Source organism: Mytilus trossulus, chromosome 2, assembly GCF_036588685.1.
Source record: "Mytilus trossulus isolate FHL-02 chromosome 2, PNRI_Mtr1.1.1.hap1, whole genome shotgun sequence".
Lineage (NCBI taxonomy): Eukaryota > Metazoa > Mollusca > Bivalvia > Mytilida > Mytilidae > Mytilus > Mytilus trossulus.
In genome coordinates this window covers 84142990-84215078 of record NC_086374.1, presented here as the reverse complement: position 1 = coordinate 84215078, position 72089 = coordinate 84142990, and the positions used below count along the sequence as shown (strand labels likewise).

General features: G+C 31.4%; 2 protein-coding genes across 3 annotated transcripts in view; both read left to right on the top strand.

The window, feature by feature from the left end:
- The window catches only part of LOC134708191 (hemicentin-1-like), a 13315-nt gene extending 11863 nt beyond the window's left edge, over window positions 1–1452 (top strand). For both annotated transcript variants that reach the window (XM_063568528.1, XM_063568527.1), the window contains 2 exons: window positions 92–228; window positions 737–1452. In XM_063568528.1, the coding sequence (XP_063424598.1) occupies window positions 92–228; window positions 737–1121 (522 nt within the window). In that variant the 3' untranslated portion in view covers window positions 1122–1452. The remainder of the gene's footprint in view (window positions 1–91; window positions 229–736) is intronic.
- A 40254-nt stretch (window positions 1453–41706) lies between these two features.
- Window positions 41707–44360, top strand: LOC134705463 (barH-like 1 homeobox protein). Its single transcript, XM_063564187.1, has 3 exons — window positions 41707–42111; window positions 42885–43086; window positions 43841–44360. The coding sequence occupies exons 1-3, from the start codon at window positions 41805–41807 to the stop codon at window positions 44049–44051; spliced, it is 720 nt and encodes a 239-aa protein (XP_063420257.1). The 5' UTR covers window positions 41707–41804; the 3' UTR covers window positions 44052–44360.
- The last annotated feature ends 27729 nt before the right edge of the window (window positions 44361–72089 follow it).

Here is a 72089-nt window from a genome sequence, read left to right as displayed (position 1 = left end):
AGTCCTATTTGATATTAAACATGTCCCTATTAATGTTAGCAGAAAGTGTGGTAGTTAATTTTTACATGATTCTTTGGTATTATAATTGTAGGATCATGAGATGCTTGCTTTCGACGCCTTGCAATGTATCACCTGGAACGACCCAAGACTGTCATGGCCGAGAGGACAACCAAGAGTTAGCTTACCTTCATCTATTATCTGGTTACCAGATATTGTTATGTTAGGACAGTAAGTATTAGTTGTTTAAAAGTACCAGTCATTACGTTTTGACAATAAGTATCTATTTACTGATTATAAAATATGCTCCTATTGACATTGTGTCAGTTTTTTTGTTTTTTTTATTATAAAAATGTGATGAGGATTGATTGCTGACAAAACAAAACGATGTAGATATGATCAGCTACGCTGTAAACAAATATGATTTGCTTTAAAAAGCCCTGACAAACTATTAAAACGTTGAAAATCAACGAACCAAGGTTGTTAGAATAGAAATGTTATAAAATAGCAATTTCTAAATGAAGTACACAGATTTGACATCTTCAGCTGATTTAATTGGTCTTTTAGTGACCCCAAATCATACTTGGTTTTAGTAAAGAAATAAAAGTGTAAACATGTAGAAAACATAGGATTAATATTCATATTACGTCAGCATGCTTGAAGATGCTTTCTTTAATATATTTGCCACTAGAATTCTTTGATATGTCTTAGCTTTATCATGATCTTTTCATTACTATAGGAAATTCACGAAGGACTTCGAGGATAAAGCAATAATTAAAAAGAATGGAGATGTGACGTATTGTCCTGAGAGTATGATTATGTCTAAACACTGCGAGGGAATGGCCGGTAACGTTTGGGAATGCGAATTCAAACTTGTGTCCTGGTCCTACGACAAAGTGATGTTGGACATTTTCTTCCCAATAGGTATAAATGTGCCGGCGATCGATACGTCTATGTATTATGAACATGAAGAGTACGAGATCGTTAGTAAATGTGCCAACAGACGCGAGAAGACATATCCCTGTAGAGTTGGTACCTACCCAGAACTAACCTACACATTTGTGATCAGACGTCGCCAATCATATTGTAGAGATTTGACCAAAAACCCCACATGCAATTCCTAGGATCTCACTGCGACCTAGTTGCTCCATATAAAACATATACAGACTACTTTGAAGATTATTTTTTGGATCAAACCAACACAAACACGTTATTTAGAAATGTAACTTAACATTAATTTATAAAAAAAAGTGCAGTAGGTTTCAAATTTGTTTTGTTTTGCAAAGTAATCGAATTGTTAAAATATCGTAGAAATACGTGAATGTATATTCTATTGTTCTTTTTTGTTTCAGCAAATTAAGTGCTATATTTATGATAAAATATATATACAAACTACATTGTCATTATCTGATATTTGTAGAGAAGAGATCATACATATTAAAAAAATATGACTTATCTATTTTCATTTATCATTCTTGCATATGGTAATTTTACATCCACTGACCAAGAGCATCAGAAATGTGTAAACATCAATGTGGAAGCAACCCCCTCTACCCCCCAAACAAAATAGAAATGTATTCATATTGTTTAACAAAATAAAACCATCCTTGACTGGAACATTCATAGATAACGAATGTAAAGAAATTTTATAACAGGGTTGACCACATAGTTTTTCCAGATTTGGAATGTTTTGAGTGTGAATTTGTCAAATAGTCTTCCTCTGTTGAATAGTCGTAAATCGATTTATATAATAAATGAAACAAATCCGGTAACAAACCAAAGCTGAGGGAAACACATTTGGTTAGTTGAACATGGTTTTATGGCTAGCTAAACATCTCGCTTATATGTCAATGTTATAAAAACCGCTAAAAAATGACTTTGTGCGACAGGAAAAAAGTATAAGGCCACGAATTGGTCATTTACACAACTAGAAAATACCAAATCCAGAGGGTAATCCCTTAATATAAATGTGTTCTACATTGTAGTTCAGTGAAAATGGACGTCACACTAAACTCTGAAACGCAATTTACTAAATATTAAAAGAACCCATACAAGACCAAACACCAGAATCATTTTACCTGAATTCGACTGTCGGTCAGCATGGTCTATTGCGATATAAACAAAACTAAAAAAAATGTTTTTCAACTCTTCATACTGAGATACTGAATAATTCCTATTTTTTGCGAATTCTCCATAAATTATGACATGGATGAGGTTTTGAAACAGAAGTCAAGTATAAAAGTAAAAAAAATATTCTGAATATTCTGAATTTTTTATACCATGAGAATTGTAATATATTGGTCATGGACCGGTACAATGAAGGTGATTTTCAGTTCTGCTTGGCAGGCCCATCCTATTTGACGATACAGCTGACAGCAGCTCTTCCTGTATGCCGATAGTTTGAAATTTTGCAATACCCTTTTTGCAATTAAAATTTTCGTAAACTTTTATCTGCTTTTATATTTGGTATGCAGAAAACATCTCAACTTATTTTTCTATGGAATGGGATGAATCCATAAGTCTGTATCTTGATAATGCCGAGTTGTTGGTTGTAAGCAATTTCAACACATACCGTACGACCACTTCACAACTCTTGTACAAGGAAATATTTCGTCAAAGTTTGAAAGACCAACACAAGCTCGTATTCACTACATGTTGCCTCACTTAATTGCATTCAGTGACACAGGTTAAGATCCGGTAATTGGCCACGAGTTCATACCAACAGCATGTATTCCCAGTGTGTAACACGATTGGTGATTTACTTTCTTCAATCCTCAAATTTCTGTCACAACTGTTTTAATTGGTGCATTTTATACACGATGTTGATTTCTTGAATTTCCTCGACGTACTTTAATTTTGTTTTCACTTAACAATAAAAGGATAGTGATTTTACTATAACAATAATTGGTCTCAATAATATGGCTTCTTGCAACGCTACCAGTCCTCGCCTTTTTATTGTTCTACGATTTGAAGTTTGCTGGTCAAGTCCACTTCTTTAATATACGCAATAGGTCAACTACTTTGTTAATTTATGGAAAGATTATAAAGTGTATATTGTCGAACTGGAAGGTTGCATCTGACCTTGACCTTTATTTGATTGTTCATTGAATGACGTTTAGTCTTTTTAGCTCACCTGGCCCGAAGGGCCAAGTGAGCTTATGCCATCACTTGGCGTCCGTCGTCGTCTGTCATAAACTATTTCAGGAATTTTCTCCTGAAACTACCAAGCCAAATACTTCCAAACTTTAACTAAATGTTCCTTAGGGTATCTAGTTTATAAATTGTATCCGAAGTTTTGATCTATCAATAAACATGGTCGCCATTGCTAAAAATAGAACATTGGGGTCAAATGCAGTTTTTGGCTTATATCTCAAAAACGAAAGCATTTAAGGGGTTATTGTCCTTTAATATCAATTTTTCACAATTAGTTCATCATATTTGCTAACTTTAAAAAATCTTCTTCTCTAAAACTACTCAACCAAATTGAACCAAACTTCAACTCAATGATCAGTAAGGTGTATAAAATAAAGTTTGTGTTTTATTTTCTATTTCGTCAAAAAACATGGCCGTCATGGCTAAAAATAGAACACAGGGTAAACTGCAGTTTTGGCTTATATCTCAAAAACTCCAGCATTTAGAGCAAATAAGACAAGAAGTTAAAGTATTTATTAGGGCAAGGTCTACCTGTCCTGAAATTTTCAGCCGAATTGGGTAACTGGTTTTTCAGGTAGTATAAATTATAATGCCCATGAATTGATGATTTTAAAGAAATTTTGCAGTTTTTGGTTATTATCTTGAATATTATTATAGATACAGATAAACTGTTAATAGCAAAAATGTTAAGCAAAGTAATATCTACAAATAAGTCAAATTGACCAAAATTTTCAATTGACCCCTTAAGGAGTTATTGCCCTTTAAAGACTTTTTTCACAATTTGTTTATCATGTTGACTTACTTTAAAAAATCTTCTCCTTTGAAACTGCTGTATCAATTTCAGCCAAACTTAGGCTAAATGAGTTTCAGAGTATCTAGTATAAATTTTATATTTCATTTCCTTGTATGTCAAGAAACATAGCTCCTATGGCTAAAATAGAACATAGGAGAAAATGATTTGTTTTTTGCTTTTGAAGAAAATAGGACAATTCAAAGAACATTTAAATAAATTGAAAAGCCAAAATAATCATTGATGAGAGATTCAACCAAAAAAATTTAAGGTGAGCGATTCAGGCTCTTGAGAGCCTCTTTTTTGTTTAGCCTATTACTCAGGTACATCAAGCAATAGGGTCATCATCGTATTTGGTTTGGTATATAAAAAGTAAAATAACAAAAATATATACCGAACTTCGAGGAAAATTCAAAATAGAAACTCAAAGTAAGTCCCTAATCAATTTGGCAAAATCAAAACTTAAGCACCTCAAACGAATGGATAACAACTGTCATATTCCTGACGTAGCACTTACTTTGAGGAACCTCTGGACGATTAGTTATTATTTATGTTTTATCAAATAGCAATGGGTCAATACATGTCAATAAAATCGGTAAGAAGTTTGAACTATCGAAACCGTAAATTCCAGATCTATATATAGAAAGATATTTAAAGCATATTTACACAAGGAAACAAAATACTAATATATCATGGAAATGTATGTGATCCCACTTCCAGGTTATAGAAAACAAAAATTGTACATCTGATGCTGGAAAACATTTATCATAACGCAGGTATGATTCCCTGTTATTATTAAGGACATATTCTCTCAAGATTCTCCATGATCATATAGTACTGATTCATCTTTCTTAGCAACAGACTGATTGACTGTATAATTCACAAATATCTAATGATATAAGGTACATTTAACAGATTGAACAATTATACTAGATGTTTCGTTGATGAGTATTTTGACCATTCATGTACGGTTGTGACATATACCATATACTATGGAACGCCGTAACTGCCTTATGGTACTTTCTTCTTTATTATGATGAGTTTTGTCGTTGTTATGATGAGGTTTTTCTCCATAACGATGATTTTTTTTCATTATTATGATGAGCTTTTTTCTTTATTATGATGCGGTATTTATTTATTATGATGAGGGATTTCTCTATTATGATAAGGTTTTGCTCTAACACGATAATATTTTCTTAATTATGATGCGCTTAATACACAATCAGTTCCCATGTCGTTAATTTCCCCGATACTATATAGAAACTCCTTTTTTCCAGGATTTTCTGCTTTAAATTCATGTTGTTCTTGGGGTTAGAATTCGTTAAATAAAAATGCTGGAACTGGTTGGATTTCGTTAAATTAAAATGCTGGAACCGAGCCTGTTATTTCATCCTTTACATTTGTACTAAAACAAAACGCTGAATGCAAAAGTTTTATCCGGAACTTTCGTTCATATTTAAGTTTGTGATAAAGAAATGCCAGGCTTCTTTTATCCAGCAAGTAAACTTGATATTAAAAAAATAGAGCAAAACTAGAGGAGGGGTTATTAAAAGCGAAGATCCTTTATATTATAAAATTGTTTTGATTGAATTACGTAAATGATTTTATTTAGTCTCAATATATTTTTCTGTTTGAATTGTTTTAAGCTAGTCATTGTGGGACCCTTTCTAGCTTGCTTTTCGGTGTGAGCCAACTTGAAGGCTCCGTGTAACTGTTGACGGCAAAACTGTGTCTTATAACTAGTACTGTTTACATTTTGCACATTGTAACTTGGATAGAGAGTTGTAATATTGGCACTCATATCACATCTTCTTATTTCTATTGGTCATTTTTCTTTTATGTAAAATGTATAGGTTGAAATGACAGGCTCGGTTTAGCCTTTTTATTTAATGAATTCCAACTCAAAAACACCATTAATTAAAAACCGAAAATCATGACAAAAGGGGTTCCTATATAGTATCGGGGAGTGCAACGAACTGTTTGTGTATTAAGCGCATCATAATAAATTAAAAACCTCATCATATTAGAGACCAACCTCATCATAATAGAGTAAAACCTCATCATAATGACAACAAACTTCATTATAATAAAGCAAAAGCTTATCATATGGGAGAAAAAATCCTCATAATAGAGGATAACCTCATCACAATAAAAAAAAACTCATCATTATAAAGAAAACCCTCGTCATAATAAAGAACACCCTAATCACAATAGAGAAAAACCTCATCATAATAAAGAAGAAAGTACCATAAGGCAATTAATGCGTTCCTTAATATATGTTGTACTCTTTAACTACGTCACGTCCTGTTTAACAAACTTATCTATCATGGATGTTATTATCCATCTTTAATTAAATTTGGGTTTCGTTTTATTGGTAGACAGTGTTGTTTATCAGCTCATAGACATAATTGTCATGTGACCGTGACCTCATCAACGTTTTTTCAGTACGCGTTATTCAGTATGCACCACATTATTTATATTATTTCTTCAAAGACATAAAAAATAGTACGTAGGTCATTCCTTAATTATATGTAAAGAAACCAGTTTTTTTATCTTGGAAAAAACCATGAACACAACACAAATGAAAAGGGTCAAAATTGAAACCTTATTTTAGTTGCCTTTTTAACGATATTTCTTTATGCTGATAAATTAATACCAAACTGCTTTTACAATTAAATTGATATATTCTCAACACTCCCCAAAGGTACCAGCTAGGTTTTATTTGAGAAATGATTGATGCAAGCTATACTTTATTCTAATTTCAACATGGGTAGGCATTATATTCGTGATTATGTTTGCCCGAGCGATAGTGAGGGTTAAAATAATACGAATATAATGTCAACCCATGTTAAAACTACAATAAAGTATAGCTTGCATCAATTATTTAGCTTCTGATTAGGACAATTAAGGTAATTTCTATGTTCAATGTGTAATGAGAGTAGAGCGTTTGCGTAGGCTCTTCCATGAACCTCCCTTTGTTGTTTTAAAACAAGAAAACGACTGGCAATGTGATTTTTCAGAGGGTGGAGTGGATTAGTGACACGTTACCATGTGGGTTATAGTGGATGCGGGTGTATCGTTGTATATAGCGCAATAATAGAGTGTGCCGATCCAGAACGGTGAGTCATACCTGTAGAAAGAAAGAAAGAAAGAAAAGCCAGCATGAACGGTTATCGTATCTAGGTCAAATATGTGAATTTCGAACTGCAACACATTACAGTCATAATGATTTAGAGCATGGGCGAAAGAAGCACGTTATATAAGAATTAAAAGTTGGTACGCCAGACGCGTGCTTCGTCTACTGAAAGCCATCAGCGACAATCGAATACAAACAGTTGCAAGGCCAAATTAAATACAGTTTGACAAGAATTAAAAACCCAAAGTTGTGCCAAATACGACTGGGGTTACTTATGCTTTGGGTGTAGAAAAAAACCCTAAGTATTTAAAGTATTTTAAAAATATATACATCAATAATAACATAGATTTTTTATTCTATTTAACAGCATTGATGAACATGTCTTTTCGTAACGACATAATGATTTAGATAATAATTACCGTAACACAGATCTTCTACCATATATATGGCGTTTGCTCGATATACTTATTTGCACCGTTTAAAAGGGGTAATGTCAGAATCGAATGAAATGGAATGTCCAATTTGTTTTGAGGATTTTGTACTCCCGAAGTTGTTAACATGTGGCCACACTTTCTGTGATAACTGCGTTAGGAAATGTTCCATTAGCTCGGAAGGTGTATTTTCATTGATATGTCCACTTTGTAGATCAACGACACACGACGTACTGACTAATTATTTCAAAGAATCAAAATGCATACCCAAGTTCTGTGAATTCTGTCATGACAGACTGAAAGTCGCAAATGCACAATGTGTAGAGTGTCATCTATTTTATTGTTTGAAATGTTCGTACACACACATTCATCAATGTGAAGAAAATGAAAGACCTAAAACAATACCTCAAATTTCGGATCTTAATCATCAGTTTGGAACAGTACGAACTAAATACATATGTCACCATTGGTGTACGTTTGAACCGGAATATTCTTCTATAGATGGCATACAAAACAACGTTTATTGTATCAGAGCATACGACGCACATGCGTACATAATCGTTGAAGGGCGTTCATACATATACAAATATAGCAGACAGGGCAATTTAATAAACAAAATATGTACACCAAATATTCCATCGGGGATGGTTAAATTGAGTGATGGATCATTACTGGCAACTTTTCCAGAAGAACAAAAGCTATTGCATTATTCGTATGGAATTTGGCACAGTTTTTTCGACGTTTCATATTCACCGATGGATTTGGCCGAAATTGACGATGTAACTATTGTGGTATGTGGTCATAGAATTGATGGCAGCGGCCAATCCCTTGGCATTGTTGAATTTTTATCAAGGCAAGGACTGCTACTTAAGACTATTTATCAAAAGGATGATCATACGATTATTCAAATATCTACAGCTATAGCAGTAAACAAAAAACTTGGAACAATTGCTATATGTAATGGCGATAGAGTGACAATTTTATTTTCGAATGGTGAAATTTGTTCAGTTTATAGAGGGTCGTTCCCCTTACGATTTGTTGTGTATGGAGATCCACAAAGACAGGAGTTCAAACCTGCAGCAATCTGTTGTCATAGAAATGGAAACTTCTTGATTTCTGACTACCAAGATAGTTATGTACATGTTATTGACCCTCAAGGTCATTTCAAAGGGATCCTTACTTGTAGTCAAGGTACCGGGAATGGCTTGCCTGGCGTTATTTCAGTGGATGACTTTGGATATTTATGGGTAGAAGACATTCAGCACAAATGCATAAAGACATTTACGTTCAGTTTTTACGAGAACTATTTCACAAGATAATTATAAAATTCGTCAAGACTAATTTGATCTTACTATAGTATAGTTAAACTGGTGTCACCCATCAAAAGACATTATCTAATTAAACATTGAAGGTTATCTGCGTTCCGATTATACACGTGATAAACAAACTCATTATAGATACCAGTAAGAAATTTTGTATTTGCGTCAGATAAGACCTACAAAAGACTTATTAGTGGCGGTCGAAAAATACAATAAAAAGGACCAAATAAAGTACTAGATTGAAGAGCATTGTACTCTACACTTTATTTTCCCTACATTGCATCATTAAAACAAAAATAAAAATAAAATTAATCAAAAAATATTGAAACTGTTATGATAATTTTTATTCCAAATTACGAAGTCGTTGAACGTAAAAGCAGTATAAATTCTAGTAAGACCAACAAGTATGATGCATTCTTTTCCTATTTATCTAAAATGGCATGTCGTCAAATACATATAAAAAAATGTAAATCCCTGTTTTCCTTGGATAAAATGTTAAATCTTTTGTAGTCTGAATCGTTCAATGAAAACAGTCTCTAAAATTTGTCTAATCCAGTTTCCCAACTCTCGCCCAATCAACTTGAGTGTTTGTGTATAATTGATCCCTATAAACTGAGGTCAAATCATAGGTCGAATCCATATTATTTTATGTTAGCTGGATCACTGCCCCTCTAACGTATATCGCTCATTTTTATTTTTCATGCTGATGTTATAAATCTACAAGATGTTTTTTTGTCACATTTTTGTTATCACGAATTTACAAGTTTGTATTCTTTTGGTAAATTAAAGTTGTTTCCCTTTGCCCTGTGTTTGTTAATTGAAAAAAATAAATACTAAATTAATAAAAATAACACGACAGAAATAATAATAATAAAAAAATCCTACCAAAATGCATGTGATATTGAAAAAGAAGAAAATTATCAGAGTGACTCTAAGTCTACTCTTACAATGGTGTTTTTGATATATTTTTTTTACCTTTTTTTCTTTAGTGGTGACTAAGATAGTTCTTCTCTTTGCGATATTTTCATACGTTCTACTTTTGTTTACATTCCTAGCTATCAAATGTATAGTTAAAATGTCCCTAGTGAAGAATAATCCAGAAAAGCGCTAAAGAAGAACGATATTTATAAAGTGCTGCTTTCATTTACATATTGGCATACATGTCTCTTCTTCTGCAAATGCCTTTTCAATTTTATGCAGTTGGATTCAATACTGATTTACATAATATATTACCCACATCTTAGAATACACTCACAATTTATCAGTATATTTTGAATCCATTCTATAGAAATCACTAAAATAGCTCTAAAATATTTAATGGGATAAATAATATTTAAAACAAAAATCGAGGTTTTTTACCTCGGTTTTGGCTTAAAATCCTGTCACGTTTTGAAATCGGGTAATTTGTCATTTGCAGGTTAAAAATATCAATATAACAGTATTTAATGCTGTTCGAACGTTATAAATTGATTTAGAGAATACAAATACGGGGTACAAAACTAAAACCGAAGCTAACACATCAACTATAAGAGGAAAACAAAGAAACAATAGTAATATTAAAGTGCAACAAAATAACAAAATAACAAACGACAATGTAACATAACAGAAACAAACTATAAGATAACAATTGCAATTTTTTTGACTTGTTACAGTTAGCCAAACCTCGCGCTTTTATGGCAAGGTTTTTATATAACACTAAGAGGACAACATTACATGACAGACCTACAGTACAAATAAATACCAGAAAATTCAGGACAGGGAAATACACAAATAAATGCAAGAACATTCAGAACAGAGAAATACACAAAAATACAATACAATAGACTTCGCGATCGGCTGTTGTCTGCTCTTTGTTTGGGTTGTTGTCTCTTTTGACACATTCCCAATTCCATTCTCAATTTTAATAATACATTTAGACATGCTAGTAGTTATCGAAGGTACCATGCTTATAATTTAAAACATCAGACGCGCGTTTCATCTTAACAAGACTGATAAGTGACGCTCAGATACAACTAGTTGGAAATCCAAGCAAGTTTTAAGTTAAAGAGCATTGATAACCCAAAATTCAACAAAAGTTGTGTAAAATACGGCTAAGGTTATCAATGTCTGGGATAAGAAAATCCTTAGTATTAAAAATAGTTCATACTTTTGTAAGTAAAAAAAAATAACCATATAACTGATTTTCATGTCAACACTGAAGTTCATACTAACCAAAGAACAAAAACGAACACGTAAAACAACCATGGACTGCACATAATAACAGCACAATATAACCAATCATTGTCTATCACACGACTGGATTGATGCTTCAAAAATGACATTGGTGATTAACTATCTATTTACTAAATTTAGTCCTGGAATCTATGATGAGTTCATTTACAACCACTGGGTCGATGCCACTGCTGGTGGAGATTTTTTTTTTCGAGGGTATCACAAGCCCAGTTGTCAGCACTATTATATATATTTGTGCTGACATGAATTGTCATTAATATGGTTATATTTTATAAATTTACTGTTAACCATTTTTATAATTGTTTTAAAAAACTGAGGCTTTTCTACCTCAGACAAATATTACCTTAGCTGTATTTAGCAAAACTTTTAGGAATTTTAGTCCTCAATGCTCTTCAACTTCATACTTTATTTGGCCTTTGTAACTTTTTAGATTCAAGCGTCACTGATGAGTCTTTTTTAGACGAAACGCGCGTCTGGCGTATATACTAAATTTAGTCCTGGTATCTATGATGAGTTTATCTATACCATTCATTACATACACATAGCCAAAAAATAAACAAATTAAAATAAAAACTACAAACGATAAGATATTTAGCAATATCCGATCAGAATTACAAATACAACATGATAACCAAATAAATGAAAGTTGGATAAAAAATACCGTGACACGTCTTAAAGCATTATGATAATAAATTTTTTAAATGTTTTGCAATCTCAATCGTTCATTAGAATCAGTCTTTAAAATGAGCCTAAAACGGGTTTCCAAGTCTCACCCCTTCAACTTTTGTATTAATATGTACGCGATCTCCAACTGAGGTCAAATCATGGTAGGTCGCATCCATATTTATCCAACTGAGGGGTCAAATTGTTGTCTTGTTTCAGGTCGATAAGGTACTAATATCTTGACAAAATTGAATCAAACTGACTGCATTTGTTAAGTAAGTGTCTGAAAGCATAAAACAGACTGTATGTGTCGTTTTTGTTTTGTCTTATATGCATGCTGTTAAAATCTTAGCTTAACGTGTCTGTTCAGAGTAAATTCTCTAGATCTATTAAAATCTTAGCTTAACGTGTCTGTTCAGAGTAAATTCTCTAGATCTATTAAAATTATGGAATTTTGTGCTTTATGTACTTCTTGTTATTGTTAGTTTATAGCATTTTTAAACTTTGGACTAGTTCAGCTAGGAAACATGGTCTATTTGTTGAAAACGTTATAATTGTTAACATTTGGAAATCTTTATATATTCGATATGTACGATTTCAGGCTTTAATTATTTTATTTTTAGCTGTATTGCTGCCTCTCAAACGTATATCTCTTAAGTTTGTTTTTCATGCTAATGTCATAATTTTACAAGATGGTGTTTTTTGTCTCCTTTTTGTTATCACGAATTTACAAATTTGTATTTTTCTGGTAAATTAAAGTTGTTTCCCTTTGACCTGTTTTTGTTAAATAAAAACAAAACATATACAAAAATTAATTTACATAACATGACAGAAATAAAAAAACTAAATCCTACCAAAAATGCATGTGATAATATCTAAAAGGTAAGAAATTATCAGGAAGAAACCGTTGATTAGTCTATACATACATAGGTGTTTTTGATATTCTTTTTTTTCTTTTCCTCTGGAAGTGACTAAAATATTTCTTCTCTTTGCGTTCTTTTGGTAAGATATTTTCATACGTTTCTAACAAAAACGACCTCCAACAGACAGGCGTTGTTTGTATTATGGTCTGCAACCGTTATAATCTGCTAAATAATGCAGATACCTCGGTATTGTCTTCAACATTCAGGTTAACAGACTATAGCATTTCAAAATCTTGCTGAAAAAGAACGTTATGCATATTTTGCCTTTAAATCAAAATTAACATTTGTTAACTATGTTCCAGTGAATTATATCCACCTATAATGACATATAGGTCTGAAATTTCAATCTCAGATTTTAAAACATGTATTGATACTGCAGACAAGCTTACATTTGAAAAGGTTCAGTAATATGAATAACATCAATATTCTCATCTTTATATGCAGGTAATATTTTCCACTGCATGCTCGTAAAACACCAATTCACCATCAGCATTTTTATCAACATCCAACAGATGGTTTTGTTTGCTAACATTCAGTCCTTGTTATTCGGGCTGCAGTCATCTTTATTAAAAAAAAAGGTATAGCACTTAACCGCACCAATTGTAAGTATGCGCTCGATACTTTAGGGGGGATAAATTCAGTAAAAAATCTCCCTTTAACCTCAATCTAAAGATACATGTTCAATCAAATCTATATCTTTTTTATATATATTTAATGCGTTTCTCTCGGTTTTAGTTTGTTACCCCGATTTTTTTTTGTCCATGGATTTATGAGTTTTGAACAGCGGTATACTACTGGTGCCTTGTTTTACTTTTAAAATTAGAAGCTTTCATATTTCATTCATTAAAGTCATACGATTCAGTTTTGATCTTGTGTTTACGTTTTGATAAAAATTCCCATATAGACTTTTTTTTACCTGATTAAATCAAATATGTTATAAAAAAGATACCTTCGTGTGCTACTTTTTACGTAAAATGAGGTCAAAACTTTGTTTATTTACTAAAAATTGGTATTTGTGGCCATATTTTTCTTGTGTCCTATGATGAAAATAATTCAGATGTATATGGAATGTTTGATAAGTTACATTGTCCCAGAGTACCTGGACGGAATTGTGAAAATTAAAGTACCTTTTCAAATTGCAATTCTAAAAATAACTGAACAGTGTGGCCTGGTAGAGGCATAAAAATGAGCACTTGGTTCTCAAATTGATGTCAAATCAGTTTGCTAGTCTAAGACTTGATAAATGTAGAGATGGAACAAGGCTTTTTTTATATTAGCTCATAATTCTTAATTAGGACTTGGAGATGAAAGAGTGCGCTTCAACTTGTGACACCTTACGTGTTACTTTCTGATTTATACACTGGTTTTGATGATTTAAAATAAAATTTTGGTGCAAACATGCCATTTTTTTGCATTAAAATTGGAATATGCTTTTTTAACTCATCGGTGACTTATGTAATTTTAAAAAAATTTATTTTCAACCAACCTGTGCTTAAATTAAACAATTGTAAAAATTAGGCGATTTCTGTAAATTAGTTCTTTTTGTAATTCGATATTACCTATATTTCTCCTATTAGTTCAACAGAAAAAAGTACTCTAAATAATTAATGCATTTTCGAAGGCAGATTATGAGCTTAAATGAACGGTGACTGCATGTTTTTATTTTATCTTTTTTATTAAGTACATGATGAATAGAGAATAATACATCGCAAACTCCGTATCATATGCCGAATCATCCCGAGGGTCTGAGGCCCGAGGAATGATATTGGTAGAGGGTGATACCGCATGTGATACGGATTTTGTCATGTTTTATACACTTTATCATATATTTCAACAGGAGCGTATATATGAACTGCTTTCCTACTTCGAGCATCTAGGTAACCTTCAGTTCTAATTTTGTCTTGTTTTAAAAGGTTTATAAGAACTGCCCAGTTACTCATTCGAAGCACACGGGTTACCTTACAATTTGTGTGCTGTTGTTTTAAAATTATTTTGTCTATTTTACGTTTTGTGTGTTTTGTATGGTATTTCATTGATTTCATTTTTATAGTTGCATTTTGTGTGTCAGAAAATATGGAAACTCGACGTTTGTTTTTCGTCATATACCAAACAAAACGTCATTCAATAAATTGCGTCACGCCCGAATGACCGTTCATGTAGGACACATTTTAAGGAAAAATATTTCTTGAGAAGCTTGCTTAAATTTAAAGGGACTTTATGTATGTAAAGATGAACACATAATAATAGGGGTGTGATAAAGGGTGTGATAAAGGGTGCTCATAAAGGGTGCGCATAAAAATTGTTCCACATTAATTAAACAACAGGCTATTTATCAAATATATAAAACTACTGTATTTACTACTAAATCATGATAAAGTTCATAACTGTGATGATTTAAAAAAAGTAAGCATGTAACAATCTATTTGCTACGCTTTTATTGTTTTTTCATTTATCACTTGCCATGCAACCTTGGATTCATGTAGATTCTGATTGACAAGTGTATTCATGGCAACAATGCCACATCTTGTTATTTTTATATGTAAACACATACTTACAAATATATTCACCAGAAATAGTGGAGCCTTAAAGTTTTTATCACTTATTGATGCTGACAAAAGATGAACTATTTGTGCAAAATAATATTTGAAAAAATGTTATAAAATTCATTTTCTGTGCTAATCTTCATCGGTAACTCTGAAATCCGAATTTGTGAAAGCCAATGATGTATAAGAACCGAAACAATTGTTGAGCTATATGACCAAACATTGCAATTTTGTTGTTAAATACCAATGCATGTTTGAACATATCAATCAGTTAAAGTTATAACGTATTTGTTTCCCGTAGATCCTAAATACTACACCAGTACATAAGCCCCAAGTAATCACATTCCGTAAATCAGGTATACTGAAATATTAAAATTAGACAATATAATGTGTAATTGAATTCCATATAAGAAAATGTCTCAAATTTAGATCATATCTGAATTTGTAACAAAACATATAAAAAATACATCCTAATTTGATTGAAATTATACAAGTGTCAAAACTTATCAGTTATAGTTCAAAGTAAAATTGGTAACAATAATCAAATTTAATATAATTTAATAAAATACTATGTAGAAATTTCAAAATCTTTTGTTAGAAAAATTGACATTTAGCCTTGTAATTTGAAAACTATTGTGTTTATTGAAGTTTTCTTATTGTTAAAATAATATTTTCTTTTGACAAGTGAAATACAGATAATTTTTTAGTCACTCCACAAAATTCATAATTGTATTTATAAAAATCTAAACTTGATAAAAGTGACTTAATTTAATGGTATTACACACTTTTGATGGGGTTAAATTAACAAGATACAAATCTATAATGTTTCTTTTAACTTATTTTCTATAAAAGATTTAAACGTATTGAAAAAGTTAATGAGAAAATTGATGTTAAGATTAGCAAATCAACGTTTTAATCGGATTTCATGGGTTGTTTGGTGTACCTTAATATCTTCAATAATGTCTGGGCTAAATTGTGGATTGAAGTAGACCTCATTGCTTTTTCCATAGAAAAATCTAGACAAAAAAGTCAGCGGAACTCTGACTCTTGTAATAATCGTCTTGCTATACAAATGACCTATATTTTTTTTATTGCATTGACCACAGTTTTCCGACAATAAAATGTATGAACTCTTTTCATAATAATATCTTACCTACAACAGAAAATACAATATATGTTCGTAGTCTTCGGTAATCGATGAACAGGCAGCTGACTGTAAAACTTACATTTATATACGATCTAGTCTTGGTTGTGTGTCTCTTAAAGAAGCGACGAGTCACGTATCCGAGCATAATAATTAGTTTAGATACCGTTATTAAGTCGGTGCGTGGAAAGTGGCGACTTAAACGGTTTTTTTTTTGTGCCGAAAATAATAACAACCGAGGCACACACCCTATTGATTCGGTCCCTACTTTCAGTATGAACTATAACTCCGCAGTTATTAATCTTATATGCAAGTAGCTAGATATACACTTTTGCACATTCATATTTCCCTAAATGAGCTCAACACGAGTGGGGTTCATGTTACTTAGTCTTTAGTCTTTAGTTTTTCTATGTTTTGTCTTGTGTTCTACTAGTATTATTTGTCTGTTTTTCTTTTATATTTAGCTATGGCGTTGCCATTTCATTTTCGATCTGTGAGTTCGATCTGGTACCTTTCGCTCTTCTTTTGAAAGATAAAAGGAACTGTACTTTTTTAAAGCGTTCTAAATATTACAAAAATGTAAATTTATATTAAAACAATTGCATTCAAAAAATTACCTATTAACAAAGTCAATTTGTTATACAAATTGCTTTGTACGTTAGTCTTAGTATTGTCCTTTCATTTTTGTAGACTCTATGGTTTCTTACATCACATGATCAGTGACAGATAAGCAAGTGCCTTTAATAATTCTAGATTTTGACTTTAGCACAGACTAGACGTAGATTCAGTCCCTTTATAAAATTTATATGCTGATTTCATCGATAACAAATCACTTAACCCAACATAGAAATATAACACTTTGGGTTCCTACGAACATTACTGTTAATCTGAAGAGAACATCTTGTTTGGACACATTAGGATTTAGACAATATTTTGAAAAATGACAAAGGTGCGGATCTGCATCATTTATAGCTAATAAAGTATTTAATACCTTAAAGAAAAAATATAATAGGCATAATCCGATACCTGTTTATTCAACTCATTGAAATTTAACCCGAAACAGATTGTACGGTTAGTTCTATCAACGAATTCGAGAGATAAATATGCAAACACCAATTAAGCAGGTGACTTTTTTTTCATCTAACGACCTAAAATGAAACATTATTCATCCCTTCTTTACACTTTCTCCGCTATTATCCCTCGTTTATATTTTAGAAATGTGCTTATTTTAATGACCTGCCATTCGACTTGATATATAAACCTCGAAACAAATGTCGTACGACCCTGATTCTTATCACAAACCAATATATTATAACATATTATATTATTTATGACCCTGACAATATACAAATTATACCATTTTGTTATTGACAAGATCACTCAGGGTGCAGAACGCCACTCGCATGTTGGTCGCTTTGTGACACCCGGGTGTCGGTTCTGAGGCAGAGAAAAAGCGACCAAGGTAAGTAAAACCACCTGAAATGTGGTATTATGAAACTACAAAGAAATTTGTGAAACAGTTTGGGTAACTATTAACAGACTGTTTTATTGGTCGTTTCGGGGTCAGTTCTTTTTGTTGTATGCACGTGTAATTTGTACAGGAAACTGGTGAGAAATATAGATGAAGTTGAGGTGTTAATGTTATCGGGCAAATCTTTTACTTTGTGAGTTTGCTTCATGTTTTGGTGTATTTATAGTTAACAAATGTACTAAAGTATTAAATCATAGCCATGACTTTTTCCCGACCATGGTAGTAAGTGAAAAAGAGAAGAAAAAAAGTATTGTGATGCATTTTTCTCTCTATTTCTAACATTAAAAATGCACATTACTTCAGATAGTAAAATATAGGCAAAATAATTAACCAAGTTAGTCTTGAATCATTATAACAGAGGAGGTGTGATTAATTTACAAACTATCAGATAAAGACCGAATTATAGAAAAAATCTAATTGTTTTTTTACTAAATATCTCACCCCTTAGTGACGCAAAATATAATATTAGAGCGTCCCATTACATTTAGATAAAAAAAAAAAAAAAAAAAAAAAAACCCAATACATTTTAAATAAGAAGTTTGCATTTGGTTGACATTTGTGATAGGTATTAATTTATATATAAATCATACGGGAAAAAATATTTATTGTATGAAACTTGCATATGAATTCTTAAAATCATAAACTTTGAGAACTGGCATGGGAAGAGATGTTTGAAGAAACGAGGCATTCGAAACATCTGCTTCTATTTTCTGAATGTAAATTACGGTTTACTTCCTTCCATGGATTACATAATTTGGTGCAAATATATTAAAAAAAAAAAAAAATTAAAATTAAAATCCTCCAACCTGTGGCAAAGCTAACCACCAATATACATGTAGCCTTCTACACGATGCCTCTGGCAAACACGATTCTGAATGGTTAAGAAAAAAAACGAAAATGCATAATTTTAATTTTTGACAAGAGATTGTTTAGTATAATTGAAAGAAGCAATGTTTAACCTTGGATACTTACAAATAGAAAAGAACAATATCAAATTTGATTTGTTGGAAAATTTGTATATGTATCAGTTGTTACGATAAACATTACAATGTCCAATACCGTGTGAATAAGCTTATCAAAGGTACCAGGATTAAGTTTTGTATTAACGCGTCCGTCTCGTCTACAAAAAACTCATCAGTGACGCTCGAATCCAAATAAATTACGAAGTTAAAGAGTATTGAGGACCAAAACCATCGTTCACACGAATCATCCATTCTAAATAAAGGCAACAGTTAGGTATACCGCTGTTCAAAACTCGTAAATCTTTGGATAAAAAACCAAATTATGGTAAAAAACTAAAACTGGGGAAAACGCATTAAATATAAGAGGAGAACAACGACACAACATTAAAATGTAACACAGACAGTAACAGACTAAGCATTAGACAAAATCCGATGAGATAACAAATATAACATCAAAACCAAACACACGAATTTGGGATAGAAAAGTACCGTGACAAGTCTTAAAGTAATGTGAATTCACACTAAAATCGTCTTCTACCACATAAGATAATACCTCTACCAAGTCAGGAATATGACAGTAGTTGTTTTCCATTAGTTTAATGTGTTTGATGTTTTGATTTTGACATTTGATTACGGACATTCTTTTTTGAATTTTCCTTGACGTTTGGTATAAGTATTTTGTTATTTTACTTTCAACTACATGGTCAAAACGTTGCCAATGTGTTGTGGCAGTCCTTTTCGTTCTTGCTGTAAACCTTCAGATAGTTATGAACTAAGAAGTACTCTCTTACGCACCACGACGGTCAATTGTGTACCTTATTTTGTTCAATCGATGAATTGTTTCAATCTTTTGGAACATACATAATAATATAGTATAAATTTAGAAAATTTAGACCAATTTGCATAACTAACTTTTTAATTTTAGACTGTTATTGAAAAAATTAAAATCAATATATGTATTATGAAATAACTATATAATTATATATCACAATATATACTTGGTGTATTTTCAGATGAAATAAAAATAATATACAAACAAATATAGTATATATTTTAGTGCTTTGATATGTGATAAAGATCAGGGCGGAACGATACTCTTTCCAATATCATATATATTTTTTATATACTTTTCTCATCACTTGGCGTCCGTCGTCGTCGTCTGTCGTCGTTAACAATTTTTCAAACATCTTCTCCTCTGAAACTACTGAATGGATTTGGATGAAACTTAGATGATTGTTCCTTAGATAATCCTGCACAAAGTTTGTGCTTCGATTTTTGATCCATCAAAAAACATGGCCGCCGTTACTTAAAATAGAACATAGGGGTCAAATGCAGTTTTTGGCTTATATCTCAAAAACGAAAGCATTTAGAGCAAATCTGACATGGGTTAAAATTGTTTAGTAGGTCAAGATCTATCAGCCCTGAAATTTTTAGATGAATCAAACAACTCATTGTTGGGTTGCTGCCACTTAATTGGTAATTTTAAGGAAATTTTGCAGTTTTTGGTCATTACCTTGAATATTATTATAGATAAAGATTAACTGTAACAAGCAAAATCGATTTATGATTTTTAGCATCAGTAAATACTGTTATTAATTTATTAATTCATATTCAGAAACTTTATCTTGTACAAAGACTCGCAATTGTACCCTCAGTTGTCTTAGATTTCCGGATTTTGCACTTTTGCTAATGTTTCATGACTGTAATAGGCTATTTCAAATTAAAAAAAAAATGTATAAATCATAATGTGTATGTTAACTCTGAACAAATTTTAATTTCTCCATAAATGCTTGTACAAATTACAATGTGTACAACACACTAATAATTGAACAAAGGACAAATGATAAACTATTTAACATGATATAAGTGATTGCCTTTTATATACTTAAAACGTTTTTATTGCCTTGAGGAAAGCCTTCTTAAACATTTTTCGACTGTTTATTATTTTTTGAGCAGTTGAAAACTAGTGGTCTTGTGTTTCTTTTCTGAAATGCAAGGGGGTGCTGCACTTTTAAATTTAAGTTTGGAAATCAAAACACCTTGTGCAATGTTAGACGCCATACTTCACTTACGTACTCAAACAAATAATACTAAACTATGTTTGTAATTTGCAAATAAGGTTTACTGTGTGTTGGTTTTAAAAAGAAAGGCATAGTGTACATCAATACATATTAACCAAATTCATATGATAAATTAATATAACAAAGGCCATAAAACACATGTAGAATGACACAAACATGTCTGAAATAGATTGACAAATCTATTTGTAAAATGATATTTTGTATTTTCTAAATATCGGTTAAAATTTTCTTTTACATTTCATTAATGTTTTAATTTTATTTAATTACATGGCAACTAAATAACGTGATTTTGAGTGTAATTTAAAAAAAAACCAAACATATGCAGACATTTCTTGTTTATTAATGACAAAATGTTGTTAGAAGATACAAATTAACACTTCATTAAAGACATGTATACTTTAATTTATCAATTTTGTAAGACGTAACATCAAGGGTGGTACTTACAAACAGTTTAACAACTGAAACCCAATAAGCTTGTGAAGAAGTCAAAAGTCGTTAAGTATCTATATCGTTTGACCCTTTGATAACTGTTGTATAATTATGACAGTTTATTACACATTATAAAAACTTTAAAATCTAAATAGAAATGTCTTCCTTTTGTCAAACGCCTTTTAAGTGATATTAAGAAAATAAGTGCTTAAAAAGAAAAACGATTTAATGTGTAAATTATATCGTTTAATAATAGACCCATAAACATATGCTCAATTTAACTTGAATCGCACAATGTATTGACAATCTTGCTCTGTTAGCCGATACTCAATGAAGGACAAATAGATATGGAAAAAAATTGTTTTTACATTCATACTATAATAAAATATGTTAAGTGGTTGGTAAAATGCATATTTAGCACGAATATATCGTACAACATGTTTTGTACAGAAGCTTTTGAAGAATTCAGTAGAAAATACACTACAGCTAATCCATTCTAATCATAAAAAATAACCGTTTTTCCCCATTATTTTTAATTTTTTTTGTTATTGACAACAAATGTACTAAATTTAAATAAATAAAGGAAACAGTAGTATACCGCTGTTCAAAACTCATAAATCCATGGAAAAAATAAAATCAGGGCAACAAACTAAAACTACGGGAAACGGGTTGTTTGATTGAATAAGTATTTCCTCGGGAACCAGCTGTGTTCAATTTCTTGTGGCGTTGTACTTTTATCTATACAAAGCAGATTGCTTACTCGGGAGTGTGAAAAGACGATGCATGATCTTATCAACTAACTTCAAGTTTATCTATAAAGGCACTACAGCTATTGAAAGTTTGGTGAACACATGTATATGATAATCGCATATATGTTTGAAATTGTAATTATGGACACATCAGATACAAGTAAGATTGCTTCATATACTGTCCTAATTCTTAAAGTTGTCAATAAGGTCGGTAGAAACTTTTACTGGATTCTCATTGCTCTTCAACTTTGTACTTGTTTGGCTTTATGAATATTTTGATATGAGCGTCACTGATGAGTCTTATATAGACGAAACGCGCGTCTGGCGTACTAAATTTAATCCTGGTACCTTTGATAGCTATTTACTGATTTACTGTACAAGTAAAAGAGACGAATCCATCTTTTCTATATTTGTAAACTTCTTTTTCTTATTTTTACAGCAACTTTCCAGTAGTGAAAAGTAAAATAACAAAAAATACCGAACTCGGAAAAACGGAAAATCAGTAATCAAATTGAAAAATCAAAAGATCAAACACATCAAACGAATGGAGAAGAACTGTCAAATTCATGACTTGGTACAAACATTTTTTTATGAAGAAAAGGGTGGATAAATCCTGGTTTTATTGTTAGCTCAACCTCTCATTTGCATGACAGTCGCATTCAATTCCATTATATTGACAACGATGTGTGCATGAATACATGTGGAAAGGAAAATCACAAAAATACTGAACTCAGTGGACATACATCACCCAATCGATATGAAATTCAAGAATTTGCTTTTACTATCATGATTTTCTTGGATAGATAGTTGCTAATTACAAGATTTTGTCAACCTACTCCGGTATATAACACCATTCCCGGTCCGTTCGGTCACGAATAACGAAGACAAATTGTCGGGTTGGTGCTGCCACACTTTAAACTGGTTTTAAGTTTAATTACTTATTATCATAATTTTATGGATAATTGTGACACGTGTCAGTGTGTGTCTAGGTGAAAATCTTGAAATCATTAACAAGTATTTTAATTTATTTTTCAAGATCTTAAAGTGTAATATGTCATGAATGTCCATGTTATATGAGATTTTATCTAACCTCATACAAGTGCTATCCCAATATTACTGCTTTTATATTCAGAACGCATATTTTGTATGTAAAACCGAGTATCGTTCAGGGGATCTAGCCATTTAAAAAAAGGGGGTCCAACTATATTTCCCCATTCAAATGCACTGGTCGTCCAGAACCCTCCCCCTGGATCCGCCATTGATATTTTAAGAACTATTTCAGTTGGTGTTATAATAAAATGTTTCGAGTTCTGTGACTAGCAATGATTAAATATTACCTTTAAATGACACATCCGTTTCGAGCTTACTGAAAAAGACAATGAGCATGTTAAAGATGCATAAGAATATAGAATCTTTTACAATTACAAAATTATAGCAATAAAACTCAATCAGATAATGTAAGCGTTGGTAATGAAAAAATAGCTCAAACAATTATATTTTAATTCACAACATAAAGTCTGCATTACACAATAAAGACATCAACTTCCATTTAGACATATGCCGGAAAACGGAATGGCGGACCGAACAATCAGTTCATTGATGAAGAAAACAATCCAGCGACAGACTCACAAACTATTTCATTTTTGTAGATTTTTTTTAAACATTGAAACACATAAACCTTCAACGAACATGCCATGTCAATTTATGTCATCATGGATCAGAAAACAAAATTAATGAAATAAATAGCAAATTATACGGTTTGGAAGCACGTAATTAACACCCTTATTCAGCACATCCGTTTCCTAATGTAACACCGTTTACTCTCCTTTGTCTTTAACAATGCCAAAATTGGGTCTGAAAATGTCTCAATAAAAGTCATTGTCGTAAAACGTTTAACATCGCAGATAAATAACAACATTAATTGGAAGTCAATAATTTCTTTTGACTTAAAGAAGCAATAAAATATTTAACAAATACAGGAATGGACACCAGGAAACAGACAAGCAATATATGTTCAGTGATCAGTGAATATAATCTGATTTCATATCAATACAAAAACGGGAAGTTAACGATAGCTTTTAAAATTAAACATAATGCTTTTATAATATTAAATACGAACATTTTGGCATGTCAAGTATGGAACGGTAACATTTCTTCAAGGAAGAAAATGTTAGGAAAGCGAATTTCTTTTTCAGTCGTTTTGATTTCATGGTGTCAATTTATCCTAACGACAGTTCCAAAGTCGCTTTTCTATTTAAATATGGTCTTTCCATTTCGAAGTTTCCGCGAGGTTCAGTATTGTGTTGATTTTACTTTTTTCAATTACCATATAGAAAGTATTCTACTGTCCAATACATAAATACAAAGTTTACATTTTAACAATTTTGTAAGACTGCTATATTTTGAGGGCCAAAAAAGGGCCTTACTGGACCTACTCCTTTAGGCAACAGTAGTATCAACTACTACTACTTTTTGAACTTTTGTTCCTCGATGCTTTGTACTTGTTTCGGCTTTCAAACTTTTGTATCTGGGCGTCATTAGTAAGTCTTGTGTGGACAAAATGCACTTCTGGCGTATTAAAATTTTAAACTTGTTGCCTTTTGTTAGCTTTTATTCGTGTGTTTCTTTGTCAATTATGTTCTCCTATTAATTTATATTGTAGTCCTGTAATGTTATGTTGTCATTTTAATGTTACATTTCACATGGCCATAAAAGAGGGAAATTTGGCATGCCACAAAACCAGGTTCAACCCACCATTTTGTCCTTTAAAATGTCCTGTACCAAGTCCGGAATATGGCAATTTTTATATTATAGTTCGTTTCAGTGTGTGTTACATTTTTACGTTGTGTTTCCGTTGTGCAGTTTGTTTGCTCTTATATTTGAGTGTGAATTCACTTCGCTATAAGACGTGCCACGGTGCTTATCTATCCCAAATTTATGAACTTGGTTTTGATGTTATATTTGTTATTCTCATAGGATTTTGTCTAATGCTTATTCCGGTTCTGTGTGTTACATTTTAATGTTGTGTCGTTGTTTTACTCTTATATTTAATGCGTTTCCCTCAGTTTTAGTTTGTCACCCCGATATTGTTTTTGTCCATGGATTTATGAGTTTTGAGCAGCGGTATACTACTGTTGCCTCTATTTAACTATAACGCTGTACAAAAGTTATAAATTGATTGAGAGGAAACAAATCCGGGTTAAAAACTAAAACCAATGGAACCACATCACCTATAAGAGAAAACAAAAACAAACAACAGAAACACTGAAGTGCAACAAAAAAAAAACGTCAATGCAACATACATAGAAACGAAAATTAAGATAACAACTGCCATTTTCCTGATGCTAAACTAAACTAATTAAACTAGTTTATTTGACACTAATCCGCACTCAGAGAGTGGAAATGAAATATTTTGACAGTAAAAGGTTTGTTTCTGTTTTGAAATACTATAATGTGCTGTCAGTGTATTAGAGATGCTCACAATAAAAGCAACATACGCATTATTCCGATGTCATTATTTATATTCATACAAGAATATTATAAGTAAGTAATACTATTCATATTCGTTCCATTGGTTTTAAGGCGTAACACCACTAATTTTGGCCCGACCAGAAAGCACATACCAAAAAGTACTACATATTTAACACAAAATAGTTCGTACGCATGAGTGTAACTTTCAAAATATGTAGGATATTTAGGTATGTTTGGCTTCAAACAAAAGCTGAGGGACTGGTGATCATTGAAGAACATATTTGGACTTTTAATTTTTATTATAAAAAAAAATGCACCAAATTTAAAAAAAAGGGTACATGTTGTCTGTTTGTCAGATCTAAAGTACTTGTTTTGATTCATCCGAAGTTCCGGAAACCAGTTCTTTCTTATATGCCACTAAAGGTATGTTGATTTTTTTTCAGTACAAAACACCATAAAGTGTTGCTCTGACATGCAATGATTGCCACTTTATTTGAACTTAAAATGAAAGAGGTGTGCCTGCTTGAAATTGAGAATTCAACATAGAAAGCAATGGGACCATGAAATAGTGGTGTACTTCCTTAAAAGTTGCTAAAATAGATATGGCATTTGAATATAAATTCTTAAAATGGAGCTTGTAAGTTACTGCAGTCACAGAAGTTTCATTTTATTCCCATCCTTCGAGTAAATGAATCTATCTATCAAATTTGGTATATGTAGACCAAGTAACTCAACTGAGAATTTATTTTACGAGCACATATAGCGATAGAGCAGTTAACATAATTTACTTGCAATTTGCACAAAACAGATATTAATTAATATTTTGCAGAGTCAAACATTGGCATTAAGTTGACAAGATCATTTTATTGTCATTAAAAGGGTGTTGATTGTGAGATATCTTTCAATTTATGGGGGTATGATTGAATTTTGACAATATTAGAAGTCATGCTTGGCTTAATTCTACCACCATTGGAGTACACAGTGCATTGGATTACTAAAGTCTCTGAACTTTTGTGACGGATCTTCTCACTTTTTGTCCAATGTGTCTTATTTAATTGATTGTTAAAAAAATCCAATTGACCTACGTATATTTAGACAAAGGATATGTTAATACCGATTTTTCACTCCATTAAGAATGAATTGAGGCGTCTTTAATAGAACAAAAATTTCAAAGTATAGAATTTCTTCTGATCACCCGGAGTGCTCCCTTGCTGAGGAACTTTCGAATTCTAGTCTTTTAATATTATTCGGGGCGATGGATTGATAAAAAAACTAGAATTTTTAGTCGAAGGTAGGTTTAAAGAATCAAAATCATATGTAATATATCTAGCCAAAGTATATTACTCTTAGTCAAGCATTGGGTAATTAGTGTCTTTTAATTATATATTTTAATTTTCGTTTTGTCGTAGATTGCAATATGTAATCGATTCATGCTCACTTTATTTCAGAAAGTTATGTTCAATTTCAACTTGAAAAAGTAAACCACAAAAGTACTGAACTCCGAGAAAAACTCAGAACAGGAAAGTCCCTAATCAAATCGCAAAATCAAAAGCTCAAACACATCAAGGAATAGATAACAACTATCATATTCCTGACTTGGTAAAGGCATTTTCTTATGTAGGAAATGGTAGATTGAACCTTGTTTTTAGCTAGCTAACCCTTTAGCTTGTATGACAAGCGCTTCGAATTTCATTATATTGACAACGATGTGTGAACAAAACAAAGACAAGATTATGGAATCGTTCGACGCAAAATACATAGTAAATAAAATTGAGAATGGAAATGGGGAATGTGTCAAAGACACAACAACCCGGCCAAAGAAAAAAACAACAGCAGAAGGTCACCAACAGGTCTTCAATGTAGCGAGAAATTCCCGCACCTGGAGGCATCCTTCAGCTGGCCCCTAAACAAATATATACTAGTTCAGTGAACGCCATACTAATTTCCAAATTGTAAACAAGAAACCAAAATTAAAATAATACAAGACTAACAAAGGCCAGAGGCTCCTGCCTTGGGACAGGCGCAAAAATGCGGCGGGGTTAAAAATGTTTGTGAGATCTCAACCCTCCCCCTATACCTCTAGTCAATGTAGAAAAGTAAACGCATAACAATAAGCACATTAAAATTCAGTTCAAGAGAAGTCTGAGTCTGATGTCAGAAGATGTAACCAAAGAAAATAAACAAAATGACAATAATACATAAATAACAACAGACTACTAGCAGTTAACTGACATGCCAGCTCCAGACTTCAATAAAACTGACTGAAAGATTATGATTTCATCATATGAACATCAGGCACAATCCTTCCCGTTAGGGGTTTAGTATCATACCATCATAACATATATGAGAAGAACATAACCCGTGTCATGCCAACAACTGTTTTTTGAACTAATGAATTTATTTATCTAATATGCGATAAGCTCGGTTTGGCGACCTTTGAAATGATGATTTAGAGTTCATGTCATTATGCTGTATTTTATATTTCTGTTTAAACATCACACCAAATTGCTGGCTATCATGACGGCACATAATAGAGCATTTATATTCCCGGTTGTCATTCAAAACACAAATTTGAACTATCACACACAACAAATGTTAGTTTGCAAACCAATGGATTTTGAAATCGTTCAAATCGGATCTGTTTTACCTGTTGTATCTACAGTATCGATAGCCATTAAGGAGGTTCGCGAGTACAGAAATGTCAGCAAACAAATTAACTGTTGTGTTCTCATTACAATTTTTTTTATTACACTATTAGTTAAAATTTTTTGATATGCTACAAGATTTAACCAAACAAATCGGTTCGGTTTGGCCCCAGATGACTTAAAATGTTTATATCATTTAAAAAGCTCCAATTTATCTCCCTTTGTTGCAAAAATGCCATTTTTTGGCATTTTAACTGAAATATCTTTTTGTTTTTAACTTATCGGTGAACTATATGTTTTTATATTGTTTTCAAATAAGCTGTACACAAACCAAATAATTGTAAAATATAAGTGATTTCTGTAATTTAGTTCTTTTCTTATTTCGATATAACCGCTATTTCTCCTATTAGTTCGACAGAAAAAAAGGACATTAACAAAAATGAATGCTTCTTTTTGAGGCAGATTGTGAGCCTAAATGAACGGTGATCCCCTTTTTTATTTCATTTTTCTATTAAGTATGTGATAAAGTTCATTTATACAAAAATATAGCGAAATCCTATATTACAAAGAAAAAAGATTTATACCCGCAAGCCCCCTTATAATAGGGTTCAATACCGGAACATGATATAAAATGTTTTTTTTTTTTATATCATGACATGATATCAAGCACCAGACCGAGTATTGTATCGTTTCATTTATGGAGGGCTTGAGATTGAATAATATAACGAAACCAACCAATGATTTGAAATCTAGAACATCTAAACGTTGGCTTTCCAATGATTGTCGGACACTGCACGTGTAGTTGGTTTTCTAATGTATGTCCAATATAAAAAAGAAGAAGAGGTATGGTTACCAAAAAGACAACTTTCCAATCGAGTTCAAATGAAGTGGATGTAAGCAATTATCAGCGACCGTACGGCCTTCTATATGAAAAGGACACATACTGTATAGTCAGTTATATAAGGCTTTCACTGAACAAATGTGAAACACTTTAATCAATAAAGCTAACGGTCTAATTTATATAGACTATATAACAATTTACGAAAAACAATACGACAGACATAGACCGAGCAACGACAAATTTCTCTTGTCAGTATTTTTGATATTATGATTTTGAAACTTTTTTTTTATGAAAATCACATGAAGATTGATAATTTTGTTATGTGAAATTAATTTTAAATTATTAAACCGCATGTGAATTTGTTCTCTGAAAGTATGACGTCATACGATAATTTAGTTGAAATAGAAAAATTAAGCCACTTAACAGCTGCTTACATACTAAACGTCTGTCAGTGAGAGAAAAAAACTACAAGCAAAGTGAAAACTGTCATCTTTAAAATGACAAGGGTATTTGACTTTGATTTTTTATCTCAACAATTTCACATTTAGCGATAAAATCTGACTGACTAGTCTAACAACGGACTCTTTAATTATGGCAATGATGAATTCCGGTCTTTATTAACAAACAAAATGAAAAACTTTCAAAAGAGATTACTTAATTGCACAAAGTAGAAAATAAACAGGAAATTATCGCCCTTTGTTGTTGTTAAAGAAAAACTAATAAGAAACTTTGTTAAAATAGACCAAGTATGTCATAACGATAAAAAGTTTCTGTAATATTTTACATAGCTGATTAGACACAGTCAATGAAATCTATATGCCTTTATTTTAATAAAAAAAATATGAAAATATCTCATGCTGAGGTGCATCTAGAGTTAACGTTTTTCACCTTTATAATTGGGTAAAATTAGACAGGCACTTAAAAAGGAGAAAGTTTTTGTTTATTCGCCAAAATAGCTAACTTTTTATCATAAATACCATGAAGACAATAGATTTTAATACAGTTTTTCACGTGTTTTACTTTTAATTGTTTTTTAAGCATAGTAATTTACACAAGACTAATAACCAACACATCCCCACGAAGAACAATGAAAAACTAATAAAGATTATCTTTTATTTTAATATCAATGAAAACGTTCGAACAATACAGTGAGATTCCTTTCTGAGATAAATTATCAGAATTAGTCTACGTTGAAAGTTCAGACATTTAACCATCTGTTTACCAAGTCCAGAAACACAGCTTGACTGGATTTTTTTTCATCTTAAATTCTGCCGCGCAAATGTGACTGGGGAATATAACAATTGTCTTCCTCCTGTAGGCAGTTTAATCCTTGCAAAAGTGGTGCGATCGTTTGGCGGTTTGGGATATAGAAGTACGCAGCCACGTCAGGCCAGAGTGGTGACGTTAACTGCGATACCTCGTGTAAAGAGAGTGAAACGCTCCTCGGACGTTAAAGAACCCTTGCACTAACTCATTGATGGATCTGTAGGTGGCCTGTTGCTAGACAAAATTACTGTCCCTTTTCCTTTTTTCCCTAATTTTCTATTAGCAATCTAAATACGGCCTCTATTACAGAAACTATCGATTGTATTTATTGATTATTTGTTCTCGACCTGAAAATGTTTGAAATATTTGCTACTGAACGTTAAGCAACCAACAATCAATCAATCAATCTTAATTTAATTCAATTACAAAGACGTTTTTTTCTATCTCCCATCAATGAACTCTAAAGCCAGCTATGCAATATGCATTTTTGTTTTTATGAACAAATATTGAAGCCATCACGTTAGAAGTTTGTTGTTCGACCGTTATTTTGGTCCCTGTTTTGTTTCTATCGTTCATCGTCATTTACACCAATCTAAGGGCATAGGATACAGTTAGGTAAGTGAGGTAAGGATGTTTTTAACGAAATATATCATTTTTAGCGATGTAAAACGGCGACATATCTGAAAAAAAAATGCATTTTTCGATTGTTTTTTTTCACTAGCTTGAAAACGAGCACACTGACCCCTCTTTTTTTTTAAATTACATTTGATTTGATTTTGTAGGAAGATTATTTGTACAGATTTTTATGGAGACATAAAATTATGAGTTTTTTTTAATAACACATGTATACAGCAAAACATGTCGTTAGTTTATTTTTTAAACCCAAGACACTTTGATAAAAAAAAGAACTATTTGCAAAGAACAGAAATTTCGAACATTCTTTTAAAAGGCATATTTCATAGATATCTTAGAAAACCTTCTACGAATGATTACTATAACGACCAGTAATACCCGCGGATAGAATATCCAGCGCACCAGTCAAATTGACTTTCTGAGATAAAGTAGTGGGGGCAGATCTGTAACAACCAGGGTATTTGGTATATCTCACACAGTCAAACATGGCTTTCTTTCAGAGTGGGTCTTACTGCATTATAAACATAGGACGGAATTATTCCTATACTATAGGACACAAAAGGGGTACATATAGACACTCCAAAGCACACTCAAAAACAAACTATACAGATATTAAAAAAAATCTAAACAAAATTATCTATACTATTAAACGAGAAGACCTTATTTTTGGTGTCGCTTCTCTTCTTTCCACAATAAATTGATCAACACGCCTCTGTGTCCTATAGGTACAGTGCATATTCGCATTTGTCATCCATTCATATGATTATTCAGATTGAGTTATTTTGGGAGAAAAACGAGAAAAAAGGCATCCGGATATTGTCCCGTCATTGGACGAAATTTTAAGTCTAATCAGACTTCCGGTTTACGTTTTTCTGTAAACTGTATTTTAAGAATTCGCTTCTCTTCTTTCCACAATAAATTAATCAACACGCCTCTGTGTCCTATAGGTACAGTGCATAGTCGCATTTGTCATCCATTCATATGATTATTCAGATTGAGTTATTTTGGGAGAAAAACGAGAAAAAAGGCATCCGGATATTGTCCCGTCATTGGACAAAATTTTAAGTCTAATCAGACTTCCGGTTTACGTTTTTCTGTAAACTGTATTTTAAGAATTCTATCTGCTATCATTTTCAAGTTTACTATCCACGGCGGTCACATAGTTTATTAAATAGAGAGGGTCTCTGTATACTATATCAATGACCACCATGGATCGATTAGTAAACTTAAAATTGAAAGTAAATACACTATATTTATATAGAAATGAATGTTCATAATATACAGATATGCGCTAAAATTATTCATGTGAACTTTTAATACCTTTTCTGAAATTCTCCAGTTATTAAATCTTTGACAAAATTCATTGATTACAAAAAAAGAAGATGTGGTATGATAGCCATGTTGAGACAACTCTCCACAAGAGACCAAAATGATACAGAAATTAACAACTATAGTTCACCGTACGACCTTCAACAACGAGCACAGCCCATACCGCATAATCAGCTTTAAAAGGCCCTGAAATGACAAGGTAACACAAACAAAACCAGAAAACTAGCGGCCTTATTGATGTACAAAAAAATGAACGAAAAACAAATATGTAAAACATAAACAAACGACAACCACTGAATTACAGGCTCCTTACTTAAATGTTTATAACATACTCAATGTATTATGTTCATATTGAAATTGATAGAAAACCAACAATTGGGAATTTTGGAAATAAAGGAGGAGGGACATAAAAATCATTTTCCTGTCCCCAATAACCTCTGACTTATGATACTTTGCTGAAATTCCCCACTAAATGTATTATGTTCATATTGAAATTGATACAACGAGCAAAGCCTATACCGCATAATCAGCTTTAAAAGGCTCTGAACTGATAAGGTAACACAATCTAAACCAGAAAACTAGCGGCCTTATTGGTGTACAAAAAAATAAACGAAAAACAAATATGTAACACATAAACAAACGACAACCACTGAATTACAGGCTCCTTACTTAAATGTTCATAACATACTCAATGTATTATGTTCATATTGAAATTGATAGAAAACCAACAATTGGGAATTTTGCAAATAAAGGAGGAGGGACATAAAAAATACACATTTTCCTGTCCCCAATAACCTCTGACTTATGATACTTTTGCTGAAATTCCCCACTAAATGTATTATGTTCATATTGAAATTGATGGAAAACCAAAATTGGGAATTTTGGAAATAAAGGAGGAGGGATAAAAAAACACACACATTTTCCAGTCCCCAATAACCTCTGACTTATGATACTTTTGCTGAAATTCTCCAGTCATTCAATATTTTACATAATTCTTCCAACAACACTTTAAATACTTTAAACTACGCTCTGAATGCCCGCGATTTCGCGGGTGTGTTCTAGTATATAATAAATTAAACTGAAGCAATATCAAAAAAACTTCCGTTATGCAAGAGTCGTTTAAGGAAATAGATAAGAAAGCGACCTTTTTTCTTTCTGCATTTGATTATGTGTACCGATTGTATTCATATATTCTGTTTTTTTATGAGTTTGAATGTCCATCTGGTTTCTTTTCTAAGTTAAGCAGATATTCTGCATGGTATTTGGTAATGAATATAGGTGCTTGCTGTCTTACGATGATAGAGAGATTTTGTAAACTTTCCACTCTTTTAACACGATTATGTTCGCATATTTCTTAACGATCTCTGCATGTTAAAGTTTGAGATTTATATCACGGTATAGAAATAAAAGGTTAATCCTTACGCGGAAGATAAGTTAGTCGATGAGTATTATTGGTAAGCTTACTGACAATCAATGCTTTATGGAATATTATTAACAGTATATTATTCCTTTCTGTTTACAATCTCATCCACACGACATACATGAATAGTCCAGTCAAACTAAGTTTGAAGCTCAAACTAATTGCAACAGAAAATGTGTAAGCTCTAATCTATCGTATTTAACCCCAAATATACACAGAAAAAAAGAAAACAGTAAGGATGCGACAGTGGCAAGGTTTGAAACTAGATTGCCTTGTTTAACAAGGATATACATTCGGTTTACATAGAAGTGTAATGTGTTATGTTGGTAGATATAAAGATGACTTGTGAAAATTGATCGGCATGAAAAAAAACAACAGGAAGTCTGCCACCATGTACCGCAACTTACGTAGTTTTTAACGTGTTTTTAACAGGACCATTTCAAATCATTTGGTCTCCTTTCTTTTGCTAATGGTGTTTTCTTATGTTTTTACATTCATTATGTCGTATGAAAGACTGGTACAAATGTAAGTTTTTCCTGCAACTAACACCCCCTCCCCCCAAAAAAAAACCACCACGTAGACGTGCATCTAATTAGGTGACACACATGTCATAGAAATTAAGTCACAACATAGAGAATGTTAATTGGAACCATTTACTTCAAAACAATAAAAAAGTGAAATTTCATGGTCTTCCAAATTATGTGGAATGGACATATTTGCTTGTGTGAGTCACAAAACGAGACATCTTAATCACGAAAGAAAAGAAAAGCTTTCAGTAATTATAACACAATTATTTTTTTAAAGACAATATTTAGAATTTAAATTTATTTCTTAAGCTTATTTAGAAAGCCAATGAAAGTTTTAATTGGCCAATTTGCTTTTTTTGATGAAGGGTTTTGCCATCTTCGGTGGTAATATTAGACGTCATTTAGCCCCCTGGCGTCTGCCGTAGTTAAATACAGCAATTACATAGTTTCTAACAATCTTTGACAAGGTTAACCCGTTATCAACACCTAAAAAATAAGTTCTTGTCAATCGATTTAAAATTTCAAAATAAAAAAACAAGTTTCTTATGAAAATACTTGTGATTGACTTTATCTTTAATTTAGAATATTAACTTAGACGTTGACAAGATGTTTTGAAATTGTATTTGAAAATAACATTTAATTAATCACCTTATCGATCGAGATTACGAATCGATCACACCAGTGAACTTGATAGCCCTTGATTGTGTTGGAAGCATTTAGATTTATTTTCACTGATAATCTATCTTCGCTTCATACAATGGCTGTTTCAAAAGAGTCGTGAATTTTTAATTGAGCAGTAAATGACATTTAACATAACTCTAAACATTCTTATTCTACCATTTGAATCTAAATTAATAATGCCCATGTGTCACATGAAGTCAGGTTTGCGTTTATCCATAAATGACAATAAAAGGAAATTGAAATATTGCACGCATGACAAGTTCTCTTTCAATTGCGCAATGAGACTGGACAACAATCGTTAAAATTTTCATGATATTTTGATCCTATGTAACATCAAGTTATGATAGATAATTAAAGGTCTTAATCCAAGCATTAAACGATTTACCTTTAAATGATTCAACTTGTTTCCAGCTAATAGAGTTTTTATGAATGCCCATTATGAAGATATTTTCCCAAATCACTCTAACGGTTAAATTCAAACTAAAACAAATCCCTCAGGATGGACCGGTAATGTTACAATTATGATAAATTAATGAAGTTATTTCAAGGCTGATGAAACACACATGCATGGAACGTGTTGTATTTTCTGGGTTACAAATGTCACCATCTATGACATAAGGTGTATCAATGAGATCACTTGTTTAATTGTTTTTAGGTTTTGCATTATATATTTGTCTATTTTGAATGATTTCTATGAACTTTTGATTTCAAAGGGGTTTTTTATGACTTTTTTTTCATACACAGATTCTTCATACTGATAACTCCCCCGATTTTAAAATTTCCGAAATATAGTCTTTTGATATATTTCATTCATAAATATGATCAATTGGAGTGTATTGGAACTGCAAGGTCTTGACGTATTTTATTACCATGAGTAGGTGTCACTCTCAAATCCCAGGGCATCGGATTTTATATCCCCATTTCAACCGGATGAATCTTTGTATTTTCTTATCCGGTAAAGCAAAACGAACATCCTCTTAACACTTGCCGTACTGCTGATATGCTTCTGTATGTATGTTATCGATATGTCTATTAAATGAACTACCTGCTCAAACTCGAGGTCGCGGAGTTCTGTTTAATATTTTTAGTCTAAAAGAATAGGTAATGCAATTCAATGGAACAATTTTGATTGTGTTTGTGTTAAAAAAACAAACTCATTGCAATTCCTTGTCTTTTATCTTTGTTTTAAATTTTTAATCCATACGTGTCATACATCACGTACATGTATACCGTCTAACTCATGAATGGTCTATTAGGAATCGTTGCCATTTAAATAAGTCTTAGTACCTCGTAGAATTTCCTTCCACATGCATAATTGATTCAAGTTTAAGGTTAATTGAGCTATATCGATTATTAATTATTTTGTTTCATTTCGATAATATTTATATAACTTAAAAAAAAATAACAGCATACATTGTGTTTTATTGACGAAGTGTATTTGTATTTGAAGCATGATAGTTTAATGTAAGATTATATGAAAAAATAAAGAGAAAAATGTCAAAAATCTTTTGCCCTATATGAGTACAGCGGCTAATAATCATATATATGGTGTACATTTTAGTGGTTTGATCATATGTAGAAATAAAATCACCGTACATTTGTGCTATCTTCAGATTGCGGAAGAGAAAACTCGAAAAAAAAACCAGCGTAGCAGATGATGGAGGTATCTCGGAAAATTCTTTTATTGTTACGTAATGGTTGTTTGGTCTAAATAAAAGTGTCAAGAAAATGCACAGAAAAGATACAGATTAGGATTATTATGTGACATCGTCCTTAATATCTCTGTAATACTTGCCAATGGACGATGAATAGTTGCCTTACTTAAGGTTTTTTGTTAAATCTCTAACGTCATCCAATTTTAACGCAGCAACGATGTTAATTGTGCTACGAGCAGCCGACATTTCGAACTTCAGCTGTTAAAATCAACGGTTAAAAGTCCGAACTTTCGCCAGTGGTTGTACTAGCTTCATCCACACGCAAGGTTCATTTTTTAAATCCTTGACATTAGCAACACAAATTGAAAATTTGTCCAAAAATTATGCCAACGATTTATTTGCGCGTGGTATTATTAATGTGTTACCAAAATAAACACCACGACTTTGAAATAATAGTTTTAAAATAATACAAATCTAATATCATGAGTTAGGTCTTGGAACTTAAAACTGATATCCAGAAAATGTAGCTTATGCAATCACGTGTATGTGTCGTGTTTGTTTGCTGGTAAAAAATGATATGAATGAATGTAAGTGGTAAGACAGATCTTTCGTGAATTTTGCTTAAAGACAATAGCTTCTCTGCTTCATCCCGCTTGTATTGGCCAAACAAATAGTACGTATTGGGGAAAGATAGCAGTTTTTGGAAATTAACCAAAGGTTACATTACTTCTAGATCAAGAAGATAATTTGTAAAGTTATAAAATGCTTAGTATACGTCCGTTGCAAGTAAGTTGTTTGATAATGAACAAATTGAAAAGTTTCATATTTTTGAAAGCAAGTTTACACTACAATGATACTTAAACTTTTTTCTGCAGATTATTTATAAAATTGAACACATTACTAGTATGTTGTTTTGTCTGTGTCTATGTTTTTATCTGTGTCTATGGTTTTGTCTGTGTCTATGGTTTTGTCCGTGTCTATGGTTTTGTCTATGGGTTTGTCTGTGTCTATGGTTTTGTCTGTGTCTATAGTTTTGTCCTATTGGCGTACATACCGTATCCCTTATTCCTATAAAAAAAGACATGCAAATGTCATCATACGACCTTCACCTAAATGTACTAAATCATTTCAGCTTTAATATCTTTTAACGTTTACAACTTTTTTTACACTACGTAAAACATCTGTGATTTTACAGTATAAATAGAGTTTACAGTAGTTTGTAAGCCAAATTATTTTTCAATAATATTCCACGCCTGAAGAAATAAAGATTCACAGAATACATAACTGAGTCAGTCCATGTGAATAAAGATGTATCGATGATGAATACAAATCTCAAACATACATTTTCATCCTACAGGCAATTTTACTATTCTTTTTTTTTTATATTTCTTTAAGTTCAATAGATATCAAAGGTACCAGGATTTTAATTTTGTACGCCAGACGCGCGTTTCGTCTACATAAGACTCATCAGTAAAGCACATATCAAAGTATTTAAAAAGCCAAACAATTACAAAGTTGAAGAGCAATAACTGCATTGAGGATCCAAAATTTCAAAAAGTTGTTCCAAATACGGCTAAGGCAATCTATGCCTGGGATAAGAAAATCCTTAGTCTTTCGAAATATTCAAAGTTTTGTAGACAGGAAATTTATAAAAAATGATCACATTATTGATATTCAACCTTGATCATACACATATATATATGGTTAAAGCTTTAACACTGATATTATAATGCATATGATCTAAATAATATCATTAAGTTCTCCCTCGCCATGCTCGTCCGAATTTAAAACATTTCTTTACTAAATCCTTGGTATAATAAATAAAACAAAACTCTAGATATAGGTTTAGTTGCTCGCAGTAACTTCGTTTTTCTCATACTGTAGTGATACAAATCAGTATACTGGGGGGGGGGGGACAGGGGGATACTCTTCTCCCTTCTCCCACCCCTCTTCTACTTTCTCCTACCCCTGTTCTTCTTTCTCCCATTAGAATAAAACATCTCCTTTTGAGATATTTTTTCTTGAAATATTAGATAATTTTTTAAAAGGAGAGATATTTTATTTTTTCTCCTTTCTCCAACTTTTTCTCCTTTCTCCCAGCCTTCCTCTCCTTTCTCCTTTCTCCTACCCCCTTTTTCCCTGTCTCCCTTACCCCTGTCCTCCCTCCCTATACTCTGTTTTGTTGTTATATATTATATTAATATTTGTATATATGAAACTGTTATATACAAATATTAATATAATATATATTACAAATAGATAAAATTATACAGTTACATATGTATATATATATAATTTTCCTCAATTTGTATACCATTCTATTCGAAATTTTCTAATAATAGTGCAATGCAAGTGCATGGTGAACACGCTTCTGTAATAATTCGATTTTTCTAATACTAGTAGATTGAATTCATAGTAAGCATTTATATCTTCCCGCAAAACGTTCTTGTGATATTCGTCAACATGCATTTAAAACATTTTTTTTCTGTATGTGTGCATAGATATTAATGTTTTTACTTATACATATATTTCTAACGACAATTTTTTTCTTCATATTACTAGTATTCATTTTAATATGCTATGAATTTTTTTTTTTATGAGTATTCATTGAAGAAATGAATTTATAACAAGCGATAAGGAATTATAGTATTTTGCACTCGATAATGTCCGCGTGTTTATAGATCGGTTACTAGACAAAAACGAAAGTTACGTAAGTAGAAATCTCTGCGGCAACAATAGTTAGGTACAATGTATCACGGTCATCGCGATGTAACAACCAGCGGTAAAAGTGAACCTTAACACTAAAGCTATCGACCAAAGAATGCTCTCGGTTACTGAAAGCTTTGTTTAAAGCCCATACCATCTCATAAAATAAGACATGTTTGCCCACATTTAAATTTCAAACACAGAACATACAACAATTTGGTGTAAATAAGTTCTTGTTCAATATAACACTAACAATAAAAGCGACAATAATTAGTTTATTGAAATGATGCATATCCCGATGTGTTTGTTGGACAACAAATATCACATAGAAATCTAAAGATTGACTAACACGGTTCCCATAAAAACTGGTGTACGGAAGGGTAAACAAATCCTGCTCCTCATATGGTACCTGTCATGTTGCTCAAGCCAATAAAATATGCTAAGAAGCTTTCGACGATATCATAATCGCAAAAGGGATGTCGAAGTGTAAAAATTGCAACATGCCCGTGAAATAAATTAAGAGCAATGAGAACGTAAAACAACTCATAAATTTTGGCCTGAGCGATTTGATAAATTTTTACGAAATTTTGCATACACAGTTGGAAATTACCTGAGCATAAGAAGAAAACGAATTTATTTCTTACATTATTTTGAATTCTACATAACTTACCTCAAACAATTCCTAAAAAAAACATAGAACGTTTGCGCTTTTTTCATATGACATTTGCGCCTCAATTTATAGGACATTTAAGAATAGCACATTTGCGTGTTTGTACAATATTTGCTGCCTATGACTTCCCTCCTCTTGTATTCAGGCTTAGGACCAATAGGTTTGACCCCACAGAATACACTGTCATGATCTTCTTAAAAGTTTAATAATCATTTCATAGCAAACTCGTGTTTAATAGTCATGTGTTAGCATATTCATTTCATAGCAAACTCGTGTTTAATAGTCATGTTGTAATGGGCGTCAAGTTGGTTACTTATTCCCTATTCCCTATTCGTTACCAACTTGACGCCCATCATGTTGTAGCATATTCATTTAATTGCAAAATTCGAATTTAAAGTCGTTTCATAGCATATTGATATGGTTTCAAATAGCTGAAAGTAAACAAAAATAGACACAGAGACACAAATAGTCATCACTTGTAAGTTTTCACTCATATCTGAAGCCAAATGAATCTCGGAACAAATTTTGATCTTGTAATTTGTATTGACCGGTAATTCGCCCTTGCCCAACATATTCTAGTTATCTTTCTCAACTCTTGACTGAGGTGCTTGTTCACCAAAATGTTGTACAATGGTAAATGCTCGTCAAGACATATTCCTTTTTTTTCCTTTTCTAGTCTCTATAACTTTGAAGAATATGATAACAACTATGCCAAAACGAACTAGATTTCGACAAGTATAAGTATAATTTATTTGGGAAATTATTAGAACTCAGACGACTATAGTTAATGGTGCAAATGTCCTGTCAATAAGATACAGGTATATCACCATTTAAAGCTGAAATGTCCATAGCGTTCGGAGTGCCGATGTACAATCGTTTTGCGGGTAAAAAATGCAAACGTCCTGTGCCCCTTTTTACAAATATATCTTTCTAGTAAAAAAAAGTCAACAAACATTAACGTTCTTGTAAAAAACAACTAGTAGCAAAAAAAGCCCTGACTGATATAAATTTCAAGTTCTCAGAATGAGGCAACTATGAAGCTTTTCCAAGATTTCCGCTAAACTTAGAAAATATCTTTTAAATATCCGAATCATGTAATTAAGTATAGTTCTAATTCTTTTTTTATTTTCGAGTTTAAGGAATCAAAAATGTGGTTTTATCACTTATACTTTTACGAAAATGTGTAACTATATTTCCTGAACCTTAAAACAGATGTTCTAAGTTGGACGATTTTCTCTGTGATAATCTGAAAATTAACCAACATTTATGTGACCTATTGTGTGTATGCTCCGAACATTTTGCGTTATAAATTTTAATCCAATTATATATAAACCATCTTATAAACGAAGATTTTAAGCTTCAGAAAATGCACTTCCTATTTTTCTCCTGTGTTGACAGATTACAGGTCGAAATTCTGAAAATTTGAAAATGATTTCTGTCCGCATGTTTTAAATTACTTGTAAAAAACATATGATTGTAAGGAACGCGACATGTTGACTTTGCACACCTCGCTAGTGTTCATTATTCAATTCAGACCAGCCATGAAATTATATTTGTGAATAATCATAATAACTGCAACAATGTAAAAAAAATCAATGGTCTTCAAAACTGTCAATCAAAAAGTACCAGGTAAATGTGCACCTGGACATGGACACGCCCACCAATGTGATTGGGCACCCGTTACATTTTCAATAGCACATTTACGTTTCTATTATTTATGGAACGCCTTTAAAAGCACGTTTCCTCATTAATTTTACATTTTAAAATTTGTTTCAACCAACGACTACCTGAAATCAGCATTTATTAAATTGGATTCTAATTTGAAGTTAATCTCAGAATTTCTGAAAAGAAAACAAATCTGTACAGACAATAATAATATGACTTATCATCCCGCAATGGAACATTACTCAGATTCAGAAGACAACGTGGATATTGATGGCACCAGTGATGATGAATATAGCGATTCAGAGAAAATGTTTCCGAATAAATCAAACTCACCGGGATGTTCCGAATGTGGTGTAACAAACTCAAAATCAGCCAAATTAACAGTGAAACCTTCATTTCTCATTACTGACATTTTATCGGACAGAAAATCCCAGAATAAAGACACTTCATGTAGTGATAAAACACATTTAAAAGAATCCTGTGATACAGACTCAGAAGATTTCATCCCTCATAGACATGGTAGTGTATTTTTTTTTTCATTCTAAATATGTTGGACTCTCCATTTTTAAAACTTGTTGCTAATACATGTAGTTATGCCTATTTTAAAGTTGAATCTTTGAACTTGATTGAAATGTTAATTTTATATATAGATTTTCATATATATCATTATTTTCATTTCTCTTAAAAGTCGTTTCTTATTTCTTCATTTGCAAGAGTTCACTCCATTTAAGGGACTGTAATAGACAAGTTATCAAATGTTAATTTATCGAAAAAACGTAAATGTCCAAGTCAAGAAATAATAATGAAACAAACTGTAACTTGTAAGAGACAGTTGGTTAAAGCTTTGAAAACTATTTTTTGAGAATGTTAAAACTGACTAGCAGTATTTTGTTGGTGTTTAAGACGTTAAGCATTACCAAATAACCAAAAACATTTCATAGATTATTAAAACACGAGTTGACCTATGTATTAAAATTGTGGTCTTTAGAAATGATTTAGGATATGTATATATTTTGTCATATGATTACAAAAAGTCTTAATGGTAATTTTCATAAATTTCAATGACAAATCAAATGTTTGTATTTCTCCATTAATTTTCTCATAATTGTTTTATATTTCTTTATTTGGTAAATTTGTTTTTTCTTAATTAACACCTCTAAGACTTCCTCTTTTTCAGATGTTAGAAAACATTTGTATTTAGGTAAAACAATACCATAAATGTATTTTAGTATGCTAATCGTTATTCTTATCTTAATTTATCCTTTTTTAATTTTAAAATCTTATTTTTGCAGATAGATTTTCAGAGCACTGTCATTACAGTAATAAATCAAAGAAACCGAGGAAAGCCAGGACTGCATTTACAGACCATCAATTAAATAGTCTGGAAAAACATTTCGAAAGACAGAAGTATTTAAGTGTTCAAGATCGAATGGAATTAGCAGCTAAACTCGCCCTGACAGACACACAAGTCAAAACATGGTACCAAAATAGAAGGTTAGTATATTCAACACGCTATAGAATTGTATTTATTTAATTTTCATCTTTGAAAATCTAATAGATATAGGAAGATGTGGTGTGAGTGCCAATGAGACAACTCTCCATCCAAATAACAATTTAAAAATTAAACCATTATAGGTTAAAGTACGGCCTTCAACACGGAGCCTTGGCTCACACCGAACAACAAGCTATAAAGGGCCACTAAGTTCTTAATGTGAGTCTGTAATGTCCTGGCGTATAACTTTTAAGAGATTACTAATTGTAAAACAGCTGTCTTCTATGTATATTTACTACAAATGCAGTCCAATACCATAGTAAAAGTAACTAAGCAAACAGTTGTTTTCCATCCGTTTGATGTGTTTGAGCTTTTGATTTTGCCATTTGATATGGGACTTTCAACTTTGAATATCCACGGAGTTCAGTATTTTATTGATTATACTTTTTACAAATGAGAGGCGAAAGATACGTACAAAAGGGATATTCAAACTTATAAGTTCAACATAAAGAGAAAACGATATTGCAAAAACATAAAAAAGACCAAAAGATAAATATCAGTATATAAAATACAACATAAAACTAAAGACTGAGCCACAAATACAAGCTGCATAATTCGTTGTCAACAAAATGTACAACGTTGATCTGGCATATGTTATGCTTTTTTTCACTTTTTTATACATAAGTTATACACCAAACGCGAATTTATTGCAACATTAAGATGAAGACATTAATAATATGTATATATATTTTACAGAACAAAATGGAAAAGGCAAACAGCTGTCGGTTTAGAACTGTTAGCTGAGGCAGGAAATTATGCAAACGTACAACGAATGATGATGAATCCGTATTGGCCACCTTATTCAGCAGAACCACACCATGGACTCTATCCTAGTGTTAACAGTCTCTATCTACGACAATCTACACCACTGTCTCCACGTGCAGTGATGCCACACATGTTTTTGTAGTTCACTGATCACGTGATTTCTAAAAACAGTATTATGATCCTATAAGGCAGACTAAGAACTAAAGATATTTTCAATATTTTTATGGGTTTTGTGCAATTTTATTATAAGCATTTATATGTAGAACATTTACAGAAGAAGGGTTACTTTTTTTAACATACAAAACATATAGTTTGTTTCTATTAGGCTCTAACTAATTATGGTGTTTCTTAAAATACAAGTCCCTGGTAATTGTATATATTGTTACATGATATTTTTCTATAGATACATTTTATATATAATATAAAAAATGAAAATAAAAATGTGTTTTATTTTTACTTTTATTTTTGTCCACCAAAACATGTCATACAAAAAGTAAATAGATCTTAAACATGTACTATGATAACCAACGAGACATCTGTATGGTCACCTCGACCTCAAATGGCCTGGATGTAACATACATTTACCATATGACCTTCAAGACAAAACAACAAAACCTATAACGTATAATATAAAAACGAAGAAGTGGTATGATTGTCAATGAGACAACTCTCTACAAGAGACCAAATGACACAGAAACTAACACTATAGGAAACCGTGCGGCCTTCAACAATGTGCAGCCCTTCCTGCATAGTCAGATATAAAAAGGCCCCGAAATGACATTGTAAAACAATTTAAACGAGAAAACTTACGGCCTAATTTTAGTACAAAAAATGAACGAAAAACAAAAATGTAACATATGAACAAACGACAACCCCTGAGTTACAGGCATACACATACATAATGTGGCAGGGTTTAACATGTTAACGGGATCCCCCTAACCTGGGACAGTGATGTAACAGTACACCATAAGAACCAAATACAAAAAGCAGTTGAAAAAGGCTTCACTCATTAGATAAAAACGTATAATAAGCTATTACAGGCCCCAGTATAACAAACACAGTACAAACAAATATTAAAGCATTCCAATCCTTGGAAAATAACAGAACTTGATCAATGCACATAGAAATAAATAACACACTGATTCCGAAGCATTTGGTATATGTCACTTATCTGTTCTTATTAAGTGTCGTTTTTATATGTAGTGGTTATAATCGAAAATATTGTTTTATCTTCTAAATGTACGAACCCGTTCAGATATCTTGCTTCTTGAAGTACTTTGTAATAATTGCTGGACATGGTAAAGGCTGGTCAGAAATAAAATATATTTGAAATGGAGTACATATGCTTTTATATACATTTTAAACGTTCTTTGTTAATTTGATTTGAACGCAAATTAATCCATGTAATGTATGATCCTCTTAGTACCAAACACAAACGAGAAAATGTAATGAAGTTTGAGAAAACAAAGCTTTAACATGCTATTAAAAAGGCCGCTACTTATTCAATTTTAAACATGCAAATTAAAACAGTCAGATTCAGATCGGCTTATTGATTTTGCCCGATATATTCTAATAATCAATTATGGTCGTTCTCTAAATTCGGTGTACAGTTATGACTCTTCGACACTCTTTTACACTTCCGCACAATCTTACAAAAATGAAGGTTTCTTAAATATTTGAGTAGTCTTTTGAAAAGTCTTATCGAAGATTGTTTGTCTGCAACTTCAAATAAAGCCATCTTCTATAAACGGAAAATGTATGTATGCTAAATAATACAAATTTTGGAAATGCGATAAAATGATGGTAATAGTTGTATCATGTATGATATCTTCTTGATAACATCAATGTCCGTTTCGGCAGTTTATCAACAGTCGTAGAGACTCTTTTGCGGATCAAATGCGGCCCTGCAATGGCAGACTTGTTCATATATTGTTATGAACAGTTTGAATACAATTAATTGATACTTACCCGTATCTTGATAGGATTTTTGCTCCAAATATTCCTAAATTATTTTTATCATAATACAAAAAATACTTACATAAATAAATTAAATATTAAATAAACTTTAAGGCAACAATAGTACACCGCTGTTCAAAAATCATAAATATATTGAGAAAAAACAAATCCGAGTTACAAACTTAAACCAAGGGGAAAACGTCAACTATAAGAGAACAACACAAACACCAAAGTGCAATAAACACAAACGCTAACTTATTTAGAAATAGACTATCTAATATCAACTGCCAAATACTTGACATGGTACAGGACATTTTAAGATAAAATGATGGGTTGAATCTGATTTGAAACAGCGATATTTGTCAATTTCTAGATTTTTAATATCTGAGAATCGAAAAATTAAAACACAATTGTTTTACTTCTTCATTTTTCGCTTCTATCGAACTCGTTCAATATTTCTAAAAGAAAATAACATATATTGAATAACTAGTAAAATATTAAGTCAAGCTTAAGGATATCGTCTTCTTAAATCTATATATTTTAACTTAATTATATCAAAGATACACAGAGTTGGCTTTGAAGTTTGGCTTAACCTTATAGAATTCTGATCAAAAGGGTATATGGTATATGGCATCGTATGTTTTACACAAAATAATGTAATAATATTATAATATATTTTTTTTCTTCTAAATTACCTATAAAAAAATAACAATTTGAAAAAGAAATATCAATTGTTAATTTGCGCAAATTGAAAATCCAATTAGATTTAAAATGTGTATGGGTTATTTCACTGTTACGGACATTTATTATGCACTTCAAGACGACCAATATTGTTTTATGTCATTTGTTGATAGATAGTTCTTCTCACGCTTCTTTTTTCCTTTGATTCCGATAGACCTAAGCAATCGCAAAACCATCAAACGGACATTTGAATATATGATATTTGTAGGGTGATATCATTTTGATTTCTGAAATGTGTTCTTGTGCTGTTTTCTACTCTTGGTTAGGTTGTTGTCTCTTTGACACATTCCCCATTTCTAGTCTCAATTTACTCTTTGACCCATTCCCCATTTCTTTTCTCAATTTACTCTTTGACACATTCACATTTTCTAATCTCAATTTACTCTTTGACACATTCCCCATTTCCAATCTCAATGTTTTCCTTCTTGTTATTTTGTGTGTTTTCTAGATACTCTCCGTTGTTTCTAGATATGTTCTATATTGCCATGGCCTTAAATGTAAATCATACTGTCAAAAGTAAAATCACAAAACATACTGAACTTAGAGGAAAATCAATTGTGAAAGTCCATAATCATATGGCAAAATCAAATAACAAAACACATTGAAAACGAATGGACAAGAACTGTCATATTCCTGACTTGGTACAGGCATTTTCAAATGTAGAAAATGGTGGATTAAACCTGGTTTTATAGCACTAACCCTCTCACTTTGATGCCAGTCTCATCAAATTCTGTTATGTTTACAATGATGCGTTAACTAAACAGAAACAATAAATAAAATAGTCAAAATATGAGTACATCAGTTATCATCGAGTAACAATTTTTAAAGAAACAATTTAACAGAACGCTAAACATCTATCTACAAACACATTCATTGAATTGCGTGTCTGACGTTTCAAGTGTCTTTTGTAGATCTGTGTTTATCCTCCCAGTAGCACATGCAAACATTCTTTATTTATGAGAAGCCACATAGTCAAATCATATTCTTTGGATTTGTAACCCGGGATATTACCTATTGATTCCACATGTTAAAATATTGCTACATATTGGTATGGTTCATATATCTATGTATTATATTCAAATAACATTAATCTATAAAACAAGTTTTGAACAAATAAGTTTTGCTGGACGTTTATCCTTCAGCTACCATCCCCAAGAATTATGTTATTAATCCAAAAAGAAAATCACTTATTTGTTCTATAAATCATGCACATAACTGAATTCCTCCAACACACTTTGTAGATTTTTGTCCGCATTATTGCTTGATTTCATGTAGCATTGCTTTATAGTTATTCACACTTTTGTTTGGAGCATAGATGCTTAGAAAATGCTTTAAATGCTTTAATGGTCAATTTTAACAATTAACATTACATATATACTAAAATTTTATTTGCCTTCATCAAAAGTTTTATCCATGTCAATTGGCAAAAGACGGCTGCAAAGCACTTATCAATATTTCTTTTAAGGTTTTGCAAGACCGGCTTTCTTTTTAAAAATTATATCTAACCTTTGTAAAAAAAGTAAAAATGTATAGTAATAATAAGCAAACTTTTGACGATTTTAGAGATAAAATTATTAAGCAAAAAGATATAAATACATTATTTGAGAAATAACTTTTGACCTTCATTAAATGATAGGTACAGTAGTTTTCTGCTGGCCGACCCTTTTACCTTTACTAATCAAAATTGAGCAACACAATTTTCGGGTAAAAAACTAGAATTATATTTAAGTTTAAATTATAGAACAGGTTATTAAAATCATAATTACTCCTTGAAAAAGTAAAATATGAAAAATACCGAACTACAAGGAAAATTCATTAAAAAAATTTCTCTATCAAATGTAAAAAAGCTTCAGTTAAACGTTCGCGATTCAACAATTAGCAAAATCATTATATACAGTCTTCTCTTAATTGCCCCGACATGATTTACATGTGAAATATTTTATAAGGAAAATAATCCAGTCTGATTTCCAATAAAAAAAAAGTAATCAAAAAAAATTACCTACGACAACCAATGCATTACATGCACGATCCTGGTTTTGTGTCTAGTTCTTATTACTGCTTCTTTTTAGAAAAAAATAGAAAAACAATGTTGTATTTTGTTTGCATTTCATGTAAGAACCAAACTTCAAAAAGGATAGATATAAATTTGTAGTGTACATCTTCTAAATATCATGTATAACATATCTGCACATATCTGAAACTTGATAATTTTCAACACCCCCAGGTTAAAATGGAAGACAATTCGTTCTGAAACATCCCATTCAGTGTTGCCAACATCCTCGTTATCATATTGCATGGTATATGATTCTCCTAAAGAATCAGAATCGGAACCATCTATTCTCAGGCTCTCCGATCCGACCGTAGGTCTATCATTATACATCAGTCTATTTTACAAATTGAAAGAAATAAGTGTGAAACAGTTAATCTGTTTAAAACATCTTTATTGCTTAAAAACGATTTGTTATTTACGTATTTATTTACTTGTGTTTGACTTATCGCCATCTCAAATCACGCACTAATTCATCCTATTGTACAACAAAATTGGTTTAAAATACAATATTTAGTTTTTGTTTCTAGGTATAAATGGTATTTGTTATGAAAATATAAAATTTTGAATGGTTTGAAATAGTCCATTTAGTTTTTGTTACATTTAGTAAATGGGTTTTGTTTTCGGAAAGACTCGATGATAACGGCAATGTCTGTTATCTTTCTAGTTGTTAAACACATCTTTTCATGCCGCTTAGCACGTTGTTTGTGGTAGTAAAGTATGGATAAAATGATGTTAAGTGATCATAGATAGGAGATTAAAAAGTGCTGTATCAAATTTTAAACGAAGTCGTACTTTTTGAACGTGTCGAAATAGTCAAGTTATCTGAGAAAAATGAAGGGAAAAAACACCTTAATTTTAACAAATTGAATTTAGCGATTCATTAAGAATGTATTATCCCATGTCGTTTTTATTGGTTATTATGAAACGACATTAAAAAAAAACCAAAAGACATCGAGGGATAAACACTCATTCGTATATAGAAGGTGCTATGCTTTAAAACACGTACAGAGAAGAAAACAATATTAAACAGAAACTATCATTTTCACTTTCAACACCAAATAATAATATTTGTATTTCTGTTGATCAAGTCAACTTGCGTTTGGTAAATTGTCATTAATGTACATAATTTCCAAATACAACCAAATATCAAATTAGATGTTGTCCAAAATTGAACCACCTGGATTAATTGGGACATATTTGTATGGTCATCCAATATTCCTTCTTTAGACATTTAAATCTTGATAAAAAGGGATATCAGATTTTTCTTAAATGTCTAATGATGTTTTTGAGCTTTTGATTTTGCCATTTGATTAGGGACTATCCGTTTTGAATTATCCTCATTATTCTGTATTTTTTTAATTTTATTTTTCATGTATAAAGCCACGTTTGGACGGAAAGGAGAGGTTGTATCTGATGATCCAAATGAAATTTTGATTAAAAAAAACCAAAATATACTCACAGTGCTATTTTCTAAAATACGTTCAAAGATTGCAATTTATAGCTTTATCAATTTATTCTAAAAAAAAATATTGAAACGAGATTCAAATAAGCATCAGCACGCCAATTGCCCATCGATTATAAAAAAAAAAAAAAAGTTGATAATAATTCACAATTAACAAATTATGTGGTTTTACCGTACTTGTAGTCTTGTTTTTAAATTTTTAATCGTTGTCAATCTTTTCAAGAAAAAACGTTTTTGAAATTGAAATTGTCCGTCTATAATATGTTACCTTTTTAACGTAAGGGGGGGGGGGGGGAATGAAAACATAAAACAGTTTTATAATTGAAATATTCGAAGAAAATAACTGAAGAAGATATCAAATATCAAATTGTCAAATATCGATAAATAACCCTATGGGTTAAGAGGGATATAGTTGTATAGTTGTAGGATCATATAGTCTTCCATTTTTATACTGTAAAATCTTGCTGAATTTTAATTTCATTTTGACAAAGTGGTGAAGTCAAATCAGGAGTTTCTTTTGCAATATTTTTTTAAATGATTTTATGTGACTCCTGGTATTATGATATAAAATTCATATCCGACGAAAAATGTCTTCTTTTTCTTATTGTTGTCACTCTTTGCCCCTTCAAACCAGTTTTTTTTTACACTCTTGTTCTGAACATGTATGCCAGTCAATCAATAAATCAAATCAAAATCAGCTTCTTCTTTTACTATTCTATCTTTGTTTTTAACAGGAAACGTACAATAATACTCAATTAACAAATACAATAGCGGCATATTTTACATACCACCAAGAAAAGTATAGCTGTTTTTATCCATTTAACAATCAGTTAAAGAGAATGATGTTACTATCCATACATAAAACAACAGAAAGCTGAAACTTGACTTCAATAAGGGATATTTGTCGGTCGATTGACGGACAACACCCCATCATTTAACGACAATTATCGCCTATTCTTAACAATGATAACAGTAACAATCTGACGCCAATTCATACCTTAAGTTTGGGCTGGTTTTTAGGTTTTTGTTCGTATTTATTCGTTCAAATAGAGATATTTTGTTGCGGTAGAAACGCAACATTGTTTATATTTTCTTTGATACCATCGACATGACTATTTTACATAGATAGTTCCAAATGAGGCAACACTCGAGAGATAACTAACTATTGGCTCTTTATTACAAAAAATAATACAGTTCACTGTTTTAAAGCCTAAAATACTTTTAAAGACTTCACTTTATGACTTTAAATATATATTGAAATACTCAAAACACATATTTGAATAAATATACTACGCCACTTTGAAATCTAAAATGAAATGAACGTTTATAATAATTCACTTTAACAATTTTTGTTGTTTTATCGTACTTGTTGCTTTGATATCCAAATTGTTTTACGTAACTAGGAAATACACACAACATAACAAGTAAAATCACAAAAATTCTAAACTCCGCGGTAAATTCAAAAAGGGAAGCTTAAATACATAGATAAACAGTAGTATACCGGTGTTCAAAGGTCATAAATAAATGGCAAGAAAAACAAATCCGGGCTACAAACTAAAACTGAGGTAAACACATCAACTATAAGAGGAAAACAAACGAACAACAAGAACACTGAAGTGAAGAAACAAAAAACCGATTCAGATTCTTTCATAAATGAACTTATTCATACCGGGAATAAATATCTATACGATAAACAAGCGTTTAGACTACAAAGTACTTATCAGTGATACAGGAATCAAAACGTTTTCACAAAAGCACAAATAAGTTATAGTGCATAGAGGACCAGAACGTTCCGAAGAGTTTTGCTAAATATAGATAAGGAGTCTATACCTGTGGTAGAAGTATTTAGCAATCCGAAAAATATTTGTGAAATTTGTGTTATAAACTACAATCAATCGACATTAGTTTTCCTAATTTCTATGGTTATTTATTTCGTAAATTTATAAAATATGTGTTTGAACAATCAAAGAGAGCATCAACACAGTGCTATGTTTGAGATAACAAAAGGTGAACATATTCACATTGATAGCAAATATTAAATAGTGGCGCAGTTTTTAATAGAAAGATTATATATCAGCAAATGTAAATAGAAAAAAGTGAAGCTAACATGCGGACACATCAACGTAATGCATAAAAGAAAAAGCGGAATGTTTGTTGGAAACCAAACCGATATTTCGAACTATACACTAAGTCATGTAGGTTTATTTTCAAAAGTGACTGGGACGGGTAGATGGGCCGGTAAATTTGAAAGCGACTGGAAAATAGAATTAAAAATAGTGTAATTTTGACAGGAACTCTGAATTAGATTTAATATTCCTCATTCCAAACGGACGGATGTTGGTTTTTTTAACCACCAAAATAAAATTATAATATTTAATTTTAAATTAACCATAAGAAAATAACTATTAAAAAAAATATAATATTTCAGCTAACGAAATTTGCAAATTCAACTACATGTAAAATCATAAATTGTATAATGATTTATTCGTTGTTGCAGTACGCAACAATGTGGAACATTTTTGCGTGTTGATTACATTCATACGGGTAACTACACTTGCCAAAAAGTCTAATACATTGCATTATAACTGATCGTATCTGCTTATTATTGCGTTTAAGTACTAAATGCACAAATCTGACCATAGCACTTAAATCACCCTGGTTCAGTTTCCTTGGAAAGTTGTTGATTATTATCAATTGTATTCAAATGTCAAATTCTTGCAGATTTTACTTTCAAAAGTAAATAATGTATTTTTCTTTATTCCATACGCCATATATCTGAGTTTACAGATCTCTTATACCATTTATGTGTGGTCGGGGTCAACATTTTCTTCAGAAAGGAACGATATTGCAAATTTATCATCCGATTAAATTTTATGTGAGATAACGCGATAATTATTAGAATATTAAAATCTTTGTTGATTCCATGATTAAATACATTGATAGACAGTTAGAACATCAGATTAAAATGTTTTCGTTTTGAATAATGACAGGATTTCACTAACGATAATGTGTCATAAACAGAATCTAGCTTTTATTCCATGTAATTACAGCATAGTATTGCTGACACATTGAATACGATATGTATCTCAAGTCTACTATGAAGACATATCAAATTTTAAAAGCCAGTAATTTGTTGATCATAAATATTTAACTTTTACAACAAAAGATATGTCTATCATTTAAATACAGGTAATGAAAGTTAAATAAAAATGATATTAAACATGTTTGAATACAACAAAGATAAAAATCTCAAAAATCTTTATTGATGTTTTATGAAATTGTTCATGGTCCAGCATGGTGCTGATATTTGCTATTTGACTAAGTTTTTTTTAATAAAAGTAATAATAAATCACTTAATAGTCACATGAAGACAAGCATTGGACATCTATTTTCTCTGGGTCTCATATGCTGATGTGCTCATGAAAACATTGCACGGGTATGTCCAATACTTGTCTACTCTTATGACTGTTAAGTAATTTATCATTATTCTGTTATTGCATATTAGCTTATATAGATATAAACACCCCAAGTAACGATATTTTGATTACATTTTGCTCAACATTTTCGTCTGTATTCCCCGGTCTGTTGCCAATGAACTAAGTAAAACATTGTGGTATCAAATATTATTAGCTATACTTTGTATTGAGTTTGTTTGTTTGTTTATAACGAAAAACAAAGAAGGGAAAAATTTATGTAGCTTTTAATCCAGAATGTATCCACTTTTTTTCCAATTCAGGAATAGACAGTTGTTATTCATTAATGTGTTTGCACGTTTGATATTCAAATTGATTAAGGACTTTCCATTTTGTTTTTTCCTCAGATTTAGGTCCCTTGTTATTTTTGTTGTTTTCTAAGAATATTGAGATGGTGACATGCTAACACGTTCATTATAAACGAAACGATCGATTATATAGTAACATATTAATAGTTATCAAAGGTACCAGGATTATAATTCAGTACGCCCGACGCGCGTTTCGTCTACATAAGACTCACCAGTGACGCTCATATCAAAATATTTATAAAGCCAAACAAGTACAAAGTTGAACAGCATTGAGGGTCCGATGTAAATTAAGTTTAGTAACAGATAATCTAACTGTCATCGCATGCTTTGATAGAAGATGGTGACATATGTTCCTTCTATGTTATAAAATTCATTACTGTTGTAGTAATATTGGAGTTATGAACTAGGCAGATATCCTCTATTTTTGGAGGTTTTATTAAATATGTTTAAATAATATATACGTTTAAAAAATATGATGATTTATTATTAAAAGAGGCTTTGAACCTCTGAAAGTACATGATGAGCAGAAAAAGAGCTGGTATACCAGTATTCAAACTTTATTTAGATATTTTAGCATCAATGAAAATTATGCACTTAAGTTTAAGACAAAGTTAAAAAAACTATTTATGCAAAAAGATGCAATCAAAATATGTTTTAATATGGAAAACTGAGATCAATAATAATTTCAGAGGCAATAAACTATATGGGAACAAGCTTAGAACTTATAGACTTTTTAAAAGAAGATTTTGCTCAGAAAATTACCTTTTGGAGGAAAATTTTAGATATAGAAATTACTTAATGAAATTCCGTATCAGTGCTCACGATTTAGAGATTGAGAGTGGAAGGTGCAAAAATCTGACAGTGTCAAAACGTATCTTTAAATTGTGTGGTACTGAGGTTGAGGATGAAATTCATTTCTTTCTTCAGTGCCACAAACTTTCAAATATTCGTTTTAACTTTTTAAATAAAATAAAACAACAGTTTAAAATTTTTAGTGGTTTAGATATTAGATCACAATTTATTTGGCTAATGTCTTCCGAAAATACTTTCATACTCCAGAAACTCGGAGAATTATTTAAAAACCTATCCTCATATAGGAAAGTTTCCTTAAATGATATACAGATATAGTAATGCCCAGTGACCCCCTTTTCTTAACCTAGTTATATTATTAAACACTGTGCTTTCTAGAATTCAGAAGTCTAGAATATTGGTATTCCTCGTTAAGCGTTCAATCTTTTTAATAGTGGTTCTACAAATACTGCATGCCTGTCTCCTAATACAAATAATTATATTTCAATGAATCCTCCCGCTGGCTTTATGAATGCATTTTCCCCCTCGAGAACGAGAAGTAGGTTCGATTCCAGGTACGGTGAAACTAAAGTCTTGAAATAACACTTTGTCGATTTTGTTGTGGGTCTGACGTCCATTTCTAGATATACTTCCATCAGGAATGTCAAAACTCAACATTTGAAAGCCTAGGATAAATACTACCCAAATAAATGAGCAAAATTGGTATGTGCTGCTTTATCGCTGAATCGGCTAGATTAAATGTCCTGGTAGGATAACAAATTTTCTGCGAACTGTTACAGAAGAAACAAGTATCAAATTAACATGTTCTTGTCCTGGTATGCGTGTTATATATGCCACACTTTATATGTATGTCTGCGTTTCTGCTGCATGATATTTTAGAGCCGTATTACTCGTTTCGTAGAACTAATGTGTCTTTCTCCAGCTGCATTTGGAATTTGGAGCAGTGGAAAACACGTTATTTTTTGTTTTGATTATTAAAAAATGTATAAGAAAAACCTGCAATTGCAATCTACTAAGTAATTGATTTATTTTTTTGCAGGTCAGGTTTTTTTAAAGAAAAAATATAAGTTTGAGGTACAAATTTTTGTTACCTTCATCATTTTAAGGCTTTATACAATTACAAATGTAACCCACTGTTCAATCGTGATATTTTGAGTTTATTTATTTTGTTTTCATTTAAACTTTGATCAAAGTAAAAAGTAATTTAACGTTCAGTATGATTTTAACGTCATAGTTTGAATTGACATTCTTTGTATTACACCTATTCTCTGAAGCAACATCTATTTAATTTATTTTGTTGGCATACATGTATCATAATTAATATATATATGCATTCTTGGTAGACACGTTATTAACCTTTATATTGTATATTATACAAATGAAAATTATCTTTGTGACATTTGTAATACATGTATGTCTTTGAAATATCTTCTTAACAAATATCAATAACTCGACGGTTAAGTTTAAAATTTTGTCATCCGCCAATACACATCGAATACATAGGAATATACGCTAAAGGTTATAACTTAAAATGAAATAAGTTCTTCAAGATTAAATGTTGGCTTAACTTGAAATATTAGTTTGAATATTTCATTTAATTGGTTGTTTTTAATAACCCTCGTTTAAAAAAAAAATCATAATTAATGTTAACAATGTACTACAATACTGATTCTCAGGCTAGCATTACAGCCGATGACCTATCTAGTCTTTAAATATGGTGTCTATTCATGTCTAAACAATGGTATCATACCCCAAAAACGTTTAATAACAATTATTCAAACGTTTAAGAATGTTTTGTTGTTTAAACGCCCGAATAATATAGCCAATTCATCAGACAGTTCATATCAACACCTTTAGATTGATGAACATTTACCATAAAAACCTCGTCAAGTGTATCATGGCGAGCTATCACGTTATATCTAATGGTTCTTCTGTCTAGGTAGGCTGTTCTCTACAGCATTGTTCGTACTCATTGCTTTTCCAAAATATGATTTATGCAAATCTTCAGTCTTTGGCTATACTTTGTTCCCATTTGGAGGGAATTTTATAGAAATTTTAACATTATTGTATTAAATTGTGAAGACATTTTGGAGTTTTGATCAAACAGTTTGTGATGTTTAACGTTAAATATTTAGTGATAAGATTTAAAGAAGTTTAAGTGAGAGTTAATGGAATTAGTGCAGCAGTGCTGGCTGCGAAACTGCTGTCACATGATATACATAGTTGAATCTTTCATTGTAAAACAATAAGCGGGTTCTATATTCCCCTAAAACTAAGATATACAAGAATACCAATTACTAGTATCAAAAGAGGTTTGAAATGTATATAACCAGATATGTATTGCTTGTGAGACTAAAGAATCAGCATAACTGGATGTACCACAAAACAAAACCCACATATGATGTCTCTTAGTCTACCGTTGTTAAAACAGTTACTAGAATCTTAATTATTGTTGATTAGTAATGTTTCCTGCGTGTCAAACCAAAGTCCAGTAATAATCACATTGCTTATAAAAAAAAAACCTTATTATTTCTATTATTTACTAGGTTTAACTTGTATCCTATTTAAAGTATTAACAAGTGTATATCGTTAGGAATGTCCCAGTAAGATTTTCGAAGGGTCAGCTGTCATTCCATTTTATTTTAAACTTCATATACACAGCATAATAACTGAAAACAAAATGATTTTTTCAATGTATATTTGCTTTTCATATATATGGAAGAAAAAAGATAAAAATGAAACAATATAGCATAGTTAACACGCAAAGTATCAAATTTTTAATTAGTTGAATGTGCCTTTTTAACAAGTATAATATTGAAGCTCTATAAATAAAACTGAAACACATTATATATGGAACAGAGCTTTTTCAAACCTTCCGTACCTCTCTGTATAGTACTTTAGGAACACAGTCAGGATCAGTAGGGGCCATTAAATTGATAAGGTGCGAATTTGTGAATTACTGATAACCGACCAGTAGCCAAATCAGATACCAAATTTAGAATTGTTAAAACAATTTGGTCCAGAACATTGTTGAGATGATAGATCACAAATTATATAGCTGTTGATAGGTCTAATCAAAATGCCGAATAATTGATCTTAAAGAAACAAAAGAAGAACTCAAGTTGGCCGTGTAAACGCTCTTTGCCTGACAATAGGCGTGCCAAAGAGGATAGATTAATACCTGGTTGGCAATCAACACCTTGGGTTAAATGATTAAACTACTTATCTTAATAATCAAATTAAATGTAGAAAGACCTTGGTTGATTTCTATCTTCTGCTGTTTAATAACAGTTTTGCAGGTCATTTATTAAAATATATTGACACGATATATCAGAACAATTCCAAACAAAAAAAACTTTGACACAACACGAAAACTATTATTAAATTGTATTTATACGTAATTACTGCTAGATTATAGCTGATAAAAAAAATGTTTTATAGATATTGAAAACTAACTCATTTTAATATTTTCACACGGAAATTAATAAATTAATGCTTGCAAATTGGTATTGAATTGTTAGGTTCATACACTTTTATGTCGCTGAGTGCTTACCATAAATCAATGCATTTAAAAAACGAAAGAAAAGAATATTGCAGACTCTGATTGCAAATAGTTTTAAAATGCAATCAAAGTTATAATTTATATTTTATAATAATGTATGAATTACGTTCTTTACATACTAAGTACATGTGAAAAGTAAATGCCCCAAATAATGAACTCCGAGAAAAATTCAAAGAAGAAAAGTTCCTTATCAAATGGCAAAATCAAAAGCCGAAAGTGAATAAAGTAAAACAGAAAGATAATAAAAATTGTGTCAGTATGATTTCATTTACTATTCCTCAATTTTATAGATCTTCTGAACTGATATGATACGTAACATATTCTTCGGAATTTCACCGATGACAAATCAACACAGTACGGATATACTAAGGTTTGAACTTCTTCAGACAAAGCCCATCTTATTTACATATGATAATTATGTTTATGTCTCTTTTGTTTGTTAGTGTAATTAGTTTTCAGTACTTATGCATTCCCGGTTCTGTAATGCTTTTATTTAGAAGTTCCTGATAAAGTTTAATCCAGTACAGCGTTTCAAAGTTAGACGTTATCAACCAACGGAACAAATTGAAAACATCTATCGTGATATATTTGTACATCCCAGGCTTTTAGATGTTTGAGTAACATCGTTACTTATTAAGGTACGGGTACAGCTGTCAACATTCTGTTATAATATCCTGCATTATAAAACAAACACATATGTCATCAAAGAAAAACGAAGAGGCAAACAGACAAAGCATATTTGCAAAAACTAAAGACAAAAATGAAAAAAAAAATAACCACAGCACAATAAAACAATGACGGGATGCATATGTATCGAGTCAATCCAAATAGACACTTGCAAATATATACAAAACAGTAAAAGTAATAATTTACCAAACCCCAAAAAAGAGTATTATAACATGTTAATAATATGATAAGCAATGCCGGTACCTAGAATAAATACTTCAAGACCATCGTATTGTTTATGAGGTTGGTACGGAACATCTATCAACAAGATCGCCTCTTCTGATAAACTTTCTTTTAGAAAATGGAAGTGACATTCTTTGAATTTTTGGTTAATCAACTTTCTGCTCAGACACTGGTCACGTTAATCCGCTTCCGAAATATTTCTGTAAAACTTTATAAGCTCTATAACATGATAAGCAAAATTTAGAAAAACGAAAAATTTGACAATTATGATCATGTATGTGAGAAAATTGAACTATATTTCAAAGAAATTCAAAATTGATTGACCCTTTTGATGCCATTAGCCTGCCAACAATTATGTAATATTGAAAATGTACAAAATAATATTTAATAATCTATTTAAAAAAAATCTAGCTGTTCTTAAACGTTTTTTAATAGATTGGTTCAATACGTGCCACACACTATTTAGTATCTATCCCCCGTACTTATACTCACAAACGTTTAGTCAAATTATTACCGTTAAAATACATTTTAACCTTTTAGTATCAGCGGCTGTGAAGAACTCGCTGACTATGAATGAAATCAGAAAGTTTTATCAAGTGTGAACTGAATTAATAGGATCTTTAGCTCGGGTGCACTACATTAGAAAATTGTTTCCTTTTGTATTTCCAAAAATTACCATTGTTGTTTAATTGTTCGTGTCAGTGGCAAAGGTAAAACATATAAAGTTAATGAAAGCTATCATATCTCGATCAGTACGACACTATCATCATAATCTTATATACCCTGTCGCTTGTAGTAATTGCTACTAATTGCTCTGAATTCATTTAGGGTTAGGAGTCACAACTGACGCCAAAATAAAACAGCTTGAATGGAGTTTAACATATATTTAAGATTCCGCGGCTTAGTAAATTAATAGTTTAACCACCAACTGCCATAATTATACAAGAGTCTAATAAGGTGTATTTTAGATTCTTTGTTTGCATATAAATTTCACTGATGAAGGACTTTCTTTGACACTGTTAGTTCGCGTTGCATACACTTTACTTTCTTGTTATTGTTTACTTTTACCCCAATGTTTATTTATCTGAAGACCGTGTATAACAACTTTCGTTTTTAATGGATTGCTGAGTGACTGGTGATTAATTTGGAAAATATTAGGTGATACACAATTACCAAAACCTACCAATAAGTATATGGTATTAAGCCCTTATTGATCCAACAAACCCAATGACTAAGTGTGACGAAACGCATATGGCCTTAAAAATTCAAATCTGGTATCTGTTTATGAGGTTTTATGACAAACATCATCAAAACGAAGTTATTTGACTCATCCTTTTAACTAAGGAGATCAGCTACTCAACAAATGACTACACTTTTGAAAATGTCAAACATAAAATCTTAAAAGAAAAACATGAATAGTGTAGAAGTCTCTATCAACCACTTATAATCTAATATATTTTTGTAAATGAATACATTAGGAGAAGGTATGTAAGATCTATTATAGTAGTCCGCACTTTTTGTGCTGGCATGAATTGTCATTGATATGGTTATATTTATAAAATTATTGTTAACAAGTTTTTGAATTTTTTGAAAACCTAAGGCTTTTCTACCTCAGGCATAGATTACCTTAGCTGTAATTTGCAAAACGTTTAGGAATTTTGGTCCTCCACGTTCTTCAACTTCGTACTTTATTTGGCCTTTTTAACTTTTTTGGATTGGGCGTCACTCATGAGTCTTTTGTAGACGAAACGCGCGTCTGGCGTATATACTAAATTTATTCCTGGTATCAATGATGAGTTTATTATAGGCCATTGCTTTTGTAAGAATTATAAAGTTTTTCAATCATTTCAAAATGATGGTTGCACTAAATGTAACAAGTTCGGAGCTTGAATTTCAATTTGTAAGAAAAAATCTAAAAAAAGCGTGACGTCCTAAAATTTGACGAACAGTTCGTATTTTTTTTTTATTGATTAAGATTAAAACACACGCATCGGTTTCAATATAATGTAATTTGATGCGATTGTCGTAGAAAAGATTTCGCTACCTATAAAATCAGGTTCAATCCACTATTTTGTACCTAAAATAATGACTGTTACAAGTCAGAACTATGGCAGTTATTATCCATTCGTTTGATGTGCTTGAGCTTTTGGTTTTCCCATTTGAATAGGGATTTTAAGTTTTGAATTATCCTCTGAGTTTATTATTTTTGTGAATTTTTATTTCATCTGAATGATCTTATATGTTAATTTTACAAAGTAATGGGTATACAGTGGTCTCATCATTTTTTCTTTGCAAAACATATAATATCATTATCTTTTTAACAGGTAGTTATCATGGAAAAATAAACGCATGGTAGATACACTTGAGATTATCAATACTACTTACATCATAACGAATATAATTGCTAAAATAGGATTTATTTGTAAGAATTTTTTTTTTCTTTTCTTATTTTTTCCATGAAAGAATACTTTTAACACTTAAGAAAGTATCATGCAATTAGAGGTGCACTGCTTGTATCAATAGAAATGTCGATAACAAACGATATACAATCTTGCTTTAACTACCATAAATATGGTCGAGCAGAAAAAATAAAGTTTAAATCATGTTGGCACAAATTAAGAAACGATGCGTTTTATATTTATTATCAAGAAAGACAGATCTTCATTATTACAACAACAAATTCAAGACTTGATTTATAAAATGTCATGACAAGTAATATTTTGTAACCTTTCCGAAAGCATGGTTGGTCATTGAATATTTTTCAGTTTTTCAATTCGAGTGTCATTGGTGTAAGAAATGTTGTAGACGAAACAGCGTTCAAATCAAACAAACACAGCATTGTTTCCTGCCTTGTCAGCTGGTATCAAAACATGTGCATTTCTTTATATTAGATCTGATTCTAGGTACAGAGAGATCCTAATTTCTAATTTGTATATCGTTATATTTCACTGAAGGGAATTTTTGGGGATTAACTGTAGGGACGTTGGAATTTATTTAAACGTAAACTTTATTTCAGTATACTATATGATTAAAACGTACCCTATCGCAGAAGATAATGAACTCATAATGTTTAAGGTTATCATTTGACCCTTTCCCAGTATCACCTGCCAGATTCGAATGACATGCATATTTGTTGTCAAAAATTGCATGCATAATGTAAAAAGCACTGTACCAGTTAACCATTTTTTTTAATATGAAATACTTGACTACATATGATTTAAAACATCATTTCTGTTTAATGAACCCTTATATTAAAAGTATTCAATATAAAAAGATATTATGATAATGAAAATGCAACAGAAAAAAAAGAATATCAGAAAATATTCGAATACTGTTATCATGCAGTGAACTAGGGGATGTTTCATTGTTTCACGTCTATGATTTAAAACATTAGTGTAACTGTTTTGGTTGAGAAGTCAGAGCAGATGGAACCTTCACAATTATATTTGGACAGTCAGGTGGTGTTCCTGGTTAAGTGCCAGTCTGCCTAAGAATCAGGCAGTGATGAAAACATGACCAAAAAAAACCCACCCAATTTGACATTGATTTCAGTTCATAATATGTAGTTAAAAATAACATTCTTTTCTGTTATCTGTTCTGGTAATAGAAGATACAATTTGGTTGAAATGCACTAGAAATTAACAAATAAGGGGAGATAACTCTGTGATTTGCTATCATTCTAACCAATATTCTAACCGAGTTATTTGATATTACCAGACACACACAAACGAAAGAACAATAATTTTTAACTGAGGATGATAGTTAGTATTAAATAGAATGATTAGCTCGGTGGGTTTTTTCTGATCATGTTTTGATTTTTACCTAAATTGCCTGATTCTTACAAAGACTGGTACTTAATGTTATGTCTCATTGTTTCACGTCTATAATATAAAACATGATTGTAACTTTTTTGGTTGAGAAGTTTCAAGTCTATGATATAAAACATTATTGTTACTTGAGAAGTCGGAGCAGATGGAACCTTCACAATTATATTTGGACAGTCAGGTGGTGTTCCTGGTTAAGGTTTTGTCTCATTGTTTCACGTCTATGATATAAAACATGAGTGTAATTGTTTTGATTGAGAAGTTTCAAGTCTATGATATAAAACATTATTGTTACTTGAGAAGTCGGAGCAGATGGAACCTTCACAATTATATTTGGACAGTCAGGTGGTGTTCCTGGTTAAGGTTTTGTCTCATTGTTTCACGTCCATGATATAAAACATGAGTGTCACTGTTTTGGTTGAGAAGTTTCAAGTCTATGATATAAAACATTATTGTTACTTGAGAAGTCGGAGCAGATGGAACCTTCACAATTATATTTGGACAGTCAGGTGGTGTTCCTGGTTAATGTTTTGTCTCATTGTTTCACGTCTATGATATAAAACATGAGTGTAACTGTTTTGGTTAAGAAGTTTCAAGTCTAGGATATAAAACATTATTGTTACTTGAGAAGTCGGAGCAGATGGAACCTTCACAATTATATTTGGACAGTCAGGTGGTGTTCCTGGTTAAGGTTATGTCTCATTGTTTCACGTCTATGATATAAAACATGAGTGTCACTGTTTTGGTTGAGAAGTTTCAAGTCTATGATATAAAACATTATTGTTACTTGAGAAGTCGGAGCAGATGGAACATTCACAATTATATTTGGACAGTCAGGTGGTGTTCCTGGTTAAGGTTATGTCTCATTGTTTCACGTCTATGATATAAAACATGAGTGTAACTTTTTTGGTTGAGAAGTTTCAAGTCTATGATATAAAACATTATTGTAACTTGAGAAGTCGGAGCAGATGGAACCTTCACAATTATATTTGGACAGTCAGGTGGTGTTCCTGGTTAAGGTTATGTCTCATTGTTTCACGTCTATGATATAAAACATGAGTGTAACTTTTTTGGTTGAGAAGTTTCAAGTCTATGATATAAAACATTATTGTTACTTGAGAAGTCGGAGCAGATGGAACCTTCACAATTATATTTGGACAGTCAGGTGGTGTTCCTGGTTAAGGTTATGTCTCATTGTTTCACGTCTATGATATAAAACATGAGTGTAACTTTTTTGGTTGAGAAGTTTCAAGTCTATGATATAAAACATTATTGTAACTTGAGAAGTCGGAGCAGATGGAACCTTCACAATTATATTTGGACAGTCAGGTGGTGTTCCTGGTTAAGGTTATGTCTCATTGTTTCACGTCTATGATATAAAACATGAGTGTAACTTTTTTGGTTGAGAAGTTTCAAGTCTATGATATAAAACATTATTGTTACTTGAGAAGTCGGAGCAGATGGAACCTTCACAATTATATTTGGACAGTCAGGTGGTGTTCCTGGTTAAGGTTATGTCTCATTGTTTCACGTCTATGATATAACACATTAGTGTAACTGGTTTGGTTGAGAAGTCAGAGCAGATGGAACCTTCACAATTATATTTGGACAGTCAGGTGGTGTTCCTGGTTAATGTTATCTCATTGTTTCACGTCTATGATATAAAACATGAGTGTAACTGTTTTGGTTAAGAAGTTTCAAGTCTATGATATAAAACATTATTGTTACTTGAGAAGTCGGAGCAGATGGAACCTTCACAATTATATTTGGACAGTCAGGTGGTGTTCCTGGTTAAGGTTATGTCTCATTGTTTCACGTCTATGATATAAAAAATGAGTGTAACTGTTTTGGTTAAGAAGTTTCAAGTCTATGATATAAAACATTATTGTTACTTGAGAAGTCGGAGCAGATGGAACCTTCACAATTATATTTGGACAGTCAGGTGGTGTTCCTGGTTAAGGTTGTGTCTCATTGTTTCACGTCTATGATATAAAACATTATTGTTACTTAAGAAGTCGGAGCAGATGGAACCTTCACAATTATATTTGGACAGTTAGGTGGTATTCGTGGTAGAGCGTTGTACAGCAATACCCAAGCTAATGTTTTAATATCATTGTAGTAACTAAATAGTTAACATTTTGTCATGCACTGCTAAAACTATAGTAAAAATCTTTGTGTATGCTTTATAGACAATGATTAAACATGGTTTTAAACATGTTGACAATTTAGTTTGAATAAGGAATTCCATCTTTAAACAGTTAGGTCATATAATATTCCTTGCAGTTGTTCTACCTCTAAAAGGTACAAAATATACAAATAATTATTATTCAAAAAAATGTTTAGAGAATTGGTTTATTCTGTTTACTGCTTGAATTCAAGAACGCAATTTCATTTCTAAAGGATAATGCCACCCTTGCATGAAACATAAACAAATGCTGAATATAGTTGATTAATAGCAAATTTGAAAAAAAATGAATTTTTAATGCAATTTCTTGTATATGAAAAATGAGACATTTCCTGTATACGAAAAATGAGACAATGTAAAATACTAAACATTGCAATATACAATGTAATGAATTTATATGGTTTTCAGAATGATATTAAAAAGATCTGAACAAACTATCTTGCAATTTTGAAATACAGCATATGAACTATCAATAACCATTGTTTGAAAATTGAATGTATCTAAATGTTTTAAATGATTAATTGTAGTTTTTAGTTTTATCAGTATTCCCTAGTCAACTAGTCAGTTGATAGTGATATGTTATTCTAAACTTTTGAATACAAAAATAAGTTAGCAATATTATACATAACATTTGGTTCCTGAGAACCTGAGAAGGAAGTATTGCACATGTAGTTCCCACATTTTTTGATAAAAAAAAATCCAGAATGTTTTTCAACTGTTGAAAATATGTTGATGTCTAGATCATCCTAAAAAAATCTTTTTTACTAAAATAAATAATTTTTATATTCTTTTTCTAATTCTCATACTGCCCGAATTTCGATCATTTTACATGTTCAGCTAAGTCTTATTGTTGTTCATTGCATCTATTAGTAGATTTTTTCTCTAACTCGGCTTATTCTTAACAGTAAATTTATCAATTCCACCAATTTATGTTTTTCTGTTTGATTAATTTCCAACTTTTAGTTGATTCTAATTCCTGAACACTTTTCAGTGTAGATTTCGAGAAAAAAAGGCTTATGCTGCTACAAGACAGCACTCGTTCCGCAAGTTGAAAGGGGTCAATATAAGTTGCTATAACTTGTTTCCCAATCCAATATTAATATATTAATATATTTGAACAAAATTTTCCAGAGGATACTACACCATTCACAGGCAACTTAATATAGTATGTGTGCTATCTATTTAAATAATAAATGACCAAATATTTAATCTGATAACTTATTTTGTATGTCGAAATCTGACGTATTACCGTTCTTAGTGAATATATATACATGGCGTTTATTGTTTTTTCCGTAACAAACTTATTCTTAGATTCGTCATTTCACAAAATGTTTTCGCGGCTTTTTCATTCATTTGACACATTTCATAAAATTTTAATTTATATATCTGTAGAATTATTGATGTCACATAATGATCTATTCAAATCATCGAGTCGCTTGTTCAAAGACATTCTAAATTACGTTGAATCAAAAATACTTTAAATACTCTATAAAGGATACTACAGATACAGTTGAGTCGGCCTCATATCTTGACTTACATCTAGAAATTTACAATGAGGGCCGGTTGAAAAAAGAGATGATTTCAGTTGTCCACATGTGAACTTTCCAATTGCTAAGTAGCAACATTCCAGCAGCACCTGCATACGGGATATATATCTCCAATTGATACGATATTTCCGTGCTTGCATTTCCTATCACAATTGTCTTGATAGAGTGTTGCTGCTCACAAGGAAGCTAATAAACCAAGAGTTCCAAATGGTGAGGTTGAAATCAATCCTTCTTTAATTTTACGTACGCCATCACGAGTTGGTTGGCAGTTATGGAATAACCGTTTCACAAATGATATCGGACATGTTCCTTACGTCGTAACTACAATCCCCTTCCCTTTGGTGAATGTGACCTACCAAATAAGACTATTTACCGGATTTGTTATCACATAAGCAACACGACAGGGGCCACATTTGGAGCAGGATCTACTTACCATTCTGGAGCACCTGATATCACCCTTAGTTTTTGTTGAGGTTCGTGTTGTTATTGTTGAGTTTTCTATTTTATGTCACGTGTACTACTGTTTGTCTGTTTTTCTTTTTTTCATTTTGAGCCATGGCGTTGTCAGTTTATTTACGATTTATGAGTTTGACTATCCCTTTGGTATCTTTCGTCCCTATTTTTACAACACCTACGCTAATGTTATCAATTGGGTTGTGTAACATGTTTAATTTAGTAAATAGTATTATTTAGAGTTTTCATTGTTTGTGGTTTCTTTTACTTTTTTTTCTCTGTCTAATTTTGATTACTACCACTTGGTCTATGCCTCTGCTGATGGACTGATGGTTCCCGATTGTATCACCATCCCAAAAGCCAGTACTTCAGTTTTGGCATGAAAATACGGATTTCGTGTTAATAAAGTATACAATTACAAATTTTTTTGAAATTATTCAAAATAAAGGAATGTATCTCCGTCATTCAAACTCTGAATCCTTGCCCGGCTCTTTAGCTTTTTAGCCCTTCATGATTTTATGAATATTTTATCCTCGAGCATCACTGAAGAGATATTGTTTGAAACCCTACATCTTTTTTCAGTTAGATACTATAAGAATCGTAAACGATAAACGAAAAGATCACTATTCAGAAGACATCAATATTAGGAATACAATGTTTCTTCGTCTTAAGCCAATGCCAAAACACGGAATATTGGGCTTGTCCTCTTGAGTGTTATCGGTTTTCGTATATTTCACAAAATCGGACCAATAGTCTATTAGCCGACTTCATAGCAGCAACACTAGATGTGATCATTTTCAAAAGGTGATTGTATTATAATATCAGATTTTTTTTCAACCTCCCTTTGGGACGAATGAAGATATGAAAAGATGATATACCAAACGTCATAAAAAAAAAGTCATTTTACACTCAAGCTTAACAATTATGTCACACTATCTTGCGGAAGTTAAGACCTAGGGATTCAAGGATTATTTAAAATCATTATTGCCATAGTATAAGTTAATTTATCTGATATGTACATTTCCCTGTATCGTATTGATAACCAAAGTTACATTTAAGAAAATAAATTTGATGTGTGTCAGGACAATAAGGCTATTCGACATCAACGTTGAGCAAGTGCTATTTCGTTGATTAAAGTAATAATCGGAAACCACGCCCATTAGCAACCTATTCGCTTGTTTGATATTCCCTACATATTCATTACAGCGCTCAATGAGGCAATACTTTAGATGATAAAGATAACTTTATCTGAGAAATCAATGCCAAGTTGTCGCCGAACTTGTTTCGAGTTTTATATTATCAATAGCGACAACGGTAGTTTTTACAACTATTTGAAAACCATGTCTTCAAGTCACTATATAAATATTGAAATTAAATGGAAAAATAACAATCTTAACTGATTTGACAATTAAAACTATTGATGAAGATTGATTAAGTAGATGAATGACATTTCAAAAGCAGATCTTACAGACATTGTTATAAGATTATCAGTAAATGATTAGCACGAGCGATCTCGACATCTTATTTTCCTGAATTGATAATAATTCATAATTGACTGAGACAAGCGTACTGGTCAGAATATTTAAAATTTTACATTTTCATCAATACTATAAATGAAATGTTTTGGGACGGATTTATATACAATGATAACATCTGCTTTTCCATTGCTAGTATCTATACTAAGTCAGATATGATTTAGAAATAAATCGTTTTTTCCATCAGCCTTCAGTATCTTTCGCTTCTCATGTTTTTTAAGTTTTTGTTCAGTTATCAAGGTTGAAAAAGTTCGGGTACAGTGTATTTAATTTTTATTTTGTGGTATGTACATTGTAATTTTTATTTGTCATAGCTTTATATATTCCACTGCCAGATAAACATTTGTCTACACAATTGGATTGAATGTTTTAACTGCTATGAAAATGTATTTATCCTTTTAAGTTACTAGTAATTGGAAATCAACGCACGAAAATTATAGTTTTTTTCACGACCGGTACCAGATGAGGAGCAAGAGCTCCTTTCCATGATCATGAGATCAACCTCGGATTTTGGTTGAGTTCTTGTGACTTAGGTTATAGTTTTCTATGTTGCATTTTGTGTACTGTCATTTGTTCTTTCGTCGTGTTCCGTTTTATGCCGTTTTACATTGTATTTTTTTTCGAATCATATACTTTTATATTAATATCTCTGTGGTGTCTATGGTCTCTGTGCAATACGTTTGTGTCCACCAAGTAGCTTTTGTGTTGGTTAACAATGCAACAGAAGCCTATAAAAGTAAGGTAATCAAGATGTATTCAATTAATTAAACATTAAAATCTGCTGTTGTTTGTTTTAATTTTTGTGTTATTGTTAACCTACAATTATTTTACCGATAAGTAAATACATAGTATGGCACACTACATAGGTAAAACGAATATTAGCAGTTGCCTGTCCTATCATAGACTTATTTGGAGGACAAGAACATACTTTTCTATTGTATTTACAATTACAGTCTTATTTTCCTGAGTAATGAACAATTAAGTTACAGGAATTCAAAACTATTATAAATTCCATAAGCATATTTTCTCTCATAACGACATAAGGAGAACTTTGTTTTCCCAAATAACAATTTAAACATAACCAACAATAGTTTTGCAGTACGGTAATTACACTTATGGACAAAAGAAGATGAAATAGAAAGGATAATATATGTAATTGGTATGTTTTAACACGTTGACAAACGATTAGATGATGCATCTACATATTCTCTTTCTTGATTAGTCTATCAGTAAGGTCTTTTTTTGTTTTGTTTGTTAAAATAGCTTTGTCATAATTGTTTTTACTTTTAACTGACAAATACTATAGATATTCAAAAATGTATATAGAATATATACATATTTAAATAACTTATATTACTGACGACACAATTTGTGCGTAAATATTTAAGATCTGCAATAAATTAAACATTGAAAGGATATACACGTCAATGCGAACTAATAAGCATTTGGTAGTTTTTGAAAACGTCTTCTATGATAAAATTAAGCTTATAATCAAAGGTATCTTGCAAATTGCTTCAATGCAGAACAGAACAGTTTACTAATGACACTTGAAAATACTTTCATCAGATACGGCCAAGACCGGGATTTTTTTGTAGCAGTAAACATTTGCGAGGTTGTTAAAACAAAAGAACACCAGTTTGTTACCCAGATTTGTTTTCTCTCGATCGAATTTTGATTTTTGAACACCGGTATACAACTTTTGCCTTCACATCAACAAAACAGCTACTAGAAAATATATATCATTGTAAAATTTACACGAGGGACTTTCAGCCTTCGTTTCAGTGCAACAACATAATTTAAGGAACTGCGTTATATTAATGTATTCAATGCCAGTATAGAACCACGAGATACATTAAGTATATGTATTCTGAATGTTGCATGATTGTTTAAGTAAATACTATAACTGAGCTATTTTAAGCTTCCTTTATGAATCGTGTTGTAAATAGCATGGTCCTCTTGCAAAGACTTGATTCTGCTATTTGAAAAGAGAGTAGATAAAGGAAGATGCATGTGGTGGGAGTGCCAATGAGACAACTCTCCATCTAAATGACAATTTATATAAGTAAACCATTATAGGTCAATGTACGGCCTTTAACACGGAGCTTTGGCTCACACCGAACAACAAGCTATAAAGGGCCCCAAAATTACTAGTGTAAACCATTCAAAGGGGAAACCCAACGGTCTAAGTAGGCCCACTTTTAAGTGATATATAGTTGTTTTTTTCTGTATTAGCAAATGATCTTGGTGTGGGATATATTGCTCTTCAACTTTGTACTTGTTGAGTGATGAGTCTGGCGTACTAAATTATAATTCTGGTACCTTTGATAACTATATATTGTAGGTTTTTGTGTTAATGCTGTCGTTTAAATAAGAAAAAAATATATACTAGTATAAGACTGGATATATAAGTAAGCGTTAGTTTCTTCTTTGTTTCATCGCACATGCAGTATCTGGAATATTTTGTTATATTGATCGTTTCCTTTGTTCTTAGTATTTATTCACTAGGATTAATGGTTAACAACGATTTCTGGTTCCACTGTGTCATACGTTGTGTTTGGCTCTAGAATACCATGTCTTAGTCTAGCTGTTCAATGAGCATTTTGATCAATGCTAAAATTCATTTGTCAACAATTAACTTCGGGCATATACATAAGTTGCGAACTGTGTTCATAATGGTTTCAAAGTTCTTAGTTTTGACATTCTTGTTATTTGTTCATCCATAACGAAATGTGATAGGTCTTGTTATATGTCCTTTCAAATTCATCTTGTTTCCGTTTTAGATAGTTTTACATTTTTATATTTTTTCTCAACTGTGTCTGCCTTAAGGAAGACCGTATTGATGTTCATCGCAGTCATCTTTTGTTTGATTTGAGTGATGAAATAATCTTGCTGAATTCAACAGTTAATTCTCAAATAGATATAGGAAGATGTGGTGTGAATGCAAATGAGACAACTCTCCATCCAAATAACAATTTAAAAAAGTAAACCATTATAGGTCAATGTACGGCCTTCAACACGGAGCCTTGGCTCACACTGAGCAACAAGCTATAAAGAACCCCAAAATTACTAGTGTAGTACCATTCAAACGGGAAAACCAAAAGTCTAATCATCTATATATAAAAACGAGAAACGAGAAACACGTATAAAATACATAAAAAAACGACAACTACTGTACATTAGATTTCTGACTTAGGACAGGTGCTAACATTTGCAGCGGGATTAAACGTTTTAATGGTACCAAACCTTCTCCCTTTTTCTGAAACAATAGCATAACATCCCAACAAAGAACAATATACAATAAAATATTAATTGGCAGGCTTAACTCCATCAAAAAACGTAAATTAATCCAAGTCTAGTTCCAAAGG

What these genes read in the sequence shown, in the direction of transcription:
- LOC134705463 (XM_063564187.1), top strand. Translation starts at nt 41,805, where the DNA reads ATGACTTATCATCCCGCAATGGAACATTACTCAGATTCAGAAGACAAC. An exon ending in TTTCATCCCTCATAGACATG is followed by an intron (nt 42,112 to 42,884) that starts GTAGTGTATTTT and finishes TTATTTTTGCAG; the next exon opens with ATAGATTTTCAGAGCACTGT. An exon ending in ACATGGTACCAAAATAGAAG is followed by an intron (nt 43,087 to 43,840) that starts GTTAGTATATTC and finishes TATATTTTACAG; the next exon opens with AACAAAATGGAAAAGGCAAA.